Consider the following 72,089-nt stretch of genomic DNA (forward strand, 5'->3'; position numbering starts at 1 on the left):
TTCCCTACACTTTTTGCAAAACATGTCCAAATTTAAGTTTTCAAATTTTCATAACTAGTATGTGTAGTAATATAACTACCTCTCGAAGGAGTTTATTTTCTGAAGTTTTTATCATTTTCTTTTGATTTTTTCAAAACTGATATGGCGATACACGGGGGGGGGGGGGGGGGGGTAGAGTTTGAAAATTGCCCTATAGTCCCGGTTTGTGTCTCCAACCGGGACTATAGGTCGGACCCCTTTACACTACTAGGAAAAAGCCTAGTAGTAGCGCGGGTTAAAAGCTAGTAGTAGCGCGGGTGCCTGCGCTACTACTACGGCGCTATAGCTAACTAGTAGTAGTAGCGCGGTGCATCCCGCGCTACTAGTACGTGTGTTAGTAGTAGCGCATGTCTGTGACCCGCGCTACTACTATTAATTTGAAAAACCAAAAAAAAAATCTCGACCCCATGACACGCGCACGTTGGTCGGGAGCAGGGAGATCTCGGCCATGACGTGTGCCTCGTGGAAGTCGTCGAGGGCGGCCGTGGAGGCCAGCCCGACGTGGGCCGGGAGCTGGAGGACCTGCATCTTGGCATCGTGCGTGGGGAGTAGCTCCTCACGGCGGCCGTCGCCGTTGAGGTCGGCGACGAGTGGCGGCAGGAGGAGGTCCACGTCGCCTGGAACAAGAAGTCGCCCTCGTGCTGCCGGAGGAGGAGGGGGATGGGTCAGCTAGAATTCCGGATCGAATCGGAGAGGGGGGACGAGGAGGGCTGACCTGGAGCAAGAAGAAGACGGTGAAGGCGGCGAGGAGGAGGATGCCGTGGTCGCGCTTCCGCATCTTGGTGGCGGCGAGGAGCTCCGACGACTGCCCACCAGAGGGATCTCAGAGAGGGAGGGGGCGAAGAAAGTAGAGTGTACCAGCGGCGGCCACCGCTGGAGTATGAGGGAGAGACGAGCAAAGTGAGAGAGGGGGAAAGTGAGGGAGAGAGGAGGGATTCGGGTGAGGATACGGGGATTCCACCTACCTCGTACTTAGTAGTAGCGAGGGGTGTAAAACCGCGCTACTACTATCAACTTAGTAGTAGCGCGGGTTTGTACCCCTCGCTACTACTATGGCATGGCCCGGGAGGGCACGGTAGAGACCGCCTAGTAGTAGCGAGGGTTAAAAACCCGCGCTACTAGTATCAATTTATTAGTAGCAAGGGTTAAAAACCAGCGCTACTAGTAAGTAGCAGGAGCGAGGGTTATAAACCCTCGCTACTAGTAAGCGTCTGCCTATAAACTTTTCCCTAGTAGTGTTAGTCCCAGTTCATGGCACGAACCGGTACCAAAGGTTAGCCCTTTAGTACTGGTTTGTGCCACGAACCGGTACTAAAGGTGATCATGGGGCCCCGGCCTGACGCCAGCCTCCCACCACCCCTTTAGCACCGGTTCGTGGCACGAACCAGTACAAAAGGTTCAACACGAACCGACATTAATGCATAGCCGTTCAAACCGGCACTAATGGTGCCATTAGTACCGGGCCAAAATCAAACCGGGACTAATGTGTCTCACATTAGGTCCTTTTCCTACTAGCGAGGAGACGATTCTTGTGCCTGATCATCCCCTGTATGTCATCCGCGGGGATATCCTTCCTTCGATTTCAATCATTCATTTGCACGGTGGAGACTAATTAATTTGAGGTGTACTTATTTTGCGCAGCGGCGGGCGCGCCGTCCTCATCACCCTTTACCCCTGATTCTCCCACGCTCTTTACTTGGACTCATCTAAGAACATGAACAAAAAGGATTACACCCACATCAAGTCTATTCTCGACAATGCTATCTTTTACTACGACGTATGGGGTGGAGAGATCAAGGACCAGAAGTAAAGGGATGGCAGGCCCGCCTTCGGCCATAAGACCGACTTCTGCTGCATCCAGCAACCGAGTGATACTCTTAGTGATGGAATCTATGTCCTACACGCTGGAGTACGTACGGGATCAGCAGGACCTTCACATGTCAACTAAATCCGGCGATGCCCATATTCTGCAATGGGCAAAGAACGTAGGAGATATCCTGGATCATCAACTTCGAGCTGAGTTCTATCGAATCCAGCATGAACTTTCCCAAGTCATCGTGAAAGAGGTCCTCGACAAAACATGCATGTTCTATAAGGAAGGGCAAATGTTGCGGGAAGACGTCCGAACATGCGTAGCCGCTCAGCGTCTCGACCTGAAGCCTTTCACTAAGCTCGGGGACTATCTCCCTGACTTGGATGGATGGAATGACATGTTGGAGTGATTGTCGATATATGACAATGTGTCTGTTTAGTCCATACTTTCTGAATCACGAAACTTGGAGTTATGCACGACGAAACTTTATCTGTGATGCAATTAAACCGTCCCTCTCAACTAGCGAAGATCACTCTGGTTAGGGCATTTTGGGTACGATGAACTTTGTTATTTATGCTTATGATATGTTGCTTCTATTTTTGCCAAGTCTGTCTCTTTCTGTTGCTCAACTATATATGTTGCATATCATCAACTCATGTGACGATGCAGGTGCATAGATCATCGATGATGAAGAAGTGCAATGCCAGGAGTATACGACGAGTGGCCGGAGTGTCAGGCCCAGGTGTACTAGTTTCCGGTTTCTGAGCGACAACCAATAGTTAGTTTAGGTTCACGCTAATGCGAGAGAGGGATACAAACTCATGTACTGCATAGTTCCGCTCTCACTCATAGCGATAGCTCTTCTCGCGTAAATCATTGTTTAGATGGATGATGATGTAGTTGCAAGTAATCGAGACTTGTATCGCAATTTTTGAGATGATGATGAGAGACCACTTTGTGTTGGATGATGATTATGATGATGCCATGATTTGATGCTACGATTACATTTGTATGTGTATGATATGCTAAAGATTATTGTATAAAGCATGTTCAAATACAAAAAATATGCAGAAAAAACAAAAACTAATAAAACTAACAGTAGCGAGGGGAATAAAGTTAGCAGCAGTGCGCTCTTACCAGTAGCGCGTCCAGGTTAAAAGCGTTGCATCTATTAGCAGTAGCGCATCGAACTAAAGCTCGCTGATGCTAGCCATGTATAGAAGTAGCGTGGGGCAACACGCGCTACTGATACATGTTAGCTGTAACACCGTATCAGTAGTCCGGGACCCCATGCTACTGATATACCAAATACCCGCGCTACTGCTAGGCTTTTCCGTAGTAGTGCCCCTCCACAGTTTACTCCTCCGGTCATATTGTCGTAGTGCTTAGGCGAAGCCCTGCGTGGATCACTTCACCATCATCATCACCACGCCGTCATGCGGAAGAAACTCTCCCTCGACATTTTGTTGGATTAAGAGTTCGAGGGACGTCATCGAGCTGAACGTGTGCAGAACTCGGAGGTGCCATACGTTCGGTGCTTGATCGGTTGAATCGAGAAGACGTTCGACTACATCAACCGCGTTAAAGCTAACGCTTCCGCTTTCGGTCTACAAGAGTACGTGGGCACATTCTCCCCCTCTCGTTGCTATGCATCTCCTACATCTGGATCGCCACTAAGGCCACAGACCCCACTTCCTCAACTACCATGGACGGGTCTGCCCTGGGCCCTGAGCCACAAGACTATAGTGGACCCAGCGGTGTGTTCCCGTAGCTGCTGGTAGGATTGTCCACAGAGCCCAACTGATCCGACAGGATGCTTTCCATGTGTCTCTTGCACATAGTCGCACCCGGTCCGCACTAATCGGCGCTGGTCAAGATGAGGCACCCACCGATGATGCCAGCCACCCTGCTAGAAGGCACGGCGATGTCCCGCCCCAAATTTTGAAAATTTTGCGCCGCCGGCGGTGTTGACTGGCCTTGTCGCGCGGGCAAGGACGAGCTGCCAAGGAGTGCACGCTCCGGGCCGGCGAGGCAGGACCCACCTCATGCCCGTTAGGGCCATCCCCTTCCTCATCATCTGAGTGCGCCGATAGGGGGGTGGGCAGAGTTCCTCATCCATGATCGGGCCTATGAGTTTGTAGACGCGGATGTTGTACCACACGGAGGATGTGCAAGCGGCACTTGCCCACACCCCACTACGCCGCCGATGAGGTTCTTCGATGTATAACCGCCGGCACTTCGGTATGCTGTCCGGTCTGTCCTTCCTCAGCCAAACTTTGAAGTTTGACATTTCATGCCGATGGCCGTGCTCTTGGCCACGCCAACCACGAGGCCGAGCCCACACGGGACATAGTCTGTCATGCCCATGCATGAGCCGACACTCCCACCAAGGCAAGGGTGATGGGGTAGGGCAGGGAAAGACGCCCGTCACTTGCGCTTGCCGGCCGTAGGGACAGGGAGAAGCCCGAGGAGGAAGAAGAGAGTCCCCCTTGCCTCACAATCCTGTTGTGGGTGATCTATCTCTGACAAAGGACCAGAAAATCCTCTGGTTAGAACGGCCTAATGGACATGTCCCCCGGTCCTATGCCGAACTCGCGGTGGAGAGCCGCCGCCGCGGTTGAGATGTCCACTGGCGGTCGATTGCTGGTGATGGTGACCACCACCGCTAGAAAGAGCTCTGACTCCATCCTCCACAGGTCTTTAGATTCCTCCAGGTAGCAGGCCTCCATCACATCCACATCCACGTTTGTGCTGCGCTCCGAATATTCGGTGCCGCCGACGCCACCGACATGAAGGGAATCGAGAATCCTGGGCCAGCCACGCTCTCCACAGAGCAAGCACGCATGACCTGGCTCCATGGTTTGGTCACCTTCATGCCCCCGGGCGGGGGCGGGCCCTGCAGAGGCGAGGGAAGCACCGTAGGGGTCGGGGATGCGTGCGCCTGCTACATAGGCCGTGCGGCCAGCAGCGAGGGGACAGCTAGGTGCTAGCGGAGTGCCGACGCTGACCTTGGTTGCTGATCCAGCGAAGAGGGGCTCTAGGGGCGAGTGCAGCTGCCAGCGATGTGCCCAGCACCACCGCACCACAAGTAGAGGGTGTCATACTTGCACTTGGCGGAGATGTAGTCGACATCGCCACAGTTGTAGCAACAGTTATAGAGTGCTAATGGGATCTACAAATCCAGAGGTGGCTGGCTGGCGGGGAGGTGCTGCCAGTCAAGTGGCAGGAAGCGTCGGCCCTGACTATGCGGTGACATGGACGACTCACTGGATCCCAAGCATGGTAGCCCTGGAACGTCTGCCATGGTTCTCCACTCGATGGTGGCGGGTGGCTGGGCTCTGGAGCTCCCCATGGACGATTGGTCCATGCGCTATTCCAATCACATCCGAGACGAGGAGGAGAGAGCGTAGTGCCAGGCGTGGCGGAGGATAAGGCGGCTCGGAGGAGGACGTCGAGAGGGAGGCGCGGGAGGCCATGCGGAGCACGAAGGATGTGGACGCCGCCACCAGAGTGGTGAGCGGTGGAGGAAGAGTGTGGTTGCTACCAACACCAGAGTGGCCACCAGCACAGGGAAGGGGAGGGAGGGCCGCTCAGGGGCACAACTTCTGTTTTCTAGTGGAACTGTTGAGATCTACTACATGTTTAGTTCCTTTTTTGAAATAGATGCAGTATTACTATGCAGAGGCTGGGGGTACGCCTCCATTTCCAATTTTTTTACTATGTTCTAGTACACTTACACTTCTTCAATACCAGTATTTGTATCTATGAATAACACTTTCTCAAATGGTATAGATAGGTTAGTACACTTGTACCGATCCAGAGGAGGAACTTGTACAAGTAGAATTCCAAAAGGATGTAAAATTGATTGACAACATTACGACATATCTATAGGGGCTGCTACGTGTCAGCCGATGGATCTTTTTAAAAGATCCACCAACACCGAGCGAGCCATCAGATATGACACAATCGATTAGTCATATGTCTTTTTTTTCACTTTGCAACAAAGGTCTTGTGACGGAAACATTTGCAACAGAGGTTATGTTGCGGGGTTTTTTTGCAGCATGGTTTGTGTTGTGGATATTTTTTGCAACATGGGATGCGTTTGAGAAAAAATTGCAACATGGGTCATGTTACAGATTTTTCTTACTATGGGCGCTACAGGATCTAGCCTCTGGTCGGTTTGCAACAATGGGCTAGTTGCAGAACCTCTTTTTGAAACAATGAACCAATTATAGAAGGTGAACACAGATAAGTTGGCTCCCGACCGAGCCCATCTAACGGACCTGGAAGTGGTGGACTCTTCGCCCAAGATCGGTCCGTTGAAGGGAATCATTTCCCCATATCTATCTACTTTGCCATAGGTTTTTTTCTCTCGATTCCATTTTTACGGGATGGGCCAAAAAAGCTATTTTCGAAAACTCTCGGCAATTTCATATATTTTTCATTTTAACAAGTATTGAATTTAAATTTATTTTGGGTTATTAATAGATAACTCTTGCATCATATACACTCCTGTGTTCGATTGGTCCGCTCACTAATCCACTTCTCTGTGGCTACATGCGTGAAATCGGGCCGCTAGAATTTGTATTTTGGGCCGATCGAACATTCTGTCAGTAGTGGCACAAGGAAGAATCGCTTAGGACTTCACTTCCCACGAGCCGGGGGGGGGGTGGGGGTGGGGTGGGGGGCTAGCTTACGGCCTAGGGCCTTCTCCCACCCATCCTCTCCTCGCCACCACCATGACGAGCTGATGGGCAAAGCCCGGCCAACATCGGCGGCAGAGGTGCGTTTTCCTTCTCCCACTTGGTGCCTGGCGGCGCCGGCGACGGCGGAGTCGGCCAACGTGGGCACGAGGCCTGGCGGTGGGAGCTGGCGGCCGAGGCACGGGCTGCCGCCAGCGGTGTGAAGGGGCTGAGGGCGTTGGGTCGGTGCGCGGGTCCTCAACAAGGTCGAGCTGTGAATCAGATCTATTACTTGGACTCAGCAGCTCTGCTTTCGGCTGCGGATGGGCTTGGGCCGGTCGCTTGTGGAGGCGGAGTCCAGGCCTTCTCTACTCGGCTCCCCTGATGATCATGCCCTTGCCGTCCTCCGGCTAGGCCTGGTCTTGACTTAATGCCAGCAGGGGGCGCGGGCTGTGTTTGGCAGGGTTGGTGACCGCTAGGGCATGCCTGCAGTGGTGGTTATAACTGCCATGGTGGGCTTATGGGGCTGCAACGGTGCAGTTGTGGTTGTGGAACTCTGGCAGGCGGTGCAGGGTGGTGGTTGCACCTCTCCCTCTCCTGGATCGAAGCCGGTGGCGCGCAGGGAAAGGGCCGGGTGCTGACTGCACACGCGGTAACGATGGCTTAGATCTATGGTTTGTGATCAAGCAGGATAGATCAGGCACTGGGGGCTGATCGAAGCATATGCTTCGTGTAGGAGTGGTCGGGCTTGGCTCGAGGTGTGCTTGCGGGTGGTCCTCGTTGGCGGTGGTCGGGTTATGGGTGCATCGGTGACCACGGACATGGCATCGTGTGATCTCGCCTAGCCATGTGCTCGGGGCTGGCTCGCCGGCGGCCGTCGGCAATTGCAGAGTCGTGTCCTCCCCTAGTCCACCAGGTATTGGCTAGGGATGTAGGTGCGGGCACCTCCTACTATGGAGGTGCCTACCCAGACTAGGGGACTAATGTCGGGCTAAGAGTAGATGAAGTTCCGTCGCTCTTCCTACCGTGGTTGTGTGAAATGTGATGTGCACGGCCGATGGTAGCTCGTGACAGGGATGCCGGGGCAGCGGCCCCAGATGGAGGTCCGCATGATTTCTTGTCGGCGGGCATCATTGCGGTGGTGGTGGCTCTCCTCCGGGGTTGTGTGGGCAACAAGAGGTGTTACAGCGGGTAGCTCGAATGTGCCCTCTCTTTCGGGAGGGCAACATCCCGATCTGCATCGGGGGACATGATATCGTTGCGTTCCTCTTGGCGGCCTCGTCGTGGCACGGGTGACTTGCCGAGCAAGAGCTCTGTGCCATGGCGCCGATGACAGCGACACCTGTGGGTGTCATCCTCTTCTTTTAGACGTCGGTGTGGTTCTTCTCTCCGTGTAAGGGTTTCGGGATTAGATCTTTGTCTGGTGTGGACTCGGCAGTGGCAACGCTCTGCGTTGTTCTCCCTTTTGGGCGCGTTGCCGTGGAGCCTAGGTGTGCTAGGTCGTAGCGTGAGGGTGTTTAGTTCGTCCGGTGCTTGTTGCTGGTACCATCCCATAGTCGCATGCGTTCTACGTGTGTCGGGTATCTCAGAATCAGCTTTGTAAGATGGTTGCATTACTATTTTGTATCGTTGGGTCATGTATTTGTTGGGATGTTGTTTTATTTATAAAACGGGGCAAAGCGTATTTCGAAGTACGACTGGCACGAGAGTGCGAAACCGACTCGGCATCGATCCACCCACAGCACTACGCCTGCATAAAACCACACGACGGGCCGCACGAGATTTACATCCTACGTGCGTGGAATCCCTGGCCACACACTGGCGCACGTCAATGACGACCGCGTCGTCGCTGCCGTGCCTCGTCTTCCACCACGGTGACGACGGCCAACATAGCAAAACGCTCTACAGCGTCTCCGACGGCGCGCGCGGCCCCGGCGAGGAGATGGAAGAGGCGCTGCGGGGCAAGCGGAGCTGGGTGACCGCCGCGGCTGGCTGCTCGTCTCGGACCCGGCGACGCTTGCCACCTTCCTTTGGGACCCACGGGCCGGCAACAAGATCGCTCTGCCGCAGTGGGCCTCGCCGCCGGCCGCGGGCACGGATTGTGCGCTGTCCGGCGACCCCACGGGCCCTGCCGACTGTTTCACGTTGGTCGTTCTCGAGCCGTTCGAGTCGGAGTCGGACGACACGGCGCTGTGGTACTGCCACGCCGGCGGCACGTCGCCACCCTCGCCCTGGACCAGGCACGTGTACGACCTGGGCGGCTCCTGGCTGTCTGCCCCGTGGGGCAAATTCTGGACGAAGCGGTTCGTGACCGGTCTCATGGCGTGCCGCGGCAAGTTCTACTGGCCGGCCTCGGCGGACAAGTATGGCGTGCTCGAGTTCTCACCGGAGCCGTCCCTAACTACCATGACCATGGCAAAACCGGTAGAGGTCGTCGTCCCTCCAGGGGCGGCCTACGCTCAGGCGTTCAAATACTCGCTGGACCTCGACGGGGAGGTGCACGTGGCTTGGATCTTCTTCACCGGGCACGAGGCGGAGGCCGTCGTCAACATCGCCATCTACAGGGTGGATCTCGCCGGCAAGAGGTTCGTCAGGCTGGACAGCATCGGCGACCGGGCCATCCTCGCCGGCGGCTCGAGCTGGCCTTTCGCGGGCTGGTGCCCGGCCACCGAGTTTGGGTTGCTGCCCAACAGCGTGTACTGGATGCACCCCTACCAAAGCCGCGTGTACGTGTACGACGTTGGCTCCAACACGGAGGAAGTGCGCGAGCTGGGTGAGGGTGTCCCGGAGCCGTCTCGCCCGCCGTTCTGGATAGTACCCGCACACCATTGATTTGGAGAACATGATGATGAAATATTGTTGGTTGTCAAGCAAATCTCATTTCTCCATGAGTTCGACTCAAGATAATTCCAAGCATGGAGTTCAAGCTCCGAAAGCAATTTTTGTATCTATACATTCGATCATAAATTACATTTCATCAGTATGAAACAACGATTACATTTTTTGGACTTTGGGTATAATTGTATCGTCTATGCTTCACGGTTCCCGCATGCATCTGTTTTAAACAAACATGTTACCTGACGAACGTTTGCCAGGAGACCAACCCTGGTACAAGGCCATTGCCACGTAGGTTCCCTGCAGGCGTTCGCTCCAAGCCGCTCCCGTGGAAATGTCACTGGCTGACGTTCGCCAGATAATGATTCCATTTTTTTTAAGTTTACCACTGGGCCTTTCGACCAATCAGAGGTTCTCCCTTTGTTTGCCCCCCTGTAGCTGGCACTTGGTTTACTGGGCAGCCCATGGGCGATCAAACCTCCATACGTTACCCCTTTCTAGACCCGGCAATGCTAACACGTACAAACAGTTTACAGGCTTTTACAGGTGGGTTAGTTTTTATTGGTCAACAAGTAAGCGGGACGGCCCACCCCTCTGAAAATCAGGGAGGGGGGGGGGGGGGGGGGGGGGAGGTTTGTGATTGGTTGTTAGATGAAAAGAGCTTGTAAAAGCTTGTAAATCTTTGTATGTCTAGCATTTTTGTTTTAGACCCGTACAAATTAGTCCATCCTAGAAATGCTAGAGCATTCTTCTTACAAAAAAAAAACTAGAGTATAAGCCAAACATTCGTAGCGCAACCGTTAAGACCATCTTAAGTAAGGGAGAGACTAGTGTAAAAGCAGCACCTAGTGTGCAAAAATAGAAAACAACAGTGACATCCGTCGGATATTAAATGGATGTCTCAGATTCAATGCACGCGAATTGGTGGAGCTTCTGTGCATTTTGTGAAGACCCCCTTCACTAACAGTTATGTACAAAAAGAATCCCTCCACCATGTTCCTCAAGGTGGATCTGAGACATCCATTCAAAATCCGATGGATGTTGTTAATTTTTCTATTTTTGCACACAAAGTGTTTTTTGTACACTAGTCTCTCCTTACATAGCTTAAGCCGCCATTGTCACCCCTCACCATTACTCATGAAATATTTGTAAGTGCAATATTATTTTTGCTTTTTTGTTGGATTTATATTTTGGACACATGTGTCTAAATCAAGATGTATTTTGAATGGAGTCTCTACATAGTAGTATTATATTTGAAATGCAACTACTAAAATTCACTAGCAGCTTAAACTCCAAAAGATCATGATAATCGTATTTCCTCATAGACATGACCACGAAATGTTCTTGAGATAAAAAAAGGTGATCTTATACAACAACAACATACCCCCTCACAGCCGTAATAAAGCATATGTATCCATTATTTATCAGGACATTTTTTTAGTGCCAGAAAAATCAAAGAAAGTTTGAAGAGCCTACACGTGCCCCAAGCCAAACCATGTTATAAAAGGTAGATGCAGTAGCATAGAGCAAACTTTAAACTATCACATACAGTTGTTGCAAAGGTTAAGAGTGGAAGGAAGAGAAAGACAAAGTGGGTTGATTACCATGTTTCTGATCTTGCTTTTGGATGGAAGCCAAATAGTATCCCGTGGTATTGAGAGATGCCAGAAACTTATCGCATTCTTTTTGGTGTTAGGATTTTTCTCCTTAGGCATTGTTGTCCTATGCTAGACTGAGAGCCGGTACATCGACCGATGGATGTGTGTGCGTCTGCCTAATAATGAGGCTTTTCTACACTTCAGTAATGTATGGTGGAGGTTATGAAAAAAGAAGGATGAAATGGCTACAAAATCCTGCACATGAATAAAGAACGTCAGCAAAATGAAGTAAGGATACCTCTCGCTCTATCTTGCGAGGTTGAGCTCATTGCTATGACCTTGGCCCTTACAGGAGAAGGCTAATTGAGGGGAGGGAAGGAGGAGAAATGAAAGAACTGGTAGACAAAGGAAAGGAAAGACAACATAGAGAAATGAGTAGGAAAGAAGCAAAGGGAAGGAGAGAGAGAGAGAGAGAGAGAGAGAGAGAGAGAGAGAGGAGTAGAGACAAGACCAGGGGGAGAGCAGAGGTAGAGAGAAGAGCGCAGAGACTAGGCGGAGTATGTTTTGTGTATAAATTGTAGCACAAACAATTTTGTAAAATAATTGTGCAAAATACTTGTGTCTAAACTAGTTGTGTAAAATAATTGTGCAAAACACTTGAGCAAAATAATAGTGTGTAAAACAATTGTGTAAAATACTTGTGCAAAATAAATTTAGTTCATTTGGAGTATATGAGTAAAGGTGCACACCATAAACCCCCATTTGGAAAAATTTAATATGGATTACTGAATTATATAAATTTAGTGTAAATCAAGTATAAATGTTGCAAGCAATACTGATTTTTTATGAACAACACCACCACACTACTCCTTTATGAGCAAGATCTCTTTTATGAACAGAACTCTTGTAGAAGCTTTCATCTACTCCTTTCATTTACACTAAAATTATGAACAAAAACACACTACTCCTTTCATTTACTCCTTTCAATTATGAATTTTGAAGGTGAACAACAACTCTTGTTTACTAGTTTCACTTACTCCTTTCATTGACACAGAATTTATGAACAACACCACACTACTCCTTTCATTTACACGGGATTTTCAAGACGAACACCACCACAAACTTTTACGTTTCTTGTTTACTAGATTACTCCTTGACGCGGCTCGTGTAGAAGCTTTCATCTCCAAGAGCACCTTTATGCACACATCTATTGTCATGAATTTTCAAGATGACCAACGCCACACTACAGGAATAAAATGGAGTTATTTTCAAGATGTTCATCTACTCCTTTCATCTACTGAAGCTACTACTAGTACTTTCATTGCAAACACTTGACATTTATGTGGAGTACTACTCATAATACAATTTGAAGCAATACTGGCCAAACAATTTACAGTTTTGTTTCAATATTTCAATTTGAAGCAAAATTCTAGCTACTTCATGACGGCACTACTCAACCTTGCAAAATGAAAGCATTTTTTCTAGGAGATCTTGAAACTACTCACACACAAATTACTCCAATTGTCTAAACATGATGGTCGCACCTATCATGCAGCAAAACATGAACCAATTCATGCAAAACCATGACTGGTAATGAAACAACATGTTACAACATTCACTAGTAGAAAAAGAGGCTTCCGTCCAGCCTCATTAGTCGCGAAACTGTAGGAACCGCGACTAATGAAGTCTTCAGTCGCGGTTCGGCAGATGAACCGCGACCAAGTGCCTGGGCCCAGGGCGCTCGCGGGCTTTAGTCGCGGTTGGCCAGGCCAACCGCGACTAAAGGTGCGCAAAGGCCTTTAGTCGCGGTTGGCCAGGCCAACCGCGACTAAAGCTCCTCCCCTATATATACCAGTTCAGCACGCTCACTTAGCCATTTGGTGCCACTTCTCTTCACAAGCTTCACAAGGGGGTGTAGGTTTGCTTTTGGTTCCTCTTATGCACACAAGGTGTTTGATGAAATGCCCTAAGAGGGTGAAACAAACATGATATGAAGTGTTGGAGCCACACTTGAGGTTCCTCATTTATTTTTTCCTCCTCGATCGCGGTTAGCAACTTGAACCTTTCATGCATGTGTGTCATTGATAAAATATGCATGTGTGCAGTTCATTGTTTAATTTATATTATTTGTAGCTAGTTAGTTTAACAAATGCATGATGGTTAATTATATATTTTATATTATAATAATGCAGATGAATCGGCAATGGATGTACGGTAACCGACTCTCCGGCGAGTTCACTACGGGTTTGAAAGATTTCCTCGTAGTGGCTAATGCGAACAAGCAGGGGGGTTTTGTTATCTGTCCATGTGTTATCTGTAAGAATCAGAAGGGTTACTCTTCCTCAAGAGATGTTCACATGCATCTGCTTCGGCACGGTTTCATGCCAAGCTATAATTGTTGGACCAAGCATGGAGAAAGAGGGGTTATAATGGAAGAAGATGAAGAAGGGGATGATTTCATCGATGAAAGCTATCTTGCTCATTTCGGTGATACTTTCATGGAGGATGCTGAAGGTGAAGGGGAAGGTGAAGAAGAGGCACGTGATGATCCCGTTGATGATCTTGGTCGGACCATTGCTGATGCACGGAGACGCTGCGAAACTGAAAAGGAGAGGGAGAATTTGGATCGCATGTTAGAGGATCACAGAAAGGCGCTGTACCCCGGATGCGATGATGGTCTGAAAAAGCTGGGCTGCACACTGGATTTGCTGAAATGGAAGGCAGAGGCAGGTGTAGCTGACTCGGCATTTGAAAACTTGCTGAAAATGTTGAAGAATATGTTTCCAAAGGATAACGAGTTGCCCGCCAGTACGTACGAAGCAAAGAAGGTTGTCTGCCCTCTAGGTTTAGAGGTTCTGAAGATACATGCATGCATCAACGACTGCATCCTCTACCGCGGTGAATACGAGAATTTGAATGAATGCCCGGTATGCACTGCATTGCGTTATAAGATCAGAGGCGATGACCCTGGTGACGATGTTGAGGGCCAGAAACCCAGGAAGAGGGTTCCCGCCAAGGTGATGTGGTATGCTCCTATAATACCACGGTTGAAACGTCTGTTCAGGAACAAAGAGCATGCCAAGTTGTTGCGATGGCACAAAGAGGACCGTAAGTCGGACGGGGAGTTGAGACACACCGCAGATGGAACGCAATGGAGAAAGATCGACAGATGGTTCAAAGATTTTGCAGCTGACGCAAGGAACATAAGATTTGCTCTAAGTACGGATGGCATGAATCCTTTTGGCGAGCAGAGCTCCAGCCATAGCACCTGGCCCGTGACTCTATGCATCTACAACCTTCCTCCTTGGTTGTGCATGAAGCGGAAGTTCATTATGATGCCAGTGCTCATCGAAGGTCCGAAGCAACCCGGCAACGACATCGATGTGTACCTAAGGCCATTAGTTGATGAACTTTTACAGCTGTGGGGTGGTGTCCGTGTGTGGGATGAGCACAAACAAGAGGAATTTGACCTACGAGCGTTGCTTTTCGTAACCATCAACGATTGGCCTGCTCTTAGTAACCTTTCGGGACTGTCAAATAAGGGATACAATGCATGCATGCACTGCTTACATGAGACTGAAAGTGTACATTTGCCAAATTGTAAGAAGAACGTGTACCTTGGGCATCGTCGATTTCTTCCGAAAATTCATCCAGTAAGAAAGAAAGGCAAGCATTACAACGGCAAGGCAGATCACCGGCCGAAGCCTGCGGAACGCACTGGTGCTGAGGTATTTGATATGGTCAAGGATTTGAAAGTCATCTTTGGAAAGGGTCCTGGCGGACAATCAGTTCCGAAGGGAGCTGACGGGCACGCAGCCATGTGGAAGAAGAAATCTATATTCTGGGAGCTAGAATATTGGAAAGTCCTAGATGTCCGCTCTGCAATCGACGTGATGCACGTTACGAAGAATATTTGCGTGAACCTCCTAAGCTTCTTGGGCGTGTATGGGAAGACAAATGATACAAAGGAAGCACGGCAGGACCAGCAACGTTTGAAAGACCCTGATGACCGGCATCCGGAATGGTTTCAAGGTCGTGCCAGCTACGCTCTGACCAAAGAAGAGAAGGTCATCTTTTTTGAATGCCTGAGCAGTATGAAGGTCCCGTCTGGATTCTCGTCCAATATAAAGGGAATAATAAACATGGCGGAGAAAAAGTTCCAAAACCTGAAGTCTCACGACTGCCACGTGATTATGACGCAATTGCTTCCGATTGCTTTGAGGGGGCTCCTGCCGGAAAATGTTCGAGTAGCCATTGTGAAGCTATGTGCATTCCTCAATGCAATCTCTCAGAAGGTAATCAATCCAGAAGTTCTACCACGGTTACAGAACGATGTGATCCAATGTCTTGTCAGTTTCGAGTTGGTGTTCCCGCCATCCTTCTTCAATATTATGACGCACCTCCTGGTTCACCTAGTCGAAGAGATTTTCGTTCTCGGTCCTGTATTTCTACACAATATGTTCCCCTTCGAGAGGTTCATGGGAGTATTAAAGAAATATGTTCGTAACCGTGCTAGGCCAGAAGGAAGCATCGCCAAGGGCTATGGAAATGAGGAGGTAATTGAGTTTTGTGTTGACTTTGTTCCTGACCTTAAGCCGATTGGTCTTCCTCGATCGCGGCACGAGGGGAGACTAAGTGGAAAAGGCACGATCGGAAGGAAATCAACGATATGTATGGACGGCCATTCTCTGACTGAAGCACACCACACTGTACTGACCAATTCCAGCTTGGTGGCTCCGTACTTTGAGAAACACAAGAATATTTTACGCTCGGACAACCCGGGGAAGCCTGAATCCTGGATTAGGAAGGCCCACATGGAGACTTTCGGCAGTTGGTTGAGAAAACATTTAATGAATAACAATGATGTTGTAGATCAGCTGTACATGTTGGCCAAGACACCATCTTCGACTATAACGACTTTCCAAGGGTACGAGATAAATGGGAATACATTTTACACGATCGCCCAAGATAAAAAGAGCACCAACCAAAACAGTGGTGTCCGCTTTGATGCAGCAACCGAGAATGGGCAAAAGGTCACATATTATGGTTACATAGAGGAGATATGGGAACTTGACTATGGACCCTCCTTTAAGGTCCCTTTGTTCCGGTGCAAATGGTTCAAGCTAACAGGAGGTGGGGTAAAGGTGGACCAGCAATACGGAATGACAATGGTGGATTTCAACAATCTTGGTTACCTTGACGAACCATTCGTCCTAGCGAAAGATGTCGCTCAGGTTTTCTATGTGAAGGACATGAGTAGCAAACCGAGGAAACGGAAAGATAAGAAAACGATCAGTGCATCATGCGATGATCCAAAGCGCCACATTGTTCTTTCAGGGAAAAGAAACATCGTGGGAGTGGAGGACAAGACAGACATGTCAGAAGATTATAATATGTTTGCTGAAATTCCGCCCTTCAAAGTGAACACCGACCCAAGCATTAAGTTAAATGATGAGGATGCTCCATGGATACGGCACAATCGTAAGCAAGCAGGGACACAAGGGAAGAAATGATGTGTAATAATTTATTGTATCAAACCTTTTGTCAAACCTTCAAGGGGTTTTAAAATGAATTAGTTTTATTTTTCTGATTTTTTTGATATATAATTGTATTTTTAAGATTTGAAAATGAAGAAAAAAACAGAAGAAAAAAACAGAAGAAAAAACAGAAGAAAAAAGCAAACAGAAGAAAAACATAAGAAAAAGGAAAAACAGAAGAAAAAAACAGAAGAAAAAACAGAAGAAAAAGGAAAAAGGAAAAAGGAAGAAAAAAACAGAAGAAAAAGGAAGAAAAAACAGAAGAAAAAAACAGAAGAAAAAACAGAAGAAAAAAGGAAAAACAGAAGAAAAAACAAACAGAAGAAAAACATAAGAAAAAAACAGAAGAAAAAAGGAAAAAGGAAAAAAGGAAGAAAAAAAGAAAATATGCCACCTACTGGGCCACCACGGCCTGAATACGACTAGAAACCCATTAAAGGGCCAGGATTCAGGCCCGCAGAAGGCCCAGTAGGCCCACAGGCACACAGTGACAGAATAGGCCCGTAAGCCTGCATTTGAGAGGAGCTCGAAGTGGTAAGCGCAGCCGCGCTTATAAACCACTGTCGAAGCCTCTCGGCTAGCGAGGTGGGACTAAACATCCCACCGCACCGCGCCAGTTCTAGCACAGCCCTTTAGTCGCGGTTGGGGAGGCGGACCGCGACTAAAGGATACCTTTAGTCGCGGTTGGGGTGGCGGGCCGCGACTAAAGGGTACCTTTAGTCGCGGTCCGCCTCTCCAACCGCGACTAAAGGGTCTTTCTGCGCGGGAACGGAGGCGGCGCCAAAACCCTTTAGTCGCGGTTGGAGAGGCGGACCGCGACTAAAGGGCACCCTTTAGTCGCGGATGGGGTGCGGGCCGCGACTAAAGGGTACCTTTAGTCGCGGTCCGCCTCTCCAACCGCGACTAAAGGTGCGTCCATAAATACTGCACTTAGCAGTTTTGCCACTTCCCATTCTGCTCTCTCTCGACGCCGAAGCGCTGCCCCGACGCCGACGCCGACGCCGAAGCCCTGCCCCGACGCCGACGCCGACGCCGAAGCCCTGCGCGCCGCCGCCCCCGTCCCCAGTGAGCGCCGCCTCCGCCCGTGCCCTGCCCGCCTCCGCCCGTGCCCTGCCCGCCGCCTCCGCCCGTGCCCTGCCCGCCTCCGCCCGTGCCCTGCCTGCCGCCCGCCCGCCGCCCTGCCGCCCGCCGTCGCCCTCGCCCCCGTCGCGCCGGACTGCCCGTCCCCGCCTCTCCTTCGTCGGTCCTCCCCGCGCATCGCCGCCCTCTCCTTGGTGAGCTCCCCATCGGGCCCCGTCCGGCCGTCTCCCCGGCCCCCTCCGAACGCTGCGCCCGCCGGCCCGTCCCGTCGCCGCGCCCGCCTCTGCATGGCGGCGCCGCGTCGCGGCTCCCGCACGTCCCGGTTGCGCGCTCGCCGGACCGGCCACTTCCCCTCCGCCCTGCCGCCCTGTTCCGGCCGGCGCCATCGCGGCCCTTGGCCGCCGGAGCTCGTGCCCGGCTCGTACCCGCTGCCCGCTAGCGCCGGCGCCCGTTAAGGCCCCCTGGCCCAATGACAATTGGGGCCCACGCCCCAGAAACGATTTAAAAAAAGGAGAGAAGAGAATTTAGAAAATAAATAAATAAATATATTAATTAATTAATCAGTTAATTAAATTAATTAACTTAATTAATTGTGTTTAGTAAACCTAATTAAATAACTAATATAACTAATCTGTTAATTAATCTAATTAACTTGGTTAATTAGTTAACAGACAATTTAATTAATTCTGTTAATTCTAAAAATGATATAAAACTTTAAAAATTAATATAAAATAATCCGTAACTCGGATGAAAATACTTTGTACATGAAAGTTGCTCAGAACGATGAGGCGGATCCGGATACGCAGCCCGTTCGTCCGCCACACATCCCTAGCATAGCAAACACGTAACTTTCCCCTCCGGTTCATCTGTCCGAAAACGCGAATCACCGGGGATACTTTCCCGGATGTTTCCCCCTTTCGCCGGTACGACCTACTGCCGCGTTAGGGCACACCTAGCACCGCGTATTGCCAGGTTACGCTTTGTGATGCTTTGATTGCTCTGTTATTTATTGTGTTCCCCCTCCGTTACTTCTTTCCGGTAGACCCCGAGACTGCCGGCGACCCCAAGTTCGACTACGGAGCACCCGTCTCGCGCTCTACCGCGACACCCTCTCCCACCCCTTCCTCGCCCCCTCCTTTTGCCACCGCCCTTTCGCCACCGCCACCGCCACCGCCCCCCTTCTTCACTTAATTAATTTGTTTTTACTACATGTTTTCAGGACTGACATAATGGCGGACGATAGAGCTGACCCGATTATGGACAACTATGATCCGGACGGTGAAGCACATATGTTCGGCATCATAAACGGCGATATTCAATATGTGCCGACCGGAGAAGAAGAAGATGATATCTCTTCTTATCTGAACCTTGACGGTGAAGATGAAGGGCGCCGTCAGCAAGATGATGCCGAACAAACGTCGATAAACGACGATCTTCAAATGGAAGTAGCAACCACCTCCGGCGCCGAGGTATATATATACATTGAGCCTCTGGTGATACAAACTAACTGATTTGAATAAATATGTGTGTACTAACGCGCGCGACTCTTTCTTATTTTAGCCCTCGGCCGGATCGTCGAAACAATCGAGTACGTCGTCAAAGCGTGGCGCAACCAAGACGATGAAACAAGGAGAAACATGCACCATCGAGGTTGTCGACAGTGCAACCGGCAGGCCGCTGGAGCCCCGCAAGAACGCCACCAAGTTTGTCAGCCAATGCGGAGCCATTGTTAGAGACAACGTCTCGATCACCGTCCAGGAGTGGAATGAGCCAAAGAAGGCACGAATTGATGGTTTCACTTTTGTCGATAAGAGAACAAAAAAAGATTGCTTCAAGAAGCTTATGGAACATTTCGTTCTACCTCCGGAATACAACAAATTCGATGAGGAGGGTAACAAGATTGAGGAAAACAAGGAGAGGAGGAGGCTAGTCAAACAGTTCGCTCTTCATAAGATGGCCGACGCATTCCGGAAATTCAAGCAAAATCTAGCCCATGACTTTGTCAAGCAGAACAAGACTCCGGATTTCAAAGGACAATATGAGAAACTGAAAGATGATTGGCCAGAATTTGTGAAGCAAAAGAAATCGGAGCAGTTCATTCAAATATCGAAAAAAAATAAGGAAAATGCGGCTAAGAAGGAGTACAATCATGTTATGGGGCCAGGAGGGTATCGCCTTTGGGAGCCTAGGTGGGAGAAGATGGAGAACGAGCTGAGGGCGCGAGGAATCCGTCCAGGTACGGAGGGATGGGACCCAAGGGCCAAAAGCTGGTGGTACGGGCATGGGGGAACGCTGAACCCGGAGACAGGGGAGTGTGTTTACCGGGGCAAATTAATTAAACCCACCCAAGCCCTTATTAACGCAATGAGGGATGCTCAACAGGGGAAGATCAAGTTCAACAGAGAGAACGACGCGCTGACAAAAGCCCTCGGGAATCCTGAACACGGAGGACGTGTACGAGGCATGGGGCACATTCCGTGGAAAATAGGGTTCCCCCAGAACGATGACCCGTACGGTTACAGAAGCCGTAAGAGAAAGATGGATCAGGAAGCAGATGTTGTGGCGCGGTTGGCATCGGAAATGGAGGTGATGAAGAAAACCATGAGTGTACTAGTAGCCGAAAGAGATGCAGCTCGGGTGCAGCATGAAGATCATCCAGCGGATCTCGGAAGCCAGCAGCGGAGAAGCAGCGTGGCTTCCACGGAGGCCCCACCGGAGCCTCTGGTGGTCCAAATTACTGCACCGGAGCCTCTGGTGGTCGAAATTACTTCATCGGAGCCTCCTCGCTACCCCGTGGACGATATAAAGGAGATGAAAGAATGTCATCTGTATTATCCTATCGGGAACATGTCCATGAAGGTAGCCATCGGCAGTGCTTTACCATGTTTACCTGGAGCACTCCACCACAACAACCCCATTCAAGATGGCTATGCTCGTGTCACGGTGGAGGACATAGTCCAAGGGTTTGAGGACCTGGAGATTGACATTGCTACACCTGAAGGGGAGAAAAGACTTGGAGATGTCAAGCGCCATTTCATTCTATGGCAAAAGAAGTTTATCAAGTTTCCAGGCGAGGCGCCAAGGACAACAAGTCCACCCCCCTACGGTGGTGGTGGTGGCGGTGGCGGTGGTGGTGGTGGTGGTGGTGGTGGTGGCGGTTCACCTACACCTCCGTCACGTCAGCCGACGCCGCCCCCCAGTCCACAACGTCCGGCGGGTGATCAGCCGCCGCCCCCCAGTCCTCGTCCGGCGGGTGATCAGACGCCGCCCCCCAATCCACCTCCGGCAAAGAAGCAGAAGCAGTCCTGGATTATTAACCCGGACCCTTATGTACCTAAGACCACAAAGGTACCGGAGCCATCACTGAAGCCTCTCCCCACAAGGCCTTGGGAACGTAGTGCCGAGGAAGTCGACGCGGCCGCGGCTGCTGATTTGGAGAAATGGAAGGCGGACTGCAAGAAGAAAACAGAGCCCGAGCCCAAGCCAGTATTTTCTGATGAGCAAAAGAAGTGGGCTAAGTCATTTTTGAGCACACCGTCCCAAGCCGCGAAGAATCTGCCTAACGACTATGCACGTGAACTTCGCAGGCAGGCACTCATGTTCAAGGAGAACAAAGAGCGGGAGAAGGCCGAAAGTAAAAAAAGCGGGAAACAAGTTGCCCAGCTCGGGGAACAAAGTAAACAATCGATTGCCCCGCTTATAGTGGAAGCCTTCTGTCCTGATGCCCCCGAGATCATACAAGCTGCGGCAGCACAGGGATTGACTGTAACGAGTGCCAGAGAACAAGCGGCCAACTTAGGTATTACTCTTCGTGAACTGTTAGGCCTTGATGAGGCGCCAGTGAAGGAGGTAGTAATTACATATGTCAAGAATGGGCCTCTCGTCGAGCCTGCGGAGGAAAAGGATCTACCTCCACAAATGAAAGGTCTGCTGAAATGGTACAAGGGTTACATAAAAAATAAAAACGCCAAAGAATATATTTATGCGGAAGTTAGACATGAGCATCACTTCAAACATTACTATGTACAAATTGAACTGAGTGAATTGTTCCAGCTTTTCAATCTGCGCGAGCTCGATAAATCTATCATCAGTTGCTACGTTCTGTAAGTGATTTATTAATTTCTACCCCATCTCGTTCATATTGCCTGCACTATATATATGTCCTAACTATATTGTTGTGTCCGCTATTATACATGCAGAATGAAGATTAAGGAATGCAGAGTAAGGAACATCCATGATGTTGGGTTCATTGACCCACACATCGTTAATGGACATGTGTTGGAGCGTTACCCCGCCGACGTGGAGGCAGACCTGTGGCAGTTTCTTACAAAGCAGGAACTCAAAAGTGATATTCTATTTCCTTACCATTTTGAGTGAGTGTTTCTGTCTTGAGCACATTCTCTTTTGTTTACTCCATGCATGGTATGTGGCCGGCTAATCGATGAGTTATGCATGACGTACTGTGCATGTATCGTGTCCGCAGGTTCCACTGGATTCTGCTAGTAATTAAAGTTAACACCTCAGAATGTCTCGTCCACGACTCTGTGAATATGGATCCAAAGCTTTGGGGCGGCATGAGAAGAATGCTGCAGAAGTAATTATTTTCATTCATTTGCGCTCTATATCGATCGGCCTATTTCGTTCATTTCCTAATATCAAGTAACTAATTAATAACTCTCTTGTTCATTTAATTTTCTTTGCCTCGTAGGGTTTGGAGACGGTTCGTAGATACAAAGGTCGGTGAATTCAAAAAAGAGCTAGAATTCAAAATGTTAAAGGCTAAGAATGCTGGGGATATTCAGCCACCGGAGACCAATCTATGTGGATACTATGTCTGTGAGATGATCCGGAGATACACCTCTGAGCGGGTTCCGAGTGATACCAATGCTAAGAGGAATAACCTCCGGTGGATGCTTAGTCCAGAAGCTCGCTTCCGACCACTTCAAGAGGAACTAGCTGGATGGTTCAGCAGGGAAGTCCTCCATCCTAAAGGAGAACACTATTACGAGGACGTAGAACTTTATATGCATTAAATCATGTATGGAAACTTGTTCAAAATTGTATATGGTCATCCGATGATATTGAATATATATTGTATATTCCTCTTGAATTCTTTTTGGTTCTAATTTCAAATTTATTTGAAATTGTACATTCATATGCATGTATGTAGTACCGTAGAATATATGAAACTCCTTCAAAATTAAAATAAAGCACAAAAGAAATAAAACAATACAAATTAAACAGAAAACAGGTTTAAGGGGGGAGGTTTAGGGGGGGGGGACTAAAACCCTAAACCTGCGGCGGCCTTTAGTCGCGGTTGGCCAGAAGAACCGCGACTAAAGGTCCTCCGCCCCGACGGCCACCTGGCGCCCACGTGGACGGGCCTTTAGTCGCGGTTCTTAAGCAACCGCGACTAAAGGGGGGGGCCTTTAGTCGCGCCCGGTCGGTCGCGGTTGCGCAACCGCGACTAATGGCAGTTGCGAACCGCGACCAAAGGCCTTTTTTCCACCAGTGATTGTACTATCTTTTTGAAGAATACAAAATATGGTAAGAACAGGAAGAATGAACTTTCCATTTTTTTGAGCACATGATCTTAGGATACTGGAAGAAAATGTCTGCGCACTTGTAATGTAGACTAAGAATCTTACATAGATCTTTTACTAGAAGAACATGGATCATGCAACAGCCACAGATCTATTGGTCTCCATCCCTGTAGACTAAGAATGCACTTTTCTTGCAGTAGCTCGACGCTAGCCCCTTCCCTGCAAAGGTTGGTGGTGTGAAAGCACATTGTGAAATCCCCAATGTGCAGGATGATACTCCTAAGATCAATTACACGTAGACTATCATGAATATATACAATATAGTAAAAGTTTGACGCATAATGCTATCAATATCATGTCCCCTTGTTTAGGATAAGAGTGTGTGCTTGACAGTGATGAGTTCTCAAGGCATGCAAAATCTGCAAGGAAAGGGACTGGAGAGCGTACCGTGATGCGATGCTAAACCCTTTGTTCTGGGCCACTGGATACCACGGTCACCGTCGACACGAGCTTGGTGATGGTGAAGGGTGTTGCCTCCATCTCCCACTGCCCGCAGGTCCATGGCTTGAGTCACCACCATAGCATCGTGCAGGAAAACAACACCTCGTTGGTCTCTAGCCTCTGCAGCCCGCATCTGGTGTTGATGGTGGTCCAAATCTGTCGTGTCCGTACTCGCAGCCACCAGATCTAACCTCACCGTCGCCGGATCCGGCACTTGTCGCCTTCTTGGACCAAAATATCCAAACTTTTTTGGAGGTGAGCCGGAGCAGAGCACAGGGGCAGCAAAGAAGGAGGAAAGCAAGAACGAGAGTGAAGGGGGAGAGAGAGTAGAGTGTGAGGTGTCTGAGCTAACTACGAGAGCAAGGACTACATGTTGATTGTGAGAGGTGAGCGAGAGCGAGGGACTGCGGTTTCACTGTAAGAGCGAGGAACTACTGGTTGAGTACGGAAACGTTTGAGGACTTTTTGTAAATTTACCACCAATGAAAATTATTTTTGAATGAGCGGAACATACTTTTTTTGCAAACTAGCTCGTTAGTGTTGTGTATTCAAAAATGACCCCACTTTTCGAGTCAGTTTGTTATCATGTGTATGCAACGTTGTATCTGTGTCCACTCCCCGTTCCTTGTTCAAAAGCCTCACATTGCCGCCACCGAGCCCCCCTCCGAGTAGTTCTCACTGACTGCAGTGGTTAAAATATACAATCAATTGATTAGATATTTTAGCCTATGCGAGTGAGCTTGGTGGCATGTTTGTCTCTTTTATCTTTTAATCATTGACTTGCTTATCTCTTGTCTCAATAATTATAACCAGATAGACATTATGCATGCATAAACCAAACCTAGATATTCAAGCAAATTGGTGAACTAGAACACAAAATATTTTTAGGTGCAAAATTAATATTTTTCCTTATTTTTGGATTTTGATTTGTGCACATGTGTCTAAATCAAGATCCTTTTTGGATGGAATCTCTACATAGTAGCATTATGTCTGAAATGCAAGTACTAAAATTCACTAGCAGCTTAATTTTTATAGAGAGGAGTAACCAACCAAAAACTTTGTTTTTCATAGTCACCTCTGATTTCCATAACGATTTGTATGTTTTGTGGGCCTTGACATCTCTGAAATAAAATTTGTAGTATCTATGAGAGGTGTAATCAGCTGATCCCCGAACATAGGACTAAAGATCTATTGCCTCTAGCACACTAGTCGTGCCCACATGAGCAGTGATTTCCTGGAGGTGGTGTACCTCATCCTGTGCCTGCAATGAGAGGGGGAGGTGGAATGCCTCGACAAGCGACGTGATGCCCAAGAAAGCCCGAAACGAGATGTCCTCATCACGAGAAAATGAGAATGCCCTTGGACATGAGTCCGCCAGAATTTCCCATCTCCAAAGATCTTTCCACATATGGACATTGTCTCCTTGCCGCACATCGATCTATGAAATGCCACGGTACACATGGGTGAGCTTTAGGATGTCTCCACCAAAATGAGCCACAAGGCTCCGAAGCATGTCTGGTTTTTGTGTTGTAGTACGTGGACCAAATAAATTCAACCCATGTAAGATCGCATCGTTTGTAGAATTTGTGTAGGTATTTAAGAAGCAAAGGATCACTTTGAATTTTGGGGTTGATAATACCAAGTCCACTGCTATCTTTGGGGCGGCAAACCGTGTCACATGGCCTTGGTAAGTTGCACTTGTCGCCTTGATCTGTTTTCTTGGTCCAGAGGCATGTTATAGAAGTTTATCAAGGAGATCAAGTATTTTTCGTGGGAACCTAAGTGTGAAAAGCGCAAAAATAGATAAGGAAGTGATCACTGAGTTAACAAGAGAGATCTTGCAATGTGAGAGAGTCTTCATTCCATGTTACACAGATGGGGCATTAGGTCCTGGACTGAGGGTTTAGTCATACCCAAAGGAAGCCCTAAATATGTGAATAACATTGAATCGGTGTTGCAACCAAAAATATTTGCAATGTTAGTACTAAGCTTAACAACACAAATGATTCACATTTCTCATTATCCTTGTGAAGTCAACGAATGGTTGGTGTGGAAGGTCGTTGTTGCAGTTCGTTGATTGTTGTTTCAACCACTTTGATGTTTTTTCCTTATTTTTCTTTGGCCTGGGTATATTTTCTTGTGTGCGCACCTTAATGTTGGCATGATTCCTTGTGTTTGTGCCTTAATGTTAGTTGTGTTCATCCTAGTCATGTAAAGGTCGGGGATGTAATTGTTAGTTGTATATCCTTTATGCTTCATTTTGAGTCAATAAAATCCCGTCTTTGCCGGAAAAAAATGCTGGCAACCTAGACAAAAACATGGTTCAGAACTGACTACGGCCGCAATAACCACGACAAGAGCGTGATCTAAGAGATGACAACATTGGTAATGTATTGTGGTACGATGGCTGAGCCTTGGTAGCCATTGTCATTCACGAATGTAAATCTTACTAGGGACATGTTTGGTTTGTATCCTATGGTTGCCACACTTAATCTTAGTCATCTCACACTATCTTACGCATGTGTTTGAATCATTGACAGACTTGTAATTTGCCAACTTTTCTAGCTACTTGGTCTGTATGTCATAGGGATTTTTGCTACATCTTTCCACACTTTTGGTGAGAACTTTCTTCACCACACTTCTTGTGGCAGTCATAATTTGCCTTAAGGTTCTTTTTATAGTAATAGGACTTTTTTCTCAGATGATAGCCATAACATTTACAAGCATATGAGAAATAGAGTCATAGGTGGATCCCAAACAGAAGAGGATCTAGAATTAAAGAAAGATTTAGCTAGAAGAAGCAAACGACATATGAAACTTTCAAAATATCAGAAGCCAGAGTATTGCATTCCATAAATATAGCCACTTCTGCACCAAAGTAAGCATTCTGCTAGTTCACCGTCTCCACCTTGAAGGTACTGTCAGAAAGTTACGTCTGTCATAACGTGCAACAGCTCCTGTGGCGCCCGACAGCATTTCAGATTGAAATGAAGCATCTACATTTACCTTTACACATCCATGATTAGGCTTTTTCCACATATGATCACACTTCTTAACCATTTGTTTAGGAGTTGCTGCCCTTACAAAGTTCCTGGCCAGCACTTTGATAGAGATAGCAGCACCATCAGGAGATTGTATTACTTCGCCTTCCATGAACTGGCACCGTCTCCACATCATGTACCACGCTGCTACTACTATCAATTCCGCCGTTGGCAGCTCCCCAATGTTTGCCTGAGTTCTCTCTAGAATCTCTATTGTGACAGACCCCGAGCAATCTTCCAATATACTCCCTCCGTTGCATAATGCAGTGCGTATATATTTTTTGAGAAGTCAAATTTTACAAACTTTGACCAAGTTTACAGAGGAATATACATGCATTTATAATACCAAATACATATCATTGGATACATTACAAGATGTATTTCCATATTGTATATATTTGGTATTATAGATATAAGTAGTTTTCACTATAAACTTAGTCAAAGTTTGACTTTTCAAAAAAAGATCTATAAGCACTACATAATGGAATGGAGGGAGTAACTTTCTAGATAACATCTTCCAATCCCAGTTAAGCCCGAATTGCCGACGCACGAGGACATGTGAATAAGAAGTGTTGTATGTCATCTAGCCCACTTCCGCACACCGGACATGTACCCGTGACTGGAATATTGACACAAAGCAAGCACACTGTAACTCGCCAAGAGTACTCTCAGCATCTTTCATGTAAAGTGATTTATTTTACCAGGGCCTCATAGGCGTCAAGTGTCCGTCCATATTCCATTTAACATTACCTTCACCATTAGGATGTACCAATCATGCGGCATATTGGTGATCAAACTCAACATGATATGAAGATCGCACCGAGAGTGTACCATACCTTGTGTAATTCCATGCTACAAAACCCACTAGCACATCCACGCAAAGAGGGATTCGTAGGATTATAGCAACATCAACTAGGTTGAAAACATACCGTACAAGCTATTCATCCCATTGACCAGAGTATTGGTCAATCAAGTCTTCTATGTTTGACAATAAAGTTTCCCCCCACGGAATGATTACTTTCCGGAACATTGGAGGGTATCCAAGGATCTTTCCAAATAATCATCTTTGAACCAGTCCCAACTCTCCAAACGTATCCCCTCTTAAAGGTTTGGATCCCTGAAACAATACCTTCCCAAGTAAATGCAGAGCCTTTCTTGGGACCCGCATTCAGTATGTTTCCATCAGGACAATATTTTGCACTTAACACACGTGCACACAAAGAATCGGGGCTCTGAATTAGACGCCAACCCTGTTTTGCTAACATAGCAAGATTAAAGCTTTGTACATCGCTAAAACCCATGCCCCCTCTTTTCTTCAGAATACACATTTTTCGCCATGCATACCAAAGCATCTTCTTCTCTTCACTGTCTCCCCACCAAAACTTGACATTTCATCAGTAATTAATTCACAAATTCCTTTTGGCAATTTAAACACTCACATGACATATGAAGGAATTGCTTGAGCTACAGACTTCAACAAAATATCCTTACCTTGCATGGATATAGTACCTTTTGTTTCCATCCTTTCAGGCGTTGACAAACTCTATCAACGAGATGTTGAAAAACTGTGGCAAAATTAGTCATGAACCAAACATGCCCTGGATGGTTGGACCCTTTGCTAGTCATGTGTACTTTTGTTTGTTGCAATAGACTGATTATTGAACTACGGTGCATTACAATAAGAACAATTGAACTGCATGACAATGCTCATTTGCAGCGCCAATTAGCACCTTGATTTGGCCAATGATTTTTGTGGTCTGATTACCGACAAAAGATGCTAGCTCTAACATGTTCAAGTTAGTACTTTAATCAAGTCCAGCCCTAGAAGACTAAGCTTTTTTTTGAGTTGCCTAGAAGAAAGACTAAGTTGATGGGAGAGACGGTACGATATGTTTAACACCTGCAGCTTCGTACTGTGCCCTTTCTTCATGATGATGGAGGGGCATGGTGTGACGAAAAATGCGAACAGCGGCCGCGCTGCAGGCAGGCCGCTATCAGGGCCGTCACAGCACCATATGGATCCGTGCTGCCAGTGCGTATCTCATGTATTTGATTTGTTTTTGGCCCGTATTGAAGCAGTCAGGCCCCACGCACATGCAAAAGGACCTAGCCCTCTGACGCCAAGCTGACATGTACGTCGCTGCAGAACTGTACGTCCTTGTTCGTGGGGACCTGTACGCCATGTGCATGCATGCCGTGGAGCAACGTTGGCTGGCGGAACCAGTTTGTCAAGTGCGGACGTGGAGCATTGGCGGCCAGCGAAGACCCAAGTTTGTTCACATTAGCTATCACTTCACTAAGCAAGTTTAATCTGTTTCATGTTAATTCGTCTGTCCGTTTTGACCAGCAAATGCAACACTGTCGTTGTGTTTAAAAACCATCACCACTAACCTGGCACTTCAGTTTTATCTGCTCCACATGCTAGAAAATCGGAACAGCTTAGCCACATGTGCTTTGTGTGACAGAGCAAAAGTCTTCCCTAATCACGCAACTGTGGCATGCTCACGTCTAATGGTCAACTAGCATTAGCGAGTTAACTTTTACGCGAGACACTCGCTCCTGTGCAATGCACAGCGTTGCGCCGCGCAATGTGGTTCACTTTCCACCGTCATGTCATGTCAGAAAGCCCACTGACAAAACCCATGGCCCAAAATCCATGTCCTCACAAGATAGGCACTGGTGGAAAAATAGCCTTTGGTCGCGGTTCGCAACTGCCATTAGTCGCGGTTGCGCAACCGCGACCAAATAGGCGCGACTAAAGGCCCCCCTTTAGTCGCGGTTGCTTAAGAACCGCGACTAAAGGCCCGTCCACGTGGGCGCCAGGCGGCCGTCGGGGCGGAGGACCTTTAGTCGCGGTTCTTCTGGCCAACCGCGACTAAAGGCCGCCGCAGGTTTAGGGTTTTAGCCCCCCCCCCCCCCTAAACCTGTTTTCTGTTTAATTTGTATTGTTTTATTTTTTTGTGCTTTATTTTAATTTTGAAGGAGTTTCACGTATTCTACGGTACTACATACATGCATATGAATGTACAATTTCAAACAAATTTGAAATTAGAACCAAAAAGAATTCAAGAGGAATATACAATATATATTCAATATCATCGGATGACCATATACAATTTTGAACAAGTTTCCATACATAATTTAATGCATATAAAGTTCTACGTCCTCGTAATGGTGTTCTCCTTTAGGATGGAGGACTTCCCTCCTGAACCATCCAGCTAGTTCCTCTTGAAGTGGTCGGAAGCGAGCTTCTGGACTAAGCATCATCCGGAGGTTATTCCTCTGAGCATTGGTATCACTCGGAACCCGCCGCTCAGAGGTGTATCTCCGGATCATCTCACAGACATAGTATGCACATAGATTGGTCCCCGCTGGCTGAATATCCTCACCATTCTTAGCCTTTGACCTTTTGAATTCTAGCTCTTTTTTGAATTCACCGACCTTTGTATCTACGAACCGTCTCCAAACCCTACGAGGCAAAGAAAATTAAATGAACAAGAGAGTTATTAGTTACTTGATATTAGGAAATGAACGAAATAGGCCGATCGATATAGAACGCAAATGAATGAAAATAATTACTTCTGCAGCATTCTTCTCATGCCGCCCCAAAGCTTTGGATCCTTATTCAGAGAGTCGTGGACGAGACATTCTGAGGTGTCAACTTTAATTACTAGCAGAATCCAGTGGAACCTGCGGACACGATACATGCACAGTACGTCATGCATAACTCATCGATTAGCCGGCCACATACCATGCATGGAGTAAACAAAAAGAATGTGCTCAAGACAGAAACACTCACCCAAAATGGTAAGGAAATAGAATATCACTTTTGAGTTCCTGCTTTGTAAGAAACTGCCACAGGTCTGCCTCCATGTCGGCGGGGTGATGCTCCAACACATATCCATTAACGATGTGTGGGTCAATGAACCCAACATCATGGATGTTCCTTACTCTGCATTCCTTAATCTTCATTCTGCATGTATAATAGCGGACACAACAATATAGTTAGGACATATATATAGTGCAGGCAATATGAACGAGATGGGGTAGAAATAAATCACTTACAGAACGTAGCAACTGATGATAGATTTGTCGAGCTCGCGCAGATTGAAAAGCTGGAACAATTCACTCAGATGAATTTGTACATAGTAATGTTTGAAGTGATGCTCATATCTAACTTCCGCATAAATATATTCTTTGGCGTTTTTATTTTTTATGTAACCCTTGTACCATTTCAGCAGACCTTTCATTTGTGGAGGTAGATCCTCTTCCTGCGCAGGCTCGACGAGAGGCCCATTCTTCACATATGTAATTACTACCTCCTTCACTGGCGCCTCATCAAGGCCTAACAGTTCACGAAGAGTAATACCTAAGTTGGCCGCTTGTTCTCTGGCACTCGTTACAGTCAATCCATGTGCTGCCGCAGCTGCTATGATATCGGGGTCATCCGGACCGGCGGCTTTCACTATAAGCGGGGCAATCGATTGTTTACTTTGTTCCCCGAGCTGGGCAACTCGTTTCCCGCTTTTTTTACTTTCTAATTCCGTTTTCTCGGCCTCCTCCAAGGCTTTGTTCTCCTGGTTCTCCGCCCGCTCTTTCTTCTCCTTCAACATGAGTGCCTGCCTACGAAGTTCACGTGCATAGTCGTCAGGCAGATTCTTTGCGGCTTGGGACGGTGTGCTCAAAAATGACTTAGCCCACTTCTTTTGCTCATCAGAAAATACTGGCTTGGGCTCGGGCTCTCTTTTCTTCTTGCAGTCCGCCTTCCATTTCTCATGATCAGCAGCCGCGGCCGCGGCAGTTTCCTCGGCACTACGTTCCCAAGGCCTTGTGGGGAGAGGCTTCAGTGATGGCTCCGGTACCTTTGTGGTCTTAGGTACATAAGGGTCCGGGTTAATAATCCAGGACTGCTTCTACTTCTTTGCCGGAGGTGGATTGGGGGGGGCGGCGTCTGATCACCCGCCGGACGAGGACTGGGGGGCGGCGTCTGATCACCCGTCGGACGTTGTGGACTGGGGGGCGTCGGCTGACGTGACGGAGGTGTAGGTGAACCGCCACCACCACCACCACCGTAGGGGGGTGGACTTGTTGTCCTTGGCGCCTCGCCTGGAAACTTGATAAACTTCTTTTGCCATAGAATGAAATGGCGCTTGACATCTCCAAGTCTTTTCTCCCCTTCAGGTGTAGCAATGTCAATCTCCAGGTCCTCAAACCCTTGTACTATGTCCTCCACCGTGACACGAGCATAGCCATCTTGAATGGGGTTGTTGTGGTGGAGTGCTCCAGGTAAACATGGTAAAGCACTGCCGATGGCTACCTTCATGGACATGTTCCCGATAGGATAATACAGATGACATTCTTTCATCTCCTTTATATCGTCCACGGGGTAGCGAGGAGGCTCCGGTGCAGTAATTTCGACCACCAGAGGCTCCGGTGCAGTAATTTCGACCACCAGAGGCTCCGGTGCAGTAATTTCGATCGTTGGTGCATCTGCACCAACCGATGGGGCCTCCGTGGAAGCCACACTGCTTCTCCGCTGCTGGCTTCTGAGATCCGCTGGATGATCTTCATGCTGCGCCCGAGCTGCATCTCTTTCGGCTACTAGTACACTCACGGTTTTCTTCATCACATCCATTTCCGATGCCAACCGCGCCACAACATCTGCTTCCCAATCCATCTTTCTCTTCCGGCTTCTGTAACCGTACGGGTCATCATTCTGGGGGAACCCTATTTTCCATGGAATGTGCCCCATGCCTCGTACACGTCCTCCGTGTTCAGGATTCCCGAGGGCTTTTGTCAGCGCGTCGTTCTCTCTGTTGAACTTGATCTTCCCCTCTTGAGCATCCCTCATTGCGTCAATAAGGGCTTGGGTGGGTTTAATTATTTTGCCCCGGTAAACACACTCCCCTGTCTCCGGGTTCAGCGTTCCCCCATGCCCGTACCACCAGCTTTTGGCCCTTGGGTCCCATCCCTCCGTACCTGGACGGATTCCTCGCGCCCTCAGCTCGTTCTCCATCTTCTCCCACCTAGGCTCCCAAAGGCGATACCCTCCTGGCCCCATAATATGATTGTACTCCTTCTTAGCCGCATTTTCCTTATTTTTTTCGATATTTGAATGAACTGCTCCGATTTCTTTTGCTTCACAAATTCTGGCCAATCATGTTTCAGTTTCTCATATTGTCCTTTGAAATCCGGAGTCTTGTTCTGCTTGACAAAGTCATGGGCTAGATTTTGCTTGAATTTCCGGAATGCGTCGGCCATCTTATGAAGAGCGAACTGTTTGACTAGCCTCCTCCTCTCCTTGTTTTCCTCAATCTTGTTACCCTCCTCATCGAATTTGTTGTATTCCGGAGGTAGAACGAAATGTTCCATAAGCTTCTTGAAGCAATCTTTTTTTGTTCTCTTATCGACAAAAGTGAAACCAGCAATTCGTGCCTTCTTTGGCTTATTCCACTCCTGGACGGTGATCGAGACGTTGTCTCTAACAATGGCTCCGCATTGGTTGACAAACTTGGTGGCGTTCTTGCGGGGCTCCAGCGGCCTGCCGGTTGCACTGTCGACAACCTCGATGGTGCATGTTTCTCCTTGTTTCATCGTCTTGGTTGCGCCACGCTTTGACGACGTACTCGATTGTTTCGACGATCCGGCCGAGGGCTAAAATAAGAAAGAGAGTCGCGCGCGTTAGTACACACATATTTATTCAAATCAGTTAGTTTGTATCACCAGAGGCTCAATGTATATATATACCTCGGCGCCGGAGGTGGTTGCTACTTCCATTTGAAGATCGTCGTTTATCGACGTTTGTTCGGCATCATCTTGCTGACGGCGCCCTTCATCTTCACCGTCAAGGTTCAGATAAGAAGAGATATCATCTTCTTCTTGTCCGGTCGGCACATATAGAATATCGCCGTTTATGATGCCGAACATATGTGCTTCACCGTCCGGATCATAGTTGTCCATAATCGGGTCAGCTCTATCGTCCGCCATTATGTCAGTCCTGAAAACATGTAGTAAAAACAAATTAATTAAGTGAAGAAGGGGGGCGGTGGCGGTGGCGGTGTCGCGGTAGAGCGCGAGACGGGGCGGCAAACGACGGCGTCACGGAGAGGGAGGCGAGGACAACACACATGTATAACCCTCGCCGCCCCCTCTCCGTATATACGTTTTTTTTGTTAATTATCAAATTTTACGGTTTTTTTTGTTAATTATCAAGTTTTAAGTTATTTTACCGTTTTTGTTAAACTAATTAACTAGTTAAAATTAAAAAGAACAAAAAAAAGAAAAAAAGAAAAAATTCTCTCTCTCTCCACGATCTCGCTCTCTGTAGAAAGGCGCACGCGTGCGCGCGCGGCAGCGAGGCCGGCCGGCGGCGTTGAGGGCGGGCGAGAGGCGGCGCGGTGGGCGAGGGAGGCCGGCGGGCGGCGTACGAGGGCGAGAGGGGGCGGCGGGCGCCGTGCGTGGGCGAGAGGGGGCGGCGGGCGGCGGCGGGCGGCGTCGAGGGCGAGGGCGACGGCGGGCGGCGTCGAGGGCGAGGGCGACGGCGGCGGGCCTTCGGCGCGGTGTTGAATCGGAGAAGACGAGAAAGGGTTCGGGCCCTTGTATTTATAGCCCCCCCTTTAGTCGCGGTTAGGGAGGCGACCCGCGACTAAAGGTAACCTTTAGTCGCGGTTGGGGAGGCGACCCGCGACTAAAGGGTAACCTTTAGTCGCGGTTGGCCAGACCAACCGCGACTAAAGGGGTTTTTGGCGGGTTTTTGCGTTCCCGCGCGCAACGACCTTTAGTCGCGGTTGGGCAGGCCAACCGCGACTAAAGGTATTTTTCAAAATACTTTTTCTTTTTCAAAATCTTAAAAATACAAATAATATATCAAAAAATTCAGAAAAATAAAACTAATTCAATTCAAAATTCTAAAAATACAAATAATATATCAAAAAATTAAGAAAAATAAAACTAATTCAATTCAAAATGTTAAAAATACAAATAATATATCAAAAAATTCAGAAAAATAAAACTAATTCAATTCAAAATCTTAAAAATACAAATAATATATCAAAAAATTAAGAAAAATAAAACTAATTCAATTCAATATGTTAAAAATACAAATAATATATCAAAAAATTCAGAAAAATAGAACTAATTCAATTCAATATGTTAAAAACACAAATATTATATCAAAAAATTCAGAAAAATAAAACTAATTCAATTCAAAATTCTAAAAATACAAATAATATATCAAAAAATTAAGAAAAATAAAACTAATTCAATTCAAAATAATATACCAGAGGCCAGCCGTCGGCTATGGTGGTACGGCCGGACTCTACAGAGCGTCATGGACTACATCACGGCCGGCGATATCCCTCGCCTGCGCTACCCTCAGTTCGAGCCACGAGCGCTGCCCGACGACAGCGACGACAGCAGCGGCGACGACGGCGGCAACTTAGAAGGCGATGACTACCAGTACAACGGCGGCGGCTATGAAGACTACGAGTATGCATATTATACGCCTAGGCAGGAGTATGACTAAATCACTCCAAATTTCATGTATCATCAGTGGTATCTCGAATCATTCGAAAATGGACACCAAACACATCACGGGTAATATAATTCACATGATCCATTCAACAAAGTTTGGTACAATAAATTATTACACATCATTTCTTCCCTTGTGTCCCTGCTTGCTTACGATTGTGCCGTATCCATGGAGCATCCTCATCATTTAACTTAATGCTTGGGTCGGTGTTCACTTTGAAGGGCGGAATTTCAGCAAACATAGCAAACATATTATAATCTTCTGACATGTCTGTCTTGTCCTCCACTCCCACGATGTTTCTTTTCCCTGAAAGAACAATGTGGCGCTTTGGATCATCGCATGATGTACTGATCATTTTCTTATCTTTCCGTTTCCTCGGTTTGCTACTCATGTCCTTCACATAGGAAACCTGAGCGACATCTTTCGCTAGGATGAATGGTTCGTCAAGGTAACCAAGATTGTTGAAATCCACCATTGTCATTCCGTATTGCTGGTCCACCTTTACCCCACCTCCTGTTAGCTTGAACCATTTGCACCGGAACAAAGGGACCTTAAAGGAGGGTCCATAGTCAAGTTCCCATATCTCCTCTATGTAACCATAATATGTGACCTTTTGCCCATTCTCGGTTGCTGCATCAAAGCGGACACCACTGTTTTGGTTGGTGCTCTTTTTATCTTGGGCGATCGTGTAAAATGTATTCCCATTTATCTCGTACCCTTGGAAAGTCGTTATAGTCGAAGATGGTGTCTTGGCCAACATGTACAGCTGATCTACAACATCATTGTCATTCATTAAATGTTTTCTCAACCAACTGCCGAAAGTCTCCATGTGGGCCTTCCTAATCCAGGATTCAGGCTTCCCTGGGTTGTCCGAGCGTAAAATATTCTTGTGTTTCTCAAAGTACGGAGCCACCAAGCTGGAATTGGTCAGTACAGTGTGGTGTGCTTCAGTCAGAGAATGGCCGTCCATACATATCGTTGATTTCCTTCCGATCATGCCTTTTCCACTTAGTCTCCCCTCGTGTCGCGATCGAGGAAGACCAATCGGCTTAAGGTCAGGAACAAAGTCAACACAAAACTCAATTACCTCCTCATTTCCATAGCCCTTGGCGATGCTTCCTTCTGGCCTAGCACGGTTACGAACATATTTCTTTAATACTCCCATGAACCTCTCGAAGGGGAACATATTGTGTAGAAATACAGGACCGAGAATGAAAATCTCTTCGACTAGGTGAACCAAGAGGTGCGTCATAATATTGAAGAAGGATGGCGGGAACACCAACTCGAAACTGACAAGACATTGGATCACATCGTTCTGTAACCGTGGTAGATCTTCTGGATTGATTACCTTCTGAGAGATTGCATTGAGGAATGCACATAGCTTCACAATGGCTACTCGAACATTTTCCGGCAGGAGCCCCCTCAAAGCAATCGGAAGCAATTGCGTCATAATCACGTGGCAGTCGTGAGACTTTAGATTTTGGAACTTTTTCTCCGCCATGTTTATTATTCCCTTTATATTGGACGAGAATCCAGATGGGACCTTCATACTGCTCAGGCATTCAGAAAAGATGACCTTCTCTTCTTTGGTCAGAGCGTAGCTGGCACGACCTTGAAACCATTCCGGATGCCGGTCATCAGGGTCTTTCAAACGTTGCTGGTCCTGCCGTGCTTCCTTTGTATCATTTGTCTTCCCATACACGCCCAAGAAGCTTAGGAGGTTCACGCAAATATTCTTCGTAACGTGCATCACGTCGATTGCAGAGCGGACTTCTAGGACTTTCCAATATTCTAGCTCCCAGAATATAGATTTCTTCTTCCACATGGCTGCGTGCCCGTCAGCTCCCTTCGGAACTGATTGTCCGCCAGGACCCTTTCCAAAGATGACTTTCAAATCCTTGACCATATCAAATACCTCAGCACCAGTGCGTTCCGCAGGCTTCGGCCGGTGATCTGCCTTGCCGTTGTAATGCTTGCCTTTCTTTCTTACTGGATGAATTTTCGGAAGAAATCGACGATGCCCAAGGTACACGTTCTTCTTACAATTTGGCAAATGTACACTTTCAGTCTCATGTAAGCAGTGCGTGCATGCATTGTATCCCTTATTTGACAGTCCCGAAAGGTTACTAAGAGCAGGCCAATCGTTGATGGTTACGAAAAGCAACGCTCGTAGGTTAAATTCCTCTTTTTTTTGCTCATCCCACACACGGACACCAGGTCTGCCCCATAGCTGTAAAAGTTCATCAACTAATGGCCTTAGGTACACATCGATGTCGTTGCCGGGTTGCTTCGGACCTTGGATGAGCACTGGCATCATAATGAACTTCGCTTCATGCACAACCAAGGAGGAAGGTTGTAGATGCATAGAGTCACGGGCCAGGTGCTATGGCTGGAGCTCTGCTCGCCAAAAGGATTCATGCCATCTGTACTTAGACCAAATCTTATGTTCCTTGCGTCAGCTGCAAAATCTTTGAACTCTCTGTCGATCTTTCTCCATTGCGTTCCATCTGCGGTGTGTCTCAACTCCCCGTCCGACTTACGGTCCTCTTTGTGCCATCGCAACAACTTGGCATGCTCTTTGTTCTGAACAGACGTTTCAACCGTGGTATTATAGGAGCATACCACATCACCTTGGCGGGAACCCTCTTCCTGGGTTTCTCGCCCTCAACATCGTCACCAGGGTCATCACCTCTGATCTTATAACGCAATGCAGTGCATACCGGGCATTCATTCAAATTCTCGTATTCACCGCGGTAGAGGATGCAGTCGTTGATGCATGCATGTATCTTCAGAACCTCTAAACCTAGAGGGCAGACAACCTTCTTTGCTTCGTACGTACTGGCGGGCAACTCGTTATTCTTTGGAAACATATTCTTCAACATTTTCAGCAAGTTTTCAAATGCCGAGTCAGCTACACCTGCCTGTGCCTTCCATTTCAGCAAATCCAGTGTGCAGCCCAGCTTTTTCAGACCATCATCGCATCCGGGGTACAACGACTTTCTGTGATCCTCTAACATGCGATCCAAATTCTCCCTCTCCTTTTCAGTTTCGCAGCGTCTCCGTGCATCAGCAATGGTCCGACCAAGATCATCAACGGTCTCATCACGTGCCTCTTCTTCACCTTCACCTTCCCCTTCACCTTCCCCTTCACCTTTAGCATCCTCCATGAAAGTATCACCGAAATGAGCAAGATAGCTTTCATCGATGAAATCATCCCCTTCTTCATCTTCTTCCATTATAACCCCTCTTTCTCCATGCTTGGTCCAACAATTATAGCTTGGCATGAAACCGTGCCGAAGCAGGTGCAGGTGAACTTCTCTTGAGGAAGAGTAACCCTTCTGATTCTTACATTCAACACATGGACAGATAACAAAACCCTTCTGCTTGTTCGCATTAGCCACTACGAGGAAATCTTTCAAACCCGTAGTGAACTCGCGGGAGAGTCGGTTACCGTACATCCATTGCCGATTCATCTGCATTATTATAATATAAAATATATAATTAACCATCATGCATTTGTTAAACTAACTAGCTATAAACAATAGAAATTAAACAATGAACAACACACATGCATATTTTATCAATGACACACATGCATGAAAGGTTCAAGTTGCTAACCGCGATCGAGGAGGAAAAAATAAATGAGGAACCTCAAGTGTGGCTCCAACACTTCATATCATGTTTGTTTCACCCTCTTGGGGCATTTCATCAAACTCCTTGTGTGCATAAGAGGAACCAAAAGCAAACCTACACCCCCTTGTGAAGCTTGTGAAGAGAAGTGGCACCAAATGGCTAAGTGAGCGTGCTGAACTGGTATATATAGGGGAGGAGCTTTAGTCGCGGTTGGCCTGGCCAACCGCGACTAAAGGCCTTTGGGCACCTTTAGTCGCGGTTGGCCTGGCCAACCGCGACTAAAGCCCATCACGTGCACCAGCTGGCCACCGAGCGCCCTGGGCCCAGGCCTTTGGTCGCGGTTCGTCTGCCGAACCGCGACTAAAGACTTCATTAGTCGCGGTTCCTACAGTTTCGCGACTAATGGGGCTGGACGGAAGCCTCTTTTTCTACCAGTGAGGCCTGCCACCCACTGACAAAATCCAGATCCTCAGGCCCAAAAGGATGCCCAGGATAGCGGCCTGCCTGGTGCTCGTCCGCTGAAAATTCGCACTCATGGTGTGATGCCTATCACTTGCATCCTTATTGTACAAATGTTCTATGAATAACATGTATTGCGAAAATTGGCATGTCAAAGCGTCTGTAGTCCAACGGTTAGGATAATTGCCTTCCAAGCAATAGACCTGGGTTTGACTCCCGGCAGACGCATTTTTACGGTTAGGAAAAGGGCTATAGATGGAAATGACACTAATGGCGCACCAGACATGTGTTGCGCCATTAGTGTCCAAATACTAATGGCGCACCACATCTACGGTGCGCCATTAGTAACAATTTGTTTTTCAAAACTACTAATGACACGCCGTGGGAGTGGTGCGCCATTACGAAATGACACTAATGGCGCACCAGACATGTGGTGCGCCATTAGTATCCAAATACTAATGGCGCACCACATCTATGGTGCGCCATTAGTAACAATTTGTTTTTCAAAACTACTAATGACACGCCGTGGGAGTGGTGCGCCATTACGAAATGACACTAATGGCGCACCAGACATGTGGTGCGTCATTAGTGTCCAAATACTAATGGCGCACCACATCTACGGTGCGCCATTAGTAACAATTTTTTTTTCAAATACTAATGGCGCACCACTCCCACGATGCGTCATTAGTAGTTTTGAAAAAAAATTGTTACTAATGGCGCACCGTAGATGTGGCGCGCCATTAATATTTGGACACTAATGGTGCACCACATGTCTGGTGCGCCATTAGTGTCATTTCCATCTATAGCCCTTTTCCGCCATTACTAGTTGAATAAGTAATGGCGCACCACTCCCACGGTGCGTCATTAGTAAAAATTTAGTAAAAAAAATTTTAATTTTTTTTTAAAACTACTAATGGCGCACCGTGGGAGTGGTGCGCCATTACTAGTTGAACTAGTAATGGCGCACCACTCAACTAGTAATGGCGCACCACTCCCATGGGTGCGCCATTAGTAAAAAAAAGTTAAATTTTTTCAAAACTAGTAAGGCTGGTCACAATGGGGAGGAACTTAGGAGTAACATCACACACTCCAATACAACTTTGCTTATGTGGCACATATTTAATGAAGAGAGAGGTGCTTGTGGTAACTAGCTAAGTTAGCGGAACATCACACGCTCCAAGAAACAATGAGTTTATAACCTAATAAATACATCGTTGCATGACACTACATAGATGTTCCTACCCACTATGGAGGTAGTAACATAGTTTAGGGAAGTGTGTAAGTTACTAGCTTATGTTCTTTCCTATTGTGACCAGCCTAATGGCGCACCGTGGGGGTGGTGCGCCATTACTAGTTGAAAAACAATTATGACTATTGGCGCACTTCTATGTGGTGCGCCATTACTAAGTCAGATAGTAATGACGCACCTCTAGGCATACTAATGGCGCACTACTGGTGCACCATTAGTATGTGGTATACTAATGGCGCACCAGTGGTGCGCCATTAGTAAAAAATACTAGTGGCGTGCTACTAATGGCGCACTAGTAGTGTGCCATTAGTAGGCAAATCTGGTGCGCCATTAGTAGGCCTTTTCCTAGTAGTGCGTACCCTCACCGCACGATCCGCGTTGGGTCAAAGACGATCTCGTGATCATCCAGTGGCTCTACACCCGCATATCCACGGAGCTCTTCAACCTCGTGGTCACCGACGGCGCCACGGCCCGCGACATCTGGCTCGAGCTTCGTCGACTCTTCCAAGACAACCGCGACGCTCGCATCTCCGCCCTCAACACCGAGCTGCGTACGATCACTCAAGGCAACCGCCCGGTGGGCGTTTTCTGCAAGGGAATCAAGGCGATCTGCGACGAACTGCGAGAGCTCGGCGAAACCGTCGCTGATCGCTCTCTTCTTCATGCGCTTATGGGTGGTCTGGACGAACGCTTCGCCCAGCAGGCGACGCTGATCCCTCTTCTTCGTCCTCTGCCCTCACTGGCTGAGGCCCGTTCCATGCTGCAAATGGAGGAGCAGAATCAAGCCCGCAAGGCTGGTGCGCCGCGCGTCTTCCACGCTACTCCGCGCCCTGCCGCACCGGCAGCTGCGGCACCACCGTCCGCGCACTCCGGGTCGTCTTCATCACAGCCGCCCCCGGGGTGGCGTCCCAGCCTGAACTACAAAGGCAAGAACCCCATTTATCGTCCTCCACGCTCTTCGGGATCGTCCTCGACTTCCTCCTCCGCGCCGTCGACGCCTGCTCCGCCATATGCTCCAGCGGCGCCATCATCATCAACTGCTGCTTCGGCGCCGTGGCGTCCCTCACCTGACCCGTGGACTGGGTTGGTTCAGGCCTGGCCTATGCCGTGGTCGGCACCCTCTCCCTACGGTGCTCCTCCGGCTTACGGCGGCGCGTGGGGGCCGCCCGGTATGCGTCCGCAACTTGGTGCCCCTGGTCTTCTCGGCTCGCGACCTCCTCTGAATGCCTACACGACGTATGTTCCTGTGTAATAGACCACGCCGTCATCAACAGATCCTTCGGCGTACTCCTACGGTGCCCTGCCTGCTTCGCCGTGGGATCACGCGACGCCACCGGCTTCATGTGCTGCTTCGTCCTCTACACCGACGCCACCAACTTGGGACCAAGCCGCCTTCATCGCTGCCATGAACTCTCTTACCACTCAAGATACAGGTACGGAATGGATACTCAATTCTGGTGCTTCCACGCACATGTCCGCATCTAGCTCTACGCTTTCCTCCATTCATCCTTCCATTTTTCCTTCCATCACAGTAGGAAACGGTTCATCCATGCCTGTTTCATGCACCGGCTCGACCTCTCTCTCTCTCCAAATCTCTCCTTACGTGAAGTACTTGTTGCGCCTGCACTAATTAAAAATCTGATCTCCGTTCGCCGTTTTACTATTGATAATCTTGTTTCTGTTGAATTTGATCCTCTGGCTGTCTCTGTGAAGGATCTTCGCAGCAAGGCGCTGATCGCTTGGTTCAATAGCTCTGATGACCTGTACACCGTTCGCGGCGTGCCTCCCTCACCGCAGCTTCATGCCATGGTTGCCTCCGTCTCGCTCTGGCATCGCCGTTTCGGTCATCCCAACTGCGCCACCGCCACCACTCTTCTTCGCGAGTTTCAGCTACCCTACGTTCGGGAGTCACACGACTCCTCTTTATGTCAGTCATGTCAAATGGGCAAACATGTTAGACTGCCCTTTGGCACATCTACTACTATCAGTTCCTTTCCCTTTGAGTTGTTGCACTGTGATATATGGCAATCACCTGTTCCTAGTGTGTCCGGATTTAAGTTTTATCTTGTAATACTGGATGATTACTCACACTTCATCTGGACCTTCCCACTCCGCTGCAAATCTGATTTTCATACCGTGTTTGTGAATTTCCAATGCTACGTGTACACCCACTTCTCCCTCCCCATTCGCTTTTTGCAATGTGACAACGGCCGTGAATTTGACAATTTTCGCAACCATGATTTCTTTCTTCGCCATGGCATTCTCCTCCGGTTCTCCTGCCCATATACTTCCCCGCAAAATGGCAAGGTTGAGCGATCTCTTCGCAGTATCAATGTGAAGGAAATATGCCCTAGAGGCAATAATAAAGTTATTATTTATTTCCTTATATCATGATAAATGTTTATTATTCATGCTAGAATTGTATTAACCGGAAACATAATACATGTGTGAATACATAGACAAACTTAGTGTCACTAGTATGCCTCTACTTGACTAGCTCGTTAATCAAAGATGGTTATGTTTCCTAACCATGAACAAAGTGTTGTTATTTGATTAACGAGGTCACATCATTAGTTGAATGATCTGATTGACATGACCCATTCCATTAGCTTAGCACCCGATCGTTTAGTATGTTGCTATTGCTTTCTTCATGACATATACATGTTCCTATGACTATGAGATTATGCAACTCCCATTTGCCGGAGGAACACTTTGGGTGCTACCAAACGTCACAACGTAACTGGGTGATTATAAAGGAGCATTACAGGTGTCTCCAAAGGTAGATGTTGGGTTGGCGTATTTCGAGATTAGGATTTGTCACTCCGATTGTCGGAGAGGTATCTCTGGGCCCTCTCGGTAATGCACATCACTTAAGCCTTGCAAGCATTGCAACTAAAAGAGTTAGTTGCGGGATGATGTATTACAAAACGAGTAAAGAGACTTGCCAGTAACGAGATTGAACTAGGTATAGGAATACCGACGATCGAATCTCGGGCAAGTAACATACCGATGACAAAGGGAACAACGTATGTTGTTATGCGGTCTGACCGATAAAGATCTTCGTAGAATATGTAGGAGCCAATATGGGCATCCAGGTCCCGCTATTGGTTATTGACCGGAGACGTGTCTCGGTCATGTCTACATTGTTCTCGAATCCATAGGGTCCGCACGCTTAAGGTTACGATGACAGTTATATTATGAGTTTATGCATTTTGATGTACCGAAGGTTGTTCGGAGTCCCAGATGTGATCACGGACATGACGAGGAGTCTCGAAATGGTCGAGACATAAAGATTGATATATTGGAAGCCTATGTTTGGATATCGGAAGTGTTCCGGGTGAAATCGGGATTTTACCGGAATACCGGGAAGGTTACCGGAACCCCCCCGGGAGCTAAATGGGCCATGATGGGCCTTAGTGGAAAAGAGAAGAGGCAGCCCTACATGGGCTGTGCGCCTCCCCCCTCCCCTAGTCCTATTAGGACTAGGAGAGGTGGCCGGCCCCCTTCTTCTCTTTTCCCCCTCCGCGAATCCTATTCCAACTAGGATTGGGGGGGAGGGGAATCCTACTCCCAGAGGGAGTAGGACTCTCCTGGCGCGCCAAGCTTGGCCGGCCAGCCTCCCCCCTCTAGTCCTTTATATACTGAGGCAGAGGCACCCTAGAAAGACACAAGTTGATCCACGTGATCTATTCCTTAGCCGTGTGCGGTGCCCCCAGCCACCATATTCCTTGATAATACTGTAGCGGAGTTTAGGCGAAGCCCTGCTGCTGTAGTGCATCAAGATCGTCACCACGCCATCGTGCTGACGGAACTCTTCCCCGACACTTTGCTGGATCGGAGTCCGGGGATCGTCATCGAGCTGAACGTGTGCTCGAACTCGAAGGTGCCGTAGTTTCGGTACTTGATCGGTTGGATCGTGAAGACGTACGACTACTTCCTCTACGTTGCGTCAACGCTTCCGCAGTCGGTCTGCGTGGGTACGTAGACAACACTCTCCCCTCTCGTTGCTATGCATCACATGATCTTGCGTGTGCGTAGGAATTTTTTTGAAATTACTACGAAACCAACACAATGATATTCTACGTACTCTCTTGATCCAAGCATCTATGCCGCCCCAATACTGGGTCGAGTCCGTTCGTCATGCCACCTTCTTACTTAACATATGTCCCACCAAAATTTGCCCCCAATTCTCTCCCTACCACTCTCTCTTTCTTACCCCTCCCTCCTACGCAGACCTTCGTATATTTGGATGCCTATGTTTCCCTAATCTCTCTGCCACATGCGCTCATAAACTTGCGCCTCGCTCATTGCCGTGTGTTTTTCTCGGGTATTCCGATGATCATCGCGGCTACCGTTGCCTTCATCTTCCTACTAGCCGCATCATTCTCTCTCGCCACGTCACATTCGATGAGACCATTTTTCCTTTTGCCGGTCACAACCCACCTGATCTCTCCTCCCCACTGTCCACACCAAACCGCACGGCACCTAGGCATCCCGCGATCGACGTGCATGCTCTACATGGGCCTGTTCAAGTCGATCAGCCCCCACCCACCAACACTGACCAGCCCATTATTTCACCCGCACCCCTCCCCCTCTCCTTCCCATGCATCGGACCCACCACCATCACCAATCCCCTTCTTGCATGCTGATGCTCCCGCTCTCAGCCAGTCGCCATCCCCACTTTCCGTTGCCTCTCCCTCTCTCAGCTCTTCTTCTTCCTCCGGTGCAGCTCCACCTATTCCGCCCCGTGCGGTTCCTGTTCCTGCTCCCATCAACAAGCACAACATGCGCACCCGTAGTAAAGCTGGCTTCGGTTTTCCTTCCCGCCGACTCAACCTGACCGCTACCACCGACTCACCCACCATTTCACCTATTCCCTCATCCTACAAAACAGCCCTTCTTGACCCCAACTGGTTTCGTGCCATGCAGGAAGAATATGACGCTCTTATCCTCAATAACACTTGGTCTCTTGTCCCGCGTCCTTCCGGTGCTAATGTCGTCTCGGGTAAATGGGTTTTTCGCCACAAATTCCATTCCGATGGCTCTCTATCGTGTTACAAAGCTCATTGGGTTTGTCGCGGGGACTCACAGCAGCCTGGTATTGATTTCAACGAGACCTTCTCTCCGGTTGTCAAACCGAGCACCATACGCATCGTTCTTAGCATCGCTGTTTCTTCCTCTTGGCCCATTCATCAACTCGATGTGAAAAATGCATTTCTTCACGGCTCTCTTGCTGAAACGGTGTACTGTAGACAGCCACTTGGTTTTGCTGGCTCATCTTTTCCAGACCATGTCTGTCATTTGCAAAAATCATTGTATGGTTTGAAACAAGCCCCGCGTGCTTGGTTTCATCGGTTTGCTACCTTTCTGCACACCATTGGGTTCCTCTCTTCACGGTCTGACTCATCTCTTTTTATCTTCAAATCTGATGCTCATATTGCATATCTTCTTCTTTATGTAGATGACATTGTCCTCACTGCCTCCTCCACCTCATTTCTAGAGCAAGTCATTTCTTCCTTGCGTGCTGAGTTTTGTATGACTGATCTAGGCCACCTCCATCACTTCCTCGGCATCACCGTCTCTCGTTCAACCTCGGGCATATTTCTTTCCCAACGTCAGTATGCTCTTGACATTCTCTCCAAAGCTGGCATGCTTGATTGCCATCCGACACGCACTCCCGCTGAAACCGGTTCCAAGATTTCTTCAGACGGTGGGCCTATCTCTAACCCTACCCTCTACCGCAGCCTTACAGGGGCGCTGCAATACATGACTCTCACCCGTCCTGAGCTCGCCTATTCTGTTCAACAAGCTTGCCTCTACATGCATGACCCACGCCTGCCTCATTTCAACCACGTCAAACGCATTCTTCGCTACCTCAAAGGCACGCTTGATCATGGTCTTCTCATCAACCCATCCTCCCCTCATACACTCACAGCGTATTCTGATGCGGACTGGGCTGGTTGTCCAGATACTCGGCGTTCCACTTCCGGTTACTGTGTATATTTGGGTGATAACTTGATTTCTTGGTCATCGAAGCGGCAACTAACCGTCTCCAGGTCCTCCGCGGAAGCTGAATATCGCTCGGTCGCTCACGCCGTTGCCGAGACAGTGTGGCTTCGTCAACTTCTTGGTGAACTACATCGACCTATCCAACAGGCTACCATCGTGTATTGTGATAATGTCTCTACATGTCATGTAATCCTGTTCAGCATCGTAGGACAAAACACATTGAGATTGACATCCATTTTGTAAGAGAGAAGGTAGCATTAGGAGAGGTCAGAGTTCTTCATGTCCCCACCAGTCCGCAGTTTGCGGACATCTTCACCAAGGGGCTCCCCTTTGCGGCCTTCAACGACATCCGATCCAGCCTCAACGTCGTCGACCCCGCCGTTGACACTGCGGGGGGGTGTTAGGAGACAGTTTGGTCAGCGCTGGAGTGTTCCACGCTCCAGCCACGATCCCACGACGCCCGCGTCCTGGGCAGGGCTACGGCCCCTATATGTATCTCCTGTACCTGACTGTAATGAATGAGAAAAACTTTCCATCAGTTTTCACTTACGAATTACGGCCTCCTCCGTGGCTGGCCTGGACTGCTGCTCATCCACCTGCCATCGACACCGTGCTCTAGGGCATTGTCGCCGCCACCCTGGTGGCCATGGTCTACGCCTTCCTCCTCTGCTTGTGGCTGCACCTTGTAGTGAAGACCCGAGAGTCGATCCATCGGTCAGATACGGCCCATACGTCTCTTCTTGTTCATCTTCTCAATGTTCCCCATTTCGTCTATGCTTCGTCTGGATGTTTATGGTGTGCATTATGTGATCCGAAACAATATAGCGGAACTATAGTTATGGATTAAATGCAATATATTAATAAAAATTACGGTAAAAGTTTTTCTTCTTCTGATTTTTATGATAGAATAAGGTAAAAGGAAAATGGCGAGGCTTGCATCGGATAAGGTGATATTTTCAAAGTCCATGAGTGGTATAGGATTTAGGGGCATGAGGGATTTCAATGAGGCGCTTCTTGCCAAACAAGCATGAATATTAATTGAGCACCATGAGATTTTGGTGTTGGTGGGGACTTTAAGAGCAAAATATTACCTACCCAGAAGGAGGCCAGTATCATAGATGACTTTAGCTGGCGCTGCCATGGGATCCATACTCATATGCTTCGACACTATGGAGATGAAGGTCAGCATCATGGATGTATGTGGCCGCTCGTTGCATCCTCGCTGACTAAATCGCAGTCTTGTGGTGCATTGAGAACATAGTTGACATGCGAACCATCTGTGGTTGGATGGTTAGAGAGACTGTGGTATCCCTGACCCATCAGGGTTCAAATCCTGGTGCTCGCAGACGATGCGCATTCAGTGGGAGGAGACGTTCCAGTCGACGACGAGGTGCCTACGGTGACTTCGTAAATTTCAAGATGAGATGCCGGCTCAGTCTTTCGGAAGTGCTCATAGGGGTAGGGTATGCGTGTGTGCATTCATATAGGTGAGTGTATGCGCATGTATATGAGCGCTTACGTCTGTACTGTATTAAAAAAAGAACATAGTTGACATTCTTTAATATGTAGCGAAGCATAGACTATCGGCATGTGATTTTTTAATTACATTGCAACGCACAGGCAATTTTCCTAGTCTCTACTCTCTATCTCTACTACTTAAAAAGACTGTAAGATTTAATGTTTCACCACTTTTCTTCTCACTACCCCCTCATCCAACATTCATTGTATGAAAATCAATCATCTTAATTACTTACCTTCTGAATCAATTTCAGTTTATTTTAATTATCAAACTTCTCATCAAAATATAAGGTAAATCACGGACATGATTTGATAAACATTTATCTACACAATCGCATTAATATGGTCAATTAAATCACAAGCTAATGCAGTAAAATATTTACATTTCATTGCAACGCACATGCGAATATATACTTAAAAGGAACCGCTTCATCCAACCTCCCATGTAAGCTACGTTCACCTTCCATCGCTTTTTCATCCTTCCTGATATTCATTGATAACGGTTTTTAATGTCATCGGTCATATCAGATTAACATATGGTAATGTGATAATTCACGAGAAGGAATCAATCGTGTTAATAATTATTTGGTAACACAATTAATTTAAGTTCATGGGAAGGAATGAATCACGATCAATAATTATTTGGTAACATAATAAATTCAACGAAAGAACTCGATCACAATCCGTCATCATTTCTGTCTCCGTTGCAATGTACCGGAAATTTCCTAGTCTGGTAAAAGAAAAGAATGAACGGTATATTAGGCAGGCAGCAGCGCGGCTTGCAGGTAGATGGTGGGTTAGAGGATAGAACGCGACGACACAGCGCACAGGATCCAGACCAGAGGGGCACATAACGCATGCATCATGCAGGCGCCGGGAGCGCAACGGCTTGCAAGCAGACGATGGGTCAGAGGCTAAAACTTGATGACACAGCCCACGGGATCCAGGCCGCATGGGCGCACGCACACATGCATTGCGCGGGCGCCAGGAGCGCAGCAACGCAGCTACATTTCTGGGCTGCTGGTGGCTACGGGAAGGGTAAACCACCGTTGTGTTGGTAAAATTCTTGATCAGTGAAATTAAGCAAGATTTAGTTGCAAATATGAGCAGTTACTATTTAAAGTTCAATCTAAATATGTTTTTATTCGTATTGAAATTGGTGATTCGGCTTGGTATCATATAAAAATATGTACATTAATTTTGATACTTTATTTAAGTTTGCATGGTACTTAAGTTTTCTCCATCCTGCGCCACTGATAAGAACCACATGCTCCCTCACAGATGCAATGAATCATATGTAGCCATTATTTATTTATTAAAACATTATTACAGTGCCAAAAGGGTAAAGGAAAGTGTAAAAGAGCCTACATATGGACCTAGCCAAACCGTGTTATAAAAAGGTAGATGCAGTAGCATAGAGCAAACATGAGAGTACCACCTATAGTTGTTGCATAGTTGAAGAGAGTAATGAATAGAGACAAAGCAGGCTGATTACCATGTTGTTGATCTGGCCATTCGATGAGAGCCAAATAGCATACCATGGGATTAAGAGACGCGGGGAACTTATTGTGTGCTTTTTGGTGTGGCCATTCTCCTCCTTAGACATTGTTCTTCTATGCTAGGCTGAGTATAACCTTTGGTTAGATGTTCATGTTGGGCTAAGTCCCTCCACATGGAGGTGTGTTGGCAGCCCAACATCAGCCCACACAAGTCCAACACATATGAACCATTGATCTGTTCTGCATCCAACGGTTGTGAGTATTTCCTGATGAAGGGAGCAAGGAGAAAACCCTAGCCACTCCACCCCTGCTGGTGGTGGCTGCCATTCGTGAGAGCGAGAGTGAGAGCACACAAGAGAAAACACAACCTGAGAGAGAGGAAGAAGAAGAAGCAGAGGTTCTATCCAGATTTCCTGCATCTGAATAGACAGTGTTCAAGCTAGTGGTTGGAGGCTCAAATGTGCTTGGATCGGCCCCAAACTTGGTGATCTCGTTCCTTACTTTGAGTACTTCGATATGGCTAGCTGGGTTGAGGATTGGGTCAGTGGAGCATCAGATTTGAGAGTGGTTTTGTCAACTCTGACTGCTGCAGTTTCAGAATAGAGTAGTTTTGGGAGACGAACAGTTTGGGTAGGCAAATGATGTCCGATTGAGCTGAAATTTGGAGGGGATGTCAAGAACTCATGTGTCTACTTGTCTGCCAAATTTGGTGATGTTTGGTTCAGTGGTTTAAGAGCAGTTTGCAAAATATTGAAGGGTACAGAAGCTGTGTAAACTCTGTTTTGCTGAAATCTTGCTTCTTGTGGTTGTTGTTGCTGTTGCCGGTTGGCAACGTGGAGAGTGTGTTGTAAATCTCTCTAGAGGTTCTAGAGCAGACTTTGTACTCATCATTCTCATAGTGAAATTGCATGGACCGGTCGGTCCACAGCCGTGGTTTTTTACTCCTCAAGTTGAGGAGGTTTTTCCACGTTAAATCCTGTGTCACATGTGCATGTTGTTTGTGTTATTCCGTTGCTTACTTGTTGGTTGAAGATGTCCTCAAAGTTCATCACAAGTGCAGGGGCTGTGTAGTGTGCATATTTGCCGTGTCGGTGAATTTGTGCAGCGCATTGTTGCTGTCCAGCCCCAACAAAGTGGTATCAGAGCCTTGGTTTGCTTATGCAAATTGCTGAGTTTCTTGTGGTGAAAGATGGAAGTGAATATCAGCAGGATAATATCTTTGAATGGTACAAATTATCAAGCATGGAAGGGCAAGATGGAGGACTTGTTGTATGTGAAAGAATACTGGAAGCCAGTGTTCTCCACTGAGATGCCAGAGGGCATTGAGGAAGGTCAGTGGAAGGTATTTCATCGCCAAGCTTGTGGGTTCATCCGGCAATGGGTCGATGACAATGTTTTAAACCATATCATTGATGAGACACATGCACGCACCTTATGGCAGAAATTGGAAGAGTTGTTTCCCCGAAAAGAAGGTACAAACAAGATGTTCTTGATCAAACAATTGATATGCTTGAGGTACAAAGAGGGCATTCTAATTGCAGATCATGTGAATACATTCCAAGGCATTATAAATCAGCTTTCTTCAATGGGAATAACATTTGAAGATGAAGTGAGAGCTTTGCTGCTACTAGGCTCATTACCGGACAGCTGGGAGACCTTTAAGGTCACGGTTTGCAATTCAGCACCTAATGAAGTTGTCACTTGGAATCTTGTGAAAACCAGGGTACTAAATGAAGAGTCTGGAAAGGTGGCTGAAGCTAGTTCTTCCTCACATTCAGAGGTGCTAGTCACTCAGTCCAGGGGGAGAAGCAAGAGCAGAGGTCCAGGTAAAGGGGTAGAAAGAGGTAGGAGCAAATCAAAAAGTAAGTATGCTGATTATGAGTGACATCACTGCCATCAGAAGGGCCACATTAAGTGGCAATATGACAAGTGTAAGAAAGACAAAAAGAAAAAGAAGAAACAAGATCAGAAGCAAGTTGACAGTGATAGTGACACAGAGGGCAACCGAGTTACTGCAGTAGAAGAGGACATCATGCTTGTTATGCATGAAGAAAATGAGGGCAGGTTTGGTTCCACTGTTGAGGAGAAGATCACTGTTGTTTCTGATGAAACCGGCAACCTTGTGAATGGTGAGGAGATGATTTGGATACGGGACAGCGGTGCTACCATTCATGCTACATCTCGCAGAGAACTCTTCACAAACTATATATCAGGTGATTTTGGTGTTGTGAAGATGGGGAACAATGATAGAGCAGCCATCATTGTAAAAGGAGATATGCATTTGGAGACCGCAAATGGTACAAGGTTAGTCCTCAAATCTGTGAGGCATGTCGAGGCACTTTGTCTCAATATTATCTCGGTTGGTTTGCTTGATGGAGATGATTACTTGAGCAGTTTTGGAAAAGGGCAGTACAAGCTCACCAAAGGCAACATGATTGTTGCAAGAGGTAAAATGGTCTCAGTGTTGTATCATGTTCATGCTAAGCTCTTTAGTGCTTCTGTCAATGCACTAGAGAAGGATAATCATTGTGCTCTATGGCACAAGAGACTTGGGCACATGAGTGAGAAGGGGATGAAAGTGCTAGTGAAGAAAAAATTGTTGAAGAGTGTGAAAGGAGTTCACATCAAGAAATGTTCAGATTGTCTAGCAGGGAAGCAACACCGAGTTGCCTTCAAGACTCTACCTCCTCACAAGAAGGCCGGGAAGCTGGACTTGATACATTCCGATGTTTGCAAAATGTCGGTAAGATGTCTTGGTGGTGCTAAGTACTTTGTGACTTTTATTGATGTCTTTTCCAGGAAAGTTTGGGCCTTCACTTTGAGGACCAAAGATCAAGTACTAGGTGTACTCAAGCAATTCCAAGCCTCGGTTGAGAGAGAAACTGAGAAGAAGATCAAGTGCATTCGCACTGATAATGGAGAAGAGTACATTGCGCCATTTGATGCATATTGCAAGCAGCAAGGTGTTAGGCATCAATTTACTCCCTCGAAGACACCACAGCTGAATGGTCTTGCTGAGAGGATGAACAGGATAATTGTGGAGAGAGTTAGAGGCTTGTTGTCAATTGCAAAGCTACGCAAACACTTTTGGGGTGAGGCTTTGATGGCTGCAGTTTATCTTATTAATCTCTCACCAAGTTATCCTTTGCAGGGAGATGTTCCTAACAGGTTCTGGTGTGACAAGGACGTCTTATATGACCACCTGAAGGTTTTTGGGTGCAAGGCCTTTGTTCATATTCCTCAAGATGAAAAGTCAAAACTTGATTCGAAGACACGGCAATGTATCTTTCTTGGCTATGGTGGTGATGAGTTTGGCTACAAGCTGTTTGACCCTAAGCAAGGAAAGTTGTGAGAAGTCGTGATGTTGTGTTTGTTGAAGACCAAACAATTGAGGATATTGTGAAGACAAAGGGGCAGGTTCCTCCTCAGCAGCAGCAAGACATGATTGATTCTGACCCAGTTCCTGCAGCTCCAGCTCCCGTGCAAGTTGAAGTAGATGCAGAAGATGTACAAGATGATGTACATGGTGGTGCACGTGAAGAAGATGATCCCCAGCAGCAGCAACAAGAGCATGATGCTAAAGTTGATGATCCGGATCAGCAGGAAGCATCAGCACCAGAAAGTCCACCAGCTGCTCCACTCAGAAGATCCAACAGGGGTCGAATTCCTTCCAGCAGGTATCCCTCAGATAAATACGTGGTGTTATTATCTGACGGTTCAGAACCTGAATGCTTTGCAGATGCAATGGAAGATGAGCACAAGGAGTGGAAAAATGCTATGCAAGAAGATATGGATTCCTTGCATAAGAATCATACTTATGAGTTGGTGAAGTTGCCCGAGGGCAAAAAAATTTTGAAGAACAAGTGGGTCTATATAATCAAGTAAGAAGAGCACACATTACATCCAAGGTACAAGGCCAGGCTAGTTGTAAAAGGATTCGGCCAGAGAAAAGGCATTGACTATGATGAGATCTTTTCTCCGCTTGTGAAGATGACATCCATAAGAGTAATCCTTGGCATGGCAACAAGTCTCGACTTGGAGGTTGAGCAAATAGATGTGAAGACTGCATTCCTTCATGGTGAGTTGGAGGAAGAAATATACATGGAGCAACCTGAGGGGTTTCTTGTGAAAGGCAAAAAAGACTATGTGTGCAAGCTGAAGAAAAGTCTCTATGGCCTGAAACAAGCACCAAGACAATGGTGTATGAAGTTTGAAACTATCATGGGGGAGCAAGGCTACAAGAAGTGTACCTCAGACCATTGTGTGTTTATCCAAAGGTTCTCAGGTGATGATTTCATCATATTATTTCTCTATGTTGATGATATCCTGATTGTTGGCAAGAATGTCTTTAGGATTGCTAAGTTGAAGAAGGAGTTGAGCAAATGTTTTGCTATGAAAGACTTAGGTCCAGCAAAGAACATTCTTGGGATGAGAATTGAGCGAGACAGAAATTGCAACAAGTTGTACTTGTCTCAAGAGAAATATATTGAGAAGGTACTTCAGAAGTTCAGGATGGAAAATGCTAAAGTTGTGAGTTGTCCACTAGCAGCCCATTTCAAGTTGAGCAGAAAGCAATGTCCTATCACTGATGAGAAGAAAAAGGAAATGCATCATGTTCCTTATGCTTCAGCGGTAGGGAGTTTGATGTATGCTATGGTGTGTGCAAGGCCTGACATTGCTCATGCGGTTAGTACTGTGAGCAGATTTATGTCCAATCTAGGAAAACCTCATTGGAAAGCGTGAAGTGGATTTGGAGATACACTACTAGGAAAAGGGCTATAGATGAAATTGATACTAATAGCACACCACAGAAGTGGTGCGCCACTACTATATACTAATGGCGCACCATGTGGTGATGCGCCATTAGTGTCGAAGACACTAATGGTGCACCAGGCACAAGGTGCGCCACAAGTAACAATTTTTTTTCATTTTCCAAACATACTAATGGCGCATCCTGGTAAAGTGCGCCATTAGTAGTTCTAACTAGTAATGGCGCACCAGCCATGGAGTGCGCCACTACTATATTTTTTTATTCTTTTTTTTGCAAAACTACTAATGGCGCACCGTTGCAAAGTGCGCCATTACTAGTTTAAACTAGTAATGGCGCACTATGCCACCGTGCGCCATTAGTATATACATATATATATATATATATATATATATATATATATATATATATATATATATATATATATTTATTTATTTATTTATTTATTTATTTATTTATTTATTTTGCAAAACTACTAATGGCGCACGGCCAGGAGGTGCGCCATTAGTATGTTGGGTTATTAATGGCGCATGGCTGTGTGGTGCGCCATTAGTAACCTGGGACCAGCTCCACCCCGCCGACGACCCACCGCACTCTCCCTCGCTCCACCGCCGCCAACGACCCACCGCACCCTTCCCGACCCGCTCCACCGCCGCCGAGCACCCCCCGCACCCTCCCCCGCTCCACCGTCGTCGCCGGACCCACCGCACCCTCCCCAGCCCGCTCCACCGCCGCCGAGCACCCCCCGCACCCTCCCCCGCTCCACCGCCGCCGACGACCCACCACACCCTCCCCCGCTCCACCGTCGCCGACGACCCCCCGCACCCTCCCCCGCTCCACCGCTGTCGCCGACCCCCGGCACCCTCCCCCGCTCCATCGTCACAAATGAATGCAACTAAAAATCCAAAAAACCAAATTTGTTTATATTTTCAAATAACAAATTTGATGATATTTTCAAATAATAAATTTGATGATATTTTTTCGATTCATAAATATTTTCAAATAACAAATTTGATGATATTTTTAAAAAATTATTACTGTTTTTATAAAAAATATTACTGTTTCATATTCATATGCATTTTCTAAAAAATTATTAGATGCAAAATAATAATAATAATAATAATAATAATAATAAATTACTTATGCAAAAAAAAGTTACTTATGGCGCACCTCTGGATGGTTCGCCATTGCTATCAAAAAAAGATTACTTATGGCGCACCGCTCTGGGGTGCGCCATTGCTAATTCGACCGATCCCTTCGTCCCTCCCTCGCCAGATCCACTTCGATCCCCCCTCGCCACACCCTCACGCGCGCCCCCTCCTTCTGCCGCCCGGCCGACGCCATAGCCGCGCCACCATGCTCGCCCTCTCGCCCTCTCCCCCGCTCGCCTTCTCCGCTAGATCCCGAGCCTCATCGTCGTGTTAGCTGCGGCCATCGTCGTCCCCGCACCTCGGCGGCAAGTCCACGAGCTCCGCTTCGTCCTCCCCGACCCCGGCCTCGAGCTCGTCTCCGCTGCATCACCGTCGTCTTCCCCCTCGGGCACCGCCACCCTCGCTGCTAAAAAGCTCTCGCCGGCCTCCTTGTGCCACCCGGTGAGCTTCCCCTCTCCCCCTGCTGCTCTCCTCTTCCACATGGTGCACCGTCGAGGTTTCCAATTGAAACATGTTCAACAATTGAAACAAGTTCAGAAATGTACAGTCTTAGCTAAAGTAATTCAGATGTTTGGGCTTGAACTTGGAGTAGAAAATCTACTATAAATTCAGATGGTTACTGGATTCAGTTTGAGTTTGCTATTGTACATTGTTATTCATAGTAATCTTCAGTTTTTCCTCTTCAGTTTGCTACTGCATTCGAGCAAGATCTATAGGCTTCCTTGCAGATTAACTGAAGCAAGATCTATAGACTTTTCTTAAACTTGTAAATGCATGCCTTATTACTGTCCTAGTAGATTGCATTGACTGTTCCAACCAAGGTAGTATGGGTGACATCTGTACCTAAGTCTGCTTTGAAATATTCAGCTAACAACTAAGTTTGATAATTGGTGGTGTCTGGCTAGCTAGTACCCCAAATAACTATTCTGCTCTTAGTTCCATGTTACTGAAGTTGCGCTGTTTATTTAAATATAAACAACAGAAACCAGCAGAATTTGAAATTCAAGTGCTCCTGAAGTGTTCCAGGATTCTGGTTTTTTGACTTGGGGATCTGTTGTTTCTAAATAAACCAGCAGAAATCAAATGCCATTGTTATTCATTAAAAAAACTAATTATTACTGAACAAGAGGAAACAAAATTTTATGTTATGTTTCATGAACTAAATAGTCCTACCTTTGAAAATATTCAGCTCAGCTTGGAGTATTACATTGTAAATCATAGTGCTATTTTGTTGTAAGGGAAAAGTATATTTAGATCGCATCAATTTGTAGTTTGTGTTTTTATTTGTTCCTGATTTGAGGTTGTGGCTTTGGCATTGTTCTGCTCCTTACATCTATCACTATCGTATATGTCAAACTTGAGATCAAGCAAATAACTATTCTGGATACTCTTGTTTACTTCATGCTGAGAACTTCAGCTTTTTCAAGTTGCTAGACTATATGTTCATTGGTACTACTTGTGATGCTGCTCCTATACTACTTGGGAATTTTGTCAACTTGTGATGCTGCTGCTGTACCCCGAGAGGCCCTTGAGTTTGCCAGAATATCAATTAACTTCTGTTCCGGCAAATTCGGGTACTCCATATGTCCTATTTTCAGCAAAGGTCATGCCGAAATTTTCCGTGAATTTTAGCATGACTTTGCTAAAAATAGGACATATGGGGTACTTGCGACTAATGCATGGGCCGGGGTATCTTAGTACTTAGTTAAGTAGGATCAACTGCCCCGCCATTCTTGCTGCATTAAACCATAGGTGGCAATAGAGCCAAGTGATTAGGCCCAACTTAGAATTCTCGTTAGCATCGATAAACCCTAGATGATAAACCCAACATAGGTGGCAATAGAGCCAAGTGATTAGTGCCAAGTGATTAGGCCCAACCTAGGGTGCCTCGGCATCGATAAACCCTAAATGATGAAAACTTAACTTGGCTTCTATAGGGTGCCTCGGTGTCGATGAGAACCTAAATGATGTACGCTTAGGCTTTTAGGGTGCCTCGGCTCGACAAAACCTAAATGATGAAAGCTTAGGCTTTTAGGGTGCCTCGACGTCGACAAACCCTAAATGATAAAACCTTGGCTTTTAGGGTGCCTCGGTGTCGATAAGAACCTAAATGATGAAAGCTTAGGCTTTTAGGGTGCCTCAGCGTCGACAAACCCTAAATGATAAAAGCTTAGCTTTTAGGATGCCTCGGTGTCGACAAACCCTAAATGATGTAGTTTTGAATTATCAACGTAGGATATGTCGTCATCATCATCGGACGACGAAAGTCTCCCAGGGGAGTGCTACTGGTGCCACGACGATCGAGGTCTGTGCGACATGCCTCACCTGGACGATGATCGGCGCTTCAGCATTAAGCTCGAGGAGACCTTCGAAGTTGAAACGGTACACAACGACGACAAGTGTTATTTTCATAATTAAGCATGACTTCAACTATTTCAACGTGTAATTTTCATCTTTTACAATTCGAGTATAGCTTATCCCATGCCATGCAAGACGCTATGTCTTGGAGAGGAATGATTTTGAAGACCATGAAATTTCTGAAACAAAGAAAATTCACCTAAGGAGTCATTACGATGTGGACTTTGAAGTAAATCTATATAATTCTGAGAGCGTAACCCATTTTGGTTGCAAAAATTGGGAAGCATTTTGCGAGATGTATGGTTTTGATGAGGGTATGCTTATCACCATGGATCTTGGTAATCCTGACATCGACCAAGACAATATGGACATTTGGGTCCTTGTTGATACGCCTCCAGTTCTACCGCTATGTGAGTTTCTCAAACATAGTTATTAGCTATATATTGTTTATTTCAAAATAGTTGACAGCTTATTTCCATTGACAGCTTATTTTTATTGTTCAAAGAATGTGCGGGAGATGGTAGACAAAACCCACTACACCGATGGCTCCGAATTAACAACTTACAAGGAGAAAAATCATCTGGTCGGATTTTGTACTGACATTGAGAATTACAATATCCACAATCAAACTCCTCAACATTATGGTAAATACGTGCCACTAGTGCATGTGTTCAACTACGGTAACTACCATGGAGATACCCTGGTAAGATTTTTACTATTACGACATCCGTGCATCTTTTGCATACTTCTAAAACTAGTACATCATTGCTAACTATGAAGTTATTACTATGTTTTTCAACAGATAATCCCAGAGAATTGTGTGCCTCATTTGATGTATAAGAAAGGTAGTCTTAATGTTTTGAACATACAGCCAGGTCATCCTACGAATCTCAACTGTCCATACGAGATTTCTAAAAGAAGTGGAGACATGAAAATCAAAGGATGGAAAAAATGTATGGACAGTCGTAAGGAGGTTCTTGGAAGCAAAAGAAAGCGAAGCGCAAGAATTGGAGACAAGATGTTCTCCATTCTCCATAATGGAGAGTCAATGTCTATATTGTTTTATGCTATTTTACCTTAAATAGGGTATTTAGGTCCTGCCTAATACTGATGATCATGTGCTAAGAACAATTAAGTAGGGTTGGTTCGATGACTATCAAGATGATGATCCTATGACTTGTTATTAATAACGAGTAGAAGTTGTATGATGATGATTAGTAGGACTTGTTAGGATTAGTATTACTTCCGACAAACTCGCTACTCGCAGTCTCGAGACTTGTAATGTTCTATCTTTGTTCGGTCTTTTGAATTCAGAGACTAATATGATGAATTGTATTCGGGGACTAATCTTCTATTGTATTCGATGAATCTGCTCTTGTTGTGGGGTGCTGTCTATATTCTGTCCAATAATATATTTTGTAACCTGTGCAAAATTCTGAAAAATAAAAAAACCTAATATTCATACTAGTGGCGCATCACCCAATAGTGCGCCATTAATATGCCAGATACTAATGGCGCATGGTGTTCTATACTAATGGCGCACTGCGTGGTGCGTCATTAGTATACCAGATACTAATGGCGCACCGGTGGTGCGCCATTAGTAAGAAATACTAGTAGGCAAAACTGGTGCGCCATTAGTAGCCCTTTTCATAGTAGTGATATCTCCGGGGCAGCACAAATCTAAAACTTTGTTTTGGTGGTGGTGAAGCCAAGCTGATTGCTTTTTCAGATTCTGACATGGCTGGAGATGTTGACAGAAGGAAGTCTACTTAAGGTTACTTGGTTACCTATGCAGGGGAAGCGGTGTCATGGCAAAGCGGATTGCAAAAGTGTGTGGCACTGAATACAATTGAAGCTGAATTCATTGTTGTAACAGAGGCGAGCGAAGAACTATTATGGCTGAAACGGTTGGCTTGTGAGCTTGGTTTTAAGCAAGCCAAGTATGTGTTGTTTTGTGACAACCATAGTGCTATCGACTTGAGTAAGAATGCAAGTTTTCATTCAAGGTCTAAGCATATAGAAGTCCGTTATCATTGGATTCGAGATGTGTTGTATTCCAAGCAAATGCAACTTGAGAAGGTTCACACCGATGACAACGGGGCTGATATGCTGATTAAATTGGTGACAAGGAAGAAGCTTGAAGTATACCGCCAGCTCGCTGGCATGGCTGCTGGAAGGCGGTGAGACCCTCCATGATGTCGGGAGGGAGAGTTTGTTGGGCTAAGTCCCTCCACATGGAGGTGTGTTGGCAGCCCAACATCAGCCCACACAAGTCCAACACATATGAATCGTTGATCTGTTCTGCATCCAACGGTTGTGAGTATTTTCTGGTGAACGGAGCAAGGAGAAAACCCTAGACACTCCACCCCTGCTGGTGGTGTCTGCCATTCAGGAGAGCGAGAGTGAGAGCACACAAGAGAAAACACAACCTGAGAGAGAGGAAGAAGAAGAAGCAGAGGTTCTGTCCAGATTTGCTGCATCTGACTAGACAGTGTTCGAGCTGATGGTTGGAGGCTCAAATGTGCTTGGATCGGCCCCAAACTTGGTGAGCTCGTTCCTTACTTTGAGTACTTCGATCTGGTTAGCTGTTTTGAGGATTGGGTCAGTGGAGCGTCAGATTTGAGAGTGGTTTTGTCAGCTCTGACTGCTGCAGTTTCAGAACAGAGTAGTCTTGAGAGACGAACAGTTTGGGTAGGCAAATGATGTCCGATTGAGCTAAAATTTGGAGGGGATGTTAAGAACTCATGTGTCTACTTGTCTGCCAAATTTGGTGATCTTCGGTTCAGTGGTTTAAGAGCAGTTTGCAAAACACTGAAGGGTACAGAAACTGTGTAAACTCTGCTTTGCTGAAATCTTGCTTCTTGTGGTTGTTGTTGCTTTTGCCGGTTGGCAAGGTAGAGAGTGTGTTGTAAATCTCTCTAGAGGTTCTAGAGAAGACTTTGTACTCATTATTTTTATAGTGAAGTTGTGTGGACCGGTCGGTCCACAACCGTGGTTTTTTACTCCTCAAGTTGAGAAGGTTTTTCCACGTTAAATCCTGTGTCACATGTGCATGTTGTTTATGTTATTTCGCTGTTTACTTGTTGGTTGAAGCTGTCCTCAAAGTTAATCACAAGTGGAAAAGGCTATGTAGTGTGCATATTTATCGTGTCGGTGAATTTGTACAGCGTATTGTTGCTGTCCAGCCCCAACAGTTCAATGGGATAACACTTGTGCCACTGCCACCCCATCCAACGTGTGTGTGTGAGCACAATTTCGTACAGCAAATTGCATTGCTGCTGAGAAGCGTGCGTTGAAGTCTGGGATCTCCACAAAATATAGTACTCCCTCACAGTGGCGGACCTATACAATCAAAACTGGGCGTGTCGATTCAAAGGAAGGCCTACAATTTTTCTCCATGGCCGAGATTTCTCTACATAATGCACTGTGTGTTTGCTATCGGTTGGGCAGGCCTTGAACCATTTTCCTAACATGTATCTCCGCCAGTGCTCCCTTTGGACATAAATTTTTACATCTAAGGCATTAGGCTTGGCTGAATCTTGTTGAAATTGTCCCTTTCCGATCACCACGTGCTCTGGTTTCAGCTCTCCAAAAGCTCTCTTGATAAACCGACCCTGTGACAACGAGGAGATGAGCCCTGACGCCACAAAAATTAGCCAAGCAAGAATCTGAAGACCATTCCCTAACCATACCATGTAAATGCATCTGAGGATTCTGCCGAAAAATAAGAAGTGGAAGCGCCTATGTGGCGCTTTAAAAGTATCTCCAATAGACGATGTAGATGTAAAAATAATTAAAATATACACCCCCAAGGCCTAAAAACATCACTCCAACAGATGATCTAGATGCGAATTTTCTACATCTGATGTAAAATGCATTACCAAGTGATGCAAATATACGTCACATGGACGCAGATATACATCACTAGATATAAAACGCAGTCACACTCCGCGAAGCCCAACTGCCATCAAGAGGGTTCCCGTTGCCTCGCGACTGCTCAATCCCCTTGGTTCCACCACCGTCCCGGGCTAGAATCGGTTAGATCCGGTAGGCCGTGATGGCCGTCTTCTGCCACACCGCTCCCATGCTCGCCCTCCCGTGGTGGCGCCGCCGGCAATCCTCGAGGTGCGCCCGCTCGAGTTGGATGTGGAGGAGATGAAGCTCAGCGGGCTCCACTTCACATCCAGCCGTCGGGACGTTGCTGCTGCTTGAGGCTGGCCGCCATGGCCCGAGCTTGGCCATGCCCGCGCTTATTCTGCTCAACATCCAGCACTGACGGAGGACGAGGTGACGCTGTTGCTCGAGGCTGGCCGCCATGGTGCTATGGCCTGAGCTCGGTCATGCCCGACGACTTCTGCTGCACGAGCTATTGCTGCTTCTCTGCTACTAGCGCAAATGCCATGCGGACACATCTCTACTCTTAATGGAGCAGTTGGTAGTCTCCGCCGGTCAAATTTCGTCCCACCTCCCCTGGTTTTTTTGGTACTTCGTCCCACCTCCCGCTTTCCACCGTCTCCCCGCAACTTACCGCCTAACCGGTAAAAAAAACATCAAAATACAACTACGCCCATACTGAACCGCGCCGGTTCACAGATAGAAAAAAGACCTAAAACGATCTAACACGGTTAACCTACGAAATGACAGCTGATCGATCTGAAACAGGACCCCTAGGACCAGAAAATCGTCGTGCCCTCGATGCCATTGCGAGTCGCGGTCATTTGTCCACGCCCCTCAAACCCTTGACCGCCGTCACAAACCCTGAGACCCTTGTCCGCCGCCACAAGCGCTCATACCATAGGTCTCCTTCACAGGGTGAAGTTTTATCCCGGCGCCGGCGCCGTCCGAGAGGTGGGACGAAAGATCTTCCGGCGCCGATCCATCGCTGTTCAGCGGATCTGCGTGTGATCCAGTCGCCGCCGTAGTGGCGATTGCAAAATCAGGTTGGGTGTTTATGTATTATAACCTTTACAAATACTACTCTTACAAATCTTCGTCTCTGATCGGTACCGTGGTCATAGTGCACAAAATCTGACATTGTGATATCGGATCGGTACCGTGGTCATACTGTGTAAGATTTGAGAACATGTAATTAAAAAATACATATTCCGTCACCATTCTATGCAGAATTGTAGAATTACAGCTAACTGGATTATATGCCGAGGCCATACCTCTTGCTCTCATTTTATCAGTCCGAAAATCGTGCAGGTCGTGAATCATCTCATTGCCGGTTTCAGTATTGCAAGGAACTCAGTTTTCGTGCACATAACTGACAGGAGTTTGGGGCTGGCGCCGGCCGTCGGGGACGGTGTCATCAGCAGTAGCATCTGGAGGTTAGGTGACATGCAATAGTTAATGTTTCTATGCCAACAGGAAATACTCAATGTTTCTATGCCTAGGTGAGCATCAGATGGTTGAAAATGATTGAGTCCAACTACAGTCTGGACCTATAAAAGAATAATGTCATCCTCCCAGATGAAACACCGTTTTGAATGGGAAATAAAATCATTCATGAATGTTTGCCGAGGGCATACCTGTTTTACTCTATTTGACAGCCCCAAATGATTGCAGGTGGTGAATCATCTCATTGCTGGTTTAAGTGTAGTCATCAAGTGGCAACAGGCATCAATTTTGCAAGTATCTCAGTGACGGCCCTTGGGGACGGTGTCATCAGCAGCAGCATCTGGCAAGCGCATCGAGTTTGCAGCTCACAACTTCATAGGATCTCCATTTTCCAGCCCTGAAACAGCATCACATGCAAAAAGTGACACAAACATAAGGTAGTTATGACACTTGAATCTAATAGGTTCCATGCAATATTAAACAGTCAAGGTTTATATGCCATCAGGAAATAGTCAAGGGTCTGAACATAGAAAATAATAAGGTAAAAAAACTTGATCCTCCCAGATGAACCACCTGGAGCATTATATACGACGCCGTAACCAACCATTTTTTCCTCGTAGCATAAATTCATCTTACATTGATGGGAAACCATAATTGTTTTTGCATTGCTAACATTTATTTCCCATTAGAATTCACATGCCTTTTTGGACTACCAGTAAAAACACCCTTTATTTTATATCGAGTGTGCTACCAAATGGATTGTTCTGGAAGCCACTTGACCTCCCACTCTTAAGTCAATGCACACAACCTGTTGATTAATTACAATGCTCTGGTGCCAATTACACCGAACTGCTTCTATAGTATTTGATAGGTTGAGAACACGCAGCTTATATAGACTCATGCCAGCACACCATATAAAATTAAGATATTGTCATTGCCAATACAGCAGTTAACTGATGTAGAGCATCTACAATCCAAAAAATTTATATCTAGGATCGCTACTATATTGTCAAAGCACGAGCAGTTAAATGAGTCCTCATCCTTACTTCACAGACGGCAGATGTCTTTAATTGTAAGTTGTGTCTAATTGCTTAGGTACACATGGGTAATTCAAGAAGCAAGGCTGTTGATCAGCAACTAGAAGACGACGTTTCTACAGGTATGCTGCATTTCTATGAGAAAGTATTACACATGGGTTAACGAACATTCGCAAGCTTTTATTATCATGGTTTGCAGCCCTTAAAAGCGTGATAACTGCTGAAGTTAATTCTATAGGCATGCTTTAACCTATCATAATCTGGTACGCATGAGTTTTGTGCACTTGTCGTATTCATATAATTAATGCATAATGCTTTCCGGTCCTTAGAAGATCTACAATAGTTGAAGATAACAATGCAAGCATCTTATCCATAGCTCAAAGTGGTGTGGAAAATTCAGCTACGGTTCCAGGTATAGGCAAAATAGATGTGAATATTGTTGGGAATGTTGCCATGTAGATACGACGTTTATATCATTGTCCTTATATTCATGTTGGTTGTCACCCTACAGATGTATCATTGTCGATTTCGGATGGAGAGCATAAAGAGGCTTCATTCACAGCTCCGAATATCAAGGATTTGGATTTTAGTTTAAATGAATATGGTACTCCCTCAGCCTCATTACAAATGCAAAGATTGTTATAACCATATGTTCGGAGTGTATATTTCATTGTTTTTCTTTTTTTAATGGGTACAACTATACAGATGGAACAAGTTCGCAACGGATTAAAGACCTTCATGATGGTTCGTTGTTGGGTTCCAACCATCAAAATCTTGATTTAGGCACGAATGTAGCTGGCAAAAATACTATTGGTAACAACTCATACCTATTTAAAATTCCGATAGTTCACTTAATGGAGGTCACTTTCATTTACAACATGTGCCTATTCTGATATATTGGTGGTCTACAGAGGGTGAACCTCCAAACAAAGATATCAATGGTGGGACAAACGTAACAGGTATTCCCACGGATGCTTGTCTAACATCGATTATGACCTGATGTACAGATGGTGTGAGAAAGCATTATGGTCTTGTAATTTTATATTTTTGACATGCTGCAGACGAAATCAGTTCTGTGGATCTAAGTCATATATCAAAGGAACCTGACAATACAGAAATGCTTTCAACTAAGGATATGAAAAAAAATCCAAGACATTGTGTTACAAATAGAGGTTCAACAGCCCTGCTTGTCGAAATCTGGTAATTTGTTTAACTGCAGGTTGATGAATAATTGTTAAGGCATTTAACTTGTGGAACTGTTTTCTTATATTTTGCTAGATGCAATGGCTGTTTTTATTCACTAACTACCGTATGTTTAATATGCGTTGTAACCAGAAGGAACTTAACAATGCCTTGAGGCGGGAATCTTATCACATTAGCAAAAAACAGGGTTTGAAAATACAACAAGTCGATGGCCACATCGTTCAACGTCGTGCCCTAGGTGATATCACGAATGTTCGTCAACCTAGACTTGTGATCTCCGGTAAATCAGTTAGTTATTGTTTATCAATTTCCATGCGTGGCATCCCATTGGTATATCATAATATAATACTGACCTATCGTTATGAATCAGATGACTTGAATGTCACAAAAGATAATGCTGCACTAACGGAAGAAGATCGCAAAAGAGCTCATAGATACGCCCTGAGGAGAGCTTCTTATCGTAGGAAAAAAGAACTTTCTCTCGAAGAAGATAAACTCCGCGCCATTAATTTATCTAGTAAGAATCAAGTGTTATAACCATTATCATTATTATCTACAAGTCATTTCTTACCAATTAATTTTTGTGTATAATTTATTAACCATGTTTAACCACACAACGCAACTAGCTCCGCCTATACAACATTATCGCATCCTGATTCAGCATTTACTGCTACATCTACGGAGACATATGGTCTGGTTAATGACAATGATCGAAATGGTAATCGACTTGTTAATAATGGATTCATCAATGTGGGAATATTAAGTTTTTATTACTACATTTAAACTATGTCCTCAATGACAGCAGACATTGACGAGAATATACTTGAAGAAACATGTCATATAACCGAGGAAGATCGCAAAAGAGATCATATAAATGCACTTAGGAGGGCAGCTTATCGGAGGAGAAAGGATAAGTTAATAGCTGATGAAAATCTACGGCCACTATCTAATTCAGGTAAATATTGATGTTATTAATTCAGGTAAATAATAATTGCCGTAGACACAACTTAATGTAATTGATGCAAAAACCCTAGCGTCATATGCTTGATCTTAATGCAAATTAATCATTGTTGGGTCCGAGAAGAATGTTCTGATATTCATTTCTCACTAAAACAATATTTTCCAGTGACAACATTACCCCCTCACTAATGATGCTTGCACACCTTCTTTTTTAAAAGCCACCGCTGATAGCCCTAACTATACAGACTCATTCCACGATGATGCAACATTACCCCCTCCATCATTAGACGCCTCCGGTGTTACCCATGACAACGAGGGATCTAAGAGGATACAGAGAAACTCTCGTAGCCGAGCATGTTATCAGAAGAAAAATGAGGAACTAACGGTTGATGATAGAGATGATTTGAATGAAAAGATACGAGGGAAGCGCGTGCAGCACCGCAAAAGCAGGTCGGAGATTGAGAAGGGGCAGTCAAGTGATCAAAGGAAGGCCTGTTATGCTAAAAGGAAAAACACCCCGTGCAAAGAATCTCTCGCACTCCCGCGTCCAGACATTACTAACTCAACAACTGATAGTCTCGCAATCCCCCTCTCTCGGGCTGCCGACGATGATTCATTGGATGGCGACCCTCCCACGGTCATGCCGAATTACGGTGTTTGCACAATGGTATGTAATCGATTTTCTTTGCTTCTGTTGCAACTTCTCAGCAACCTTGTACTGACATAATGCGGTCTTTGTCCCTGACTCTACAACTATAATGCAGACGACATCGATGTGTTCCCATAGCCCATCATGGGCGATGAGCCGACACCAGCCGAAATGATGGATGAGGAGTACTACATGTATCGCGACCAAGGTATGGTCAAGTCAGATTTTGGAAGGCTAGGATCTTCATTGTAGTTGTAGTACTATGTGAATATTATTTTCATGATCATGTTTCAACGAATGCCTATAGTATCCGATAATGACGCATTCGAGGATGACGAGGAAGCTAGCATGACGTCTTTTATACCTGGCGAGGTTGATCCATTTGACTGTGTGTACACAAACATACCAGACAACACCCACATCCTGAAGCTCGACGCAAACTGCAAACACTGCAAGGCCAGAAAGTTTGTTTCTGAGACTGACGGATTCTGCTGTCGCAATGGACAGATTGAGCTTAAACAACCGGAACCAATCCCAGAGCTTATGAGGCTATGGTCCAGCATGGATGCAGATTCCAGACATTTTCGTGAGAACATACGGTTTTCCAATGGGCATTTTGCCTTCACAACCCTTGGCGTCAGCCTTGATGAGAACTACACAAACATGAAGTCTGGAGTATACACATTCCGGGTACACAGAACCATCTATCACAATGTGCATTCGTTCGGGCCTAGCTCACATCCAGAACATCTGCAGTTGTACTTCTATGATGACGACCCAACCATAAACCATCGTAAGGCGGCCACAAAGCAATTAGATCAAGATGTTGTGAAGAAGTTAGTAGACATACTTAAAGAGAACCCGTACTCCCAGCAATTTAGGAGTTTGGGTGCACACAAGGACAACCTTGATGATTATAGGATAGACCTAAACACCGATAAGAGGCTCGACCAAAGAAAATATAATAGACCTTTGTCATCTGAGGTTGCTGCAATTTGGGTTGAGGGCAGCGACCTGGCAAAAGGGTTTGACCGTAGGATAACACTTTATGGTAACAACAATGAAAGGCATAGTATATGCGTGTCATCCGGAGCATATGACCCGTTGTCTTATCCCCTATTCTATCCAAGGGGCGAACTAGGTTGGCATCTGAAACTACCTAAACGTAATGTTTCGGAGGAGGCTGTACTACATCCTCAACTTGTCCATGATGATGATGAGGATGCAGGTATGACATTTGTGTACCTTTTTGTTTCAATCAAAAAATTATTTTTCACATACGTCATGGTTTTGATCCTATACTATCGTGTGCAGAGGGAAATAGCAGGTTGTGCGTCTCCGTCAGAGACTACTACTGTTATATGCTGCAGACACGGCCTGCAATCTTCAATCCCATACTCTGTGGAGCACGACTGCTGCAGCAATGGGCTGTTGACATGTACGTTAAGATTGAAAGCTGTCGGTTGAGGTGGTACAGGAAGAACCAGACGCAGATTCGTGCCGACTTGTATAAAGGAGTGGTTGATGACATCACTTCGGGGGAGACGCGGGCAAGCGCTGTTGGGGTTAGAATAGTGCTCCCTGGAACATACCCTGGTGGCAACCGCGACATGAAGAAGAGACACATGGATGCCATGGCAATTGTCCATACATACGGGAAGCCAGACATCTTCCTCACGATGACTTGCAATCCTAAATGGGAAGAGATAACAAACGAGTTGCTGCCTGGTCAGACGGCGCAAGACTGACCTGATATTATGGCTTGTGTGTTCTATGGCAAACTAGAGCACATGAAGTACATGTTGTTCAAGAAGCAGATCCTGGGTGTTGTAGTTTCTTACGTATACATAGTCGAGTTCCAAAAAAGGGGCCTCCCCCACGCACATTTTTTGTTGATCATGGACTCAACATATAAGCTTATCGTCCCGGAACAGTATGACCGACTCATTTCCGCGGAGCTCCCAGACAAGCACAAGTATCCGGAATTGTATGCAATGGTGGTAAAGCATATGATGCACGGACCATGCGGTGCTCTCAACCCGAAGAATTTTTGCATGCAAGAAAACAGTTGCAAGTGCAGATATCCACGGCCGTTCAATGAGAACACAGCACAGGGGAAGGACTCATACCCAGTGTATCGACGGAGAGACGATGGAAGACATGCTAAGGTCAGAGGGAAGATGCTGGACAATAGATGGGCTGTGCCTTATAACCCATACCTACTGCGGATGTTCAATTGCCACATCAATGTTGAGGTCTGCTCTAGCATAAAGGCCGTGAAATATCTTTACAAGTACATTTACAGGGGCCATGATAAGACTTCTTTCAGCATCGATCAGCCTGACGCTGATGGTAACATTGATGAGATCAAGAGATACTTTGACGCTAGGTGGGTCACACCTCCGGAGGCTATGTGGAGGATATTTGGCTTCCCACTTTGCGCCAATTACCCGCCTGTCTTGCAGTTGCCCCTTCATCTCCCTAATATGCACTGCGCAGGCTGACTTGAAGAATGTTGTAGCCTCCGAAAATGCTTTAAAATCCATGTTAACGGAGTATTTCAAGGCTAACTTGGAACACCCTCGGGCTAGGCATATATTGTACAAGGATTTTCCCGGAAGCTTTACGTGGCAGAAGAAAAAGAAGTATTGGAAGCCGCGGGTCGAGCATTTTCAAATTGGGCGCATAGTGTCTGCCAATCCTGCCGAGGGGGAGTGATACTACCTGCGTGTGTTGCTTAACCATGTTACGGGCAAAACATCCTTTGACGACTTGCTCACCGTGGACGGCGTGCTATGTGGGAGCTTTAGAGAGGCTGCTGAAAGGTTAGGACTCATCGAGGCAGACAACACGCTCGACGACTGTCTTAATGAGGCTTAGCAATGGGCGATGCCATGTTCACTTAGGAGGCTCTTCGCAACCATCTTGGTACGCTGCGAGCCAGGCGATGTGCGTGGATTATGGGATCGGCACTTTGAGCCTATGTCAGATGACTATCGTCGATCACGCACGTCCACTGACGAGGTGGAGCAGATGATGTTGCTTGACATTAGGGGAATGTTGCAGTCAATGGGTAAAGACATTGTTGATTTCTCTCTTCCAAGCATAGATGATGCGTTTGACCCTACAGAGGGCGAGGCAAGAGAGGTTATTGAGGAATCAACCGTTGAGTTTGACATGGATGACACAAAATTGGCATCTTCACTCAACATGGAGCAGAGGGTCGCATACGATGAGATACTAGGGGCTGTTGAACACGGTGATGGGGGTGTTTTCTTTGTTGATGGCCCTGGAGGTACAGGTAAGACCTTCCTATATAGGGCGATGCTTGCCAAGGTGAGAAGCCAGGGCAAGATAGGTATCGCTACCGCGACGTCCGGCGTCGCCGCTTCTATCATGCCTGGCGGCAGGACTGCCCACTCGAGGTTCAAGATCCCATTGAGTTGCGATGATGGAGCCTCGTGCAGCTTCACCAAGCAGAGTGGGACCGCCAAGCTGCTACGGATGTCCTCCTTGATCATATGGGACGAGGCCAGCATGACGAAGCGACAAGCGGTTGAGGCATTGGATAATAGCATGCGCGACATAATGGGAATACGAGACTGACCCTTTGGAGGAAAGACTGTTGTTTTTGGCGGGGACTTTAGGCAGGTTCTTCCGGTCGTCAGAAGGGGGTCGCGGGGCCAGATAATTGATGCAACCCTCCGGAGCTCTCATCTGTGGAAGGGCATGCGGCAGCTTCGGCTCATCACCAACATGAGGGCTCATAATGACACGTGGTTTGCCGATTACTTGCTAAGGGTCGGCAATGGCACTGAGGATGTTGACGATCAAGGCAACATAGTACTCCCTGAAGATATTTGTCTGCCGTCTACAGGCGAGGTTGACGACCTGGAGAAGCTTATTGAGCACATATTTCCGAGTCTAGACGACAACATGGCTGATTCGAATTACATGACATCTTGAGCAATCCTTTCCACAACAAATGACAATGTAGACAAAATAAACATTCGCATGATAGAGCATTTTCATGGAGATGAAGTAATCTACCATAGCTTTGACAGTGCGGAGGATGACCCATATGGCTACTATGCTCAGGAGTTTCTGAATGGATTGACTCCTAACGGTCTTCCCCCGCATGCTCTCAAACTAAAGCTGAACTGCCCTGTGATACTTCTAAGGAACATTGATCCAGCTAATGGGCTGTGTAATGGCACTAGGCTTGTTGTTAGAGGTTTTGAGAGGAACACCATTGATGCAGAAATCGTGATTGGACAACACGCTGGCAGGAGGGTCTTCCTTCCTCGAATACCTCTCTGCCCATCTGAAAATGATATGTTTCCGTTCAAGTTTAAGAGAAAACAATTTCCTATAAGGCTTAGCTTTGCTATGACCGTTAACAAAGCTCAAGGGCAGACCATCCCGATTGTTGGTGTCTACCTACCCAATCCCGTGTTCTCACATGGTCAGCTCTATGTTGCTTTGTCTCGAGCCACCGCGAAGAGAAACATAAAGATACTCATTCAGAAGGAGAAGCCGAAGGAGAAGACCAACAAGCATAAGGACAATCCAAAAAAGTGTAAAAGAACGAGCATGTCCTTACTGACCTCGATGAAGAACATCGTCTACAAGGAAGTCCTTACAGGTTGAAGACCCGTTATTATCAAGGCAGGTTTTGTAATGACAGAGCAATTACTCATGTGATTGTCTAGACATGTTGTAATTCGTTTTTCTACATGTATCTTTTAATTTGTTATTTTGATCGCTGTTTTGTTTTTTTCTACTATTGTTGTTTTTTATGTCAGTGTACATGTCACACAGCGTACTATTTAGTGTGTTAGCTGTAATCCAGATCTAATGATTGGCCTGCTAAATTCATTGGACATGCAATGAACTTTTTGCATTAAGGCAAGTTATGATACCCATTCTTATTTATTTTGGTTATTTGATACTATGCTTGACTATAAATTTATTGGCGTCCTTATTATCTATCTATTATTCTGGCGTCCTTATTATCTATATATTATTCTGATATGTCACAACTAAAAGATTCAGAA

General features: G+C 46.6%; 1 non-coding gene across 1 annotated transcript; it reads left to right on the plus strand.

The window, feature by feature from the left end:
- Positions 1–39,447: 39,447 nt before the first annotated feature.
- Positions 39,448–39,519, plus strand: TRNAG-UCC (transfer RNA glycine (anticodon UCC)). Its single transcript has one exon. It is a non-coding gene; the product is annotated as a tRNA-Gly (tRNA).
- The last annotated feature ends 32,570 nt before the right edge of the window (positions 39,520–72,089 follow it).

Source organism: Triticum aestivum, chromosome 7A, assembly GCF_018294505.1.
Source record: "Triticum aestivum cultivar Chinese Spring chromosome 7A, IWGSC CS RefSeq v2.1, whole genome shotgun sequence".
Lineage (NCBI taxonomy): Eukaryota > Viridiplantae > Streptophyta > Magnoliopsida > Poales > Poaceae > Triticum > Triticum aestivum.